At 45.4% G+C, this 61504-nt stretch overlaps 1 protein-coding gene across 1 annotated transcript; it reads right to left on the bottom strand.

The window, feature by feature from the left end:
• Nucleotides 1-3602: 3602 nt before the first annotated feature.
• Nucleotides 3603-52173, bottom strand: ERF (ETS2 repressor factor). Its single transcript, XM_066607139.1, has 4 exons — nt 52058-52173; nt 10924-11158; nt 8627-8742; nt 3603-6084 (listed from the first exon to the last, which is right to left on the bottom strand). Exons 1-4 carry the CDS (start codon nt 52080-52082, stop codon nt 4934-4936), a joined length of 1527 nt encoding a protein of 508 aa, XP_066463236.1. The 5' UTR covers nt 52083-52173; the 3' UTR covers nt 3603-4933.
• Nucleotides 52174-61504: the final 9331 nt, after the last annotated feature.

Genomic DNA, 61504 nt, shown 5'->3' with positions numbered 1-61504 from the left:
GTGGATTGGAAAGGGTTAATATAGAAGAGCTGTACAGAAGCAAATGGGGTCCACCATGACTGCACATGTCATTAGTAGTGGAGGTTCTATGAAGCTATATGTTCACACATTGCATAAACACTGCATATCTTCAGCAACTGAAGATTCGCAGGGCTTTAGGCCTCTTCCTCACATGTGCGATTGCTGCAGCCATTCCATGGACAGAAAGCCACAGTGGTCAAAAAGGCACATAAAATGGTGCAGATATGGCTGCGTTACCTTTATCAGCTGCAGGACTTAAGCCCTTGTATTGCAAAGGTTGAATTCCAGAGCATAGACAGACATATTAAGAATTTGCAGCATTTTCAAAAAAAATGCTTTGGCTCCATTGTAGAAGTTTGCCACTCCATGTGAGATCCCTTCTACGACTTGTACTATGAACGATGCGAAAAACTTGCTGCCTTTCCACTCAGTATGTAGGCAGTCTTACTAAAGCAACAATAGTGGCATTTTTTTAAAATTTCATCCAATGTTGAAAAATTCTGCATTTGTTTGTCCATCAATACTGTGAATTTTCATGCCCTCAAAATCCACTGCAAATCTGCACCAAAATATGCAGATTTTGCGCTATGGATATTCTACAACATTTGGGTTTAGCCTAATACAGAGACCTTGGGCTGCAGCCATTACAGGAGTGTGGTTGACTTCACCTGAGCCTTATTCTAGTTTGTGACAATTTTGCAACATATATGGACTACATGGCCAGCACAGAACCTGAAAACACAGCAGAGTGACTGGCGCCAAAAGATATAGTTCAAAAAACATCCAAGACTCACGTTAAATTTGAACCTTTTTTTATTGTTTTAAGATATACATTTTTAAATGTGAACAGACTTTTGCTAAATATATTTACAATCTGTGTATACAGGGGAACCTTTTGTGTTTTAATGTACATAATGAAGTCAAACCTGACAATCCTACCCATCCCAGAGCTAGACCACCCTCCCTGCCCCTGTGCTCATTCGCATTACCAATTTGGTGTGCACTGTGCTTTCCCCACTGTGCCATAGTTCACCACCATACGCCAGTCTGGCAGTAAATGAGTTACAAACCACAGATTCTCACATTGCTTACGAGGTTGATGAAAGTCCTGAGGATTAGTAGAACTGGAGTAGGAGGCTCTTGACAGGAAGAGTTACACTACGTTCACATGTACATTAAGCGTGTATGCTGGGAGAACGCCCAATGTACAAGCTAAACATGACCATAGGATCACATTAGCCTAACGCAGGCTTAATCTGTGCTTTTGGCCTCTGACTGGCTGGTATACATGTGTATACTGCAAAAATGAACTTATGGAACAGTTTACCAGATTATGCCAATTCATGTAATATCCAGTAAAAGGAAAAAAAAAATAGATAATTGGGATTTAAAAAAAAACAAAACAATAAAAATAAGTGTGACTGATGTCAATGTTGGCATCTGCTTAATACATACATTTTGGCATATACATTAAACAAAGGCCCTAAGCGTAATGTGAACATAGCTTTAAATCAATTGAGAAAAAACACTGTCCTGATGAAGTCTAGGAAGTCCTTAAAGGGGTTTTCCACTTCGGACAAATTTTATTTTTGTTACAAGGGTCCCTTGAAAGTAAGCAGATTACAAGGTGTCTTTTTGCTGGTACCACCAGTCATTAACGGTTATCTGTGGGGAAACCAGTTTCCCTGCAGTGCCACCGCAGGAGAAGTGAAGCATTACACAATGCCAGTTGAAAACAGTCTGTGAAATGCAGGACTGGTCCTCCAGAGCGAGAGACAATCTTGGTGATGACTCTTTACTCTGGCCAAGAGAATAGTATCCCGAGAAGAGTGCTTTCTCTACCAACGCAGAATATCCTAAAAACGGTATGTGAAACTGGGTTTTATAAACGACAAACGATTTAATTAAAGCCGGTGTCCCGAGTTTAAAAAAAGAATAAGTTTTGCTCTTTCAGATATTGTTCCAGACCTACCAGTTAGCTGTATCTGTATTGCAGCTTAGGCACTTGAATGGTACTGAGCCACATCAGATACAGCCAATGGGCAGGAGTGGCATGGTTTCTGGAAGAGAAGATTTTCTGATCTCAAGACAACCTCTAAACAAACCCTTAATAACTGAACAGCAAACAGTAGGGTAAGGCCACAAGGCGCAGATTAAATGCAGCAGGTTTTCTGCTTCAAAATCTGCAAGTAAGCCACTATGAAAAGTCACATAAATGGACATAATGTCTGTTTAACATCTGCACTATGGGTCAATTGATGCTGCAGATTGTGCCGCGGCGTGCAGATGAGATTTTCCAAATCTTATTCATACTACTCGTACTGTAACATGCTGCAGACAACTCCACGGCATTTACACAACATGTGATTATACACTAAAGGAGGCTCCACTTTTTTTTTTTGCAAAGCTCTGATCAACGTGACAGAGGAACATAACTCCATAATGCCAAAATTTCAGTGCCCTGGGCTCAGAAACAACGTAGCTGTAAGCTAAAAGGCATTTTTAGAAAAATCTTATCAACGCTGCACGATCAGCTGTGTTGTCAGCATAGGGAAGATCCAGCTCTGAGCAGACTGGTTACTAGACACCTGCTGCCGCCTGGAAAGCACATTTAGGCCACATGCTCACGACAGACCCGGAGCCCATGTGGAATCCGACCCTGGCAGTAGCGGCATCCACTAGTACCTGCTTTCTTGATCTTTCATCTATACTGCGGATGGTCCGCATGACTCGCCGTTGGACATAGGCAGTACAGATTTCTTAAATTCCTGCTTTTCTGTGGATTTTCTGGGCAAAGAGATAGAAAATCCACACCAAATCCGCCCAGTGAGAACTTGGCCTTAAAAAGCTGTTGCCGAGCATATCCATAGTAACTAGCCTGATTCATATCACTCAGCTTACGTTTATTCACAGGGCTGTGATTTTACGACATATGCTGTGCGTTTCATGAACAGCGCCCAATCTTTCACACTGAACGACGGTCCATGTGCGGAGTTCGCTGCAGGTCCTTAGTCTTCAGACGAGCATTGGACCTCCGATGAGCACCGCCCTATACAAGTTATGCCCAAGACTAAAGGCACAAATACCGCTGTGCGAATCCAGCCTAAAGTTGGCTTGTCCCTGTGCAGACAGCACATTTCATTCTGCAGTTTAACGCCACTTTCACACGGCAGAATTCTGGCCTTTTTTTTAACTCAACTCAATATTTTGGATGCACTTGTGGTTTTACCTTACCGGTGAAAAATACTGACCACAGTAGTGGCGTGTGAAAGCGTTTTTTTTTTTTTGAGTCAACCAAAAATTTAAGAAATAAACCCAATTTAGTTAGTCATCATTTTTGGCATGCATTTCATCTCCAACAATTCATGACATAACTGATTTTTGTGATTCAGTCATCTAAACTGAATGTATTCCCATATAGTACATTGCCTGCAAAAAAATTAATAAAATAAAAACACATTATAGATTAGGCTTTATGACTTGTTAGATGTCTGCAGACTCTTCGGCCAACATGAAAGGTCTAACACCGCCCATTTAAATTTTTTTAGAATCTTTTCTGCATCTGGCCGGGGGGGGGGGGGGGGGGGGGGGGGGAAATTGGGGCAGAAGCATATTTAAGACTATTAGTGATGCAGCCTGCAGGTCATGTCGATAAGGCACATTTGTGTAGGTCTGATTGTAAAGTCAAGGCCCGAACGCCACAGAAGCTAGGTTACCATGTTTCCAAAAACCAGCAGTCTCTATTGAGTTTGGGGACAGAAATAAAATCCTAAACAATATTTTACATTGAGGCAGAACATCACGGTTGCAGCAACATACGCCCTGCAAATTACAGAGTCAGCGGAGTTTCGATGAAGGAAGTTGAATATTTCAGGGGGGGGGGGGGGGGGGGATGTTGTTTCCAGTAAGCCACATATTTATAGTGGCTGGCATCCTACAGAGAAAACCACGGAATAGACCTGTTTATTATAAGTATACATATATTTTTCCTTTCAATGGGGCAATACATAACACACCCTTATATTAATTTTTTTTTACTATTATTTCCTTTACCTTTATTAAAAACAAAAAAAAAAAAACTGAACCAAGACCGCTCACTGGAGCTTAGATTAGCAGAAGGAAGGGTGAGGGTATAAAAGTTTATAAAAAATCTGGGAAGAAAAACAAAATTTTTTTTTTATAAAACCTGAAATTTATAAGGCAACACTAATGAAATAGAATGTCGGATTAACCGTTTCCTGGTGGGAAAGGCACTGCAATTGCAGGGCAGATCAGTTCTTTAGTGAAAGTGGTGAAAATTAAATATTCTGATGGTAAAGATGGTACTGAAAATGCTGGGGTGCATGAATGCCCGGGTGAAGTAAGGGGGTGTTGCGCCCCAAAACCTGAGAAAGTACCAGTCTTTAGCCGGCAAGGGTAGGGCCTGGGCACAATTGTGGAATACACAGTTTCCTTTGGACTTTTTTTTTTCACTTGTAAAAATATTTTGGAGAAAAAAAAAAAAAAAGCCGAGGTTGATGTCCCAGCTTTATGACATGCAGAGAGGGGAGCAATATTTACATATGCACAAAATAAAGGTTAAAATGGCCGCCCAATAATGAGATAGATCATTTAAAGCAATTTTCTTATGTTAAAAAATAAAAGCATTTTACAGCGATCCCAGTAAGTCATTCATTCTTTTTCATATTATTTTTCCTTTTTTTAAACTCCCCCACTCAAAGAAAAAAAAAAAAAAAAAAAGTAAAATATAGGATTATAAAAACAAAATGTCCTATCGATAGCCCAAGAACTTTTTTGGTGGGGGTAAGGGAGGAGTTAGGAAAATAATTTCCGCTGGAACACAATCCCACAAAGGGAATTCATCTGCATATAGGCGACTAGGCTACACTTGATGGGCCCAATGAGTCCTCTATTAGCAATCCCTGCTTTCCAGTGAAAGTTCCTCTGTGGCTCTCTGGAGATCAGTGCTCACCCTTCGGCAGGGAGTTCCACCGGGCTGTGGGGGAAGTTTTGGCTCCTCCTGATTACTTCGCACTTTTTTGTCTGACTCTTCCGCTACTCCTTCAGCCTCCAGACGTTGATCTTCACTCCAACGGCGCTTGAAGCGCAACTTAAGAGGGATGCAACGGCCACTTTCATTTCCTGCATTGACCGCTTCTTCCTCCTTTCCAGGCAGGATAGGTGGAGGGGCTTTTTGCTCTGGTGCTGTGGGTGCTTTAAACACCTCCTCATCTTCCTCCTCTTCACTGATGTCTGTTACCTCAACCATTAATTCCTCCTCATCTTCCTCAGCATCAGAGATCGGCTCCACTTTGATTTGTGGAACCCCAGATGAAGAGGAGGTAGATGAGCTAGGTTCCAAGAGTCGGTCCCGTTGCTTTTTGCCCAAAGGAGGTGGCTGGAGTTTAAATTTGAATGGAGGCTCATCAGGGGGCAAATGTAGAGGCTTCTCAGGGCGCTGTGGTTGAGGCACCACAATACTGGGGTAGTGCAGGAATGCCCGGGGGCTGAGGTGGTAATTATACACGCTCTGTGTGTGCGCCTGAAGGTAACGCTTCATGTCTTCAGGGTTGAATGAAAAATGACTGCCACCTGGGTACATGGGACTTAGAGTGGGTGATGGGGTATAGTTCATATGAGTATGAGTAGGGGTCATTGGTAAGGCAGGTGAGAGCTGTGGTGGCAATAGGCCAGTAGGAGCACCCATAGGCGACACTGGGAATGGGCTAAGAGGTTCTGGCACCCGTGGACGAGGATAGACCCTGAAAATTCCCTCATGAGAGAGTCGAGGAAGTGGCGGCCCTCTGAATGCTGGGATATCGGGCCCAGGGCCTCTTCGGTGCTGCTCTTCACTCAGGCTCTCTTCTACTTCAGAGTTAGCAGAGGTGCCGTCACTGCAGTCGCTGACTGATCCACGCGCTAGACGCCGTGCCACGGACGAGAAGAGGGTTGGTGAACGTAGTTCCTCAGAGGGAGACAAAACATCTGAAGGAGTGCAGGGTGGGAAACGAAAGTGTGTTCCTCCCGACGGTATAGGTGGGGCACTCTGAGGTACCGGCCCTCCTAATAAAAGCAAACACAAAGAAAGAACCATTAGTGACAATGCATAAGTTTTAACGGATCATAGTAAGCACATGCTTTTTAATCCTCTTAAAACGGGGCTCTGTGTATTCCAGCCACTTCCATGCAGTGCAGCCTTGCGGCTGAGATTTTTTTACTTTCAGACCTATTGCATGATGCATCAGCTGATGCCATTTCTTCCTGCTTGGAGGAGGCAAATTAATAATTACCTTTTATAATTATCTAAATAAAGTTACATACCACAAGTATACAGTCAGGAGGATGAGCTTTGATCTCCTCTATTATAACTGTGTAGCAATAGCTGTGTGATCATCATCAGTAACTGTACTAGGAGCGCCTGCATGCCCCTGCAGACAGTTTATGTGGTAGATCTATGTAACCGCATCACTCAAACTGACTAGAACGTGAACCCATAACTCCAAGTAAATCTAAGCTGGTCAGAAGTGAGATCACACGACCATCTGAGGAAGAGGCTGGGAGCTTCATATAGAAAGCAATAACTAACCAAAGTAACACTAGCTCACTTATATTATACTGGGGAGATAGCTACATAAAAGGAAAAAAAAAAAAACAAAACAGTAGCTCTTTAACCTCTTAAGGATGAAGCTGTTTTGTATCTTAAGGACCAGACACTTTAGGGATTTTACACATGTGGCAGTTTTACTGCCCTATTGTGTTCTTTAGCTACCAAAATTATTTTTACTGTTGTTTTTTTTTTTTAACATATAGGACAATTTTTTAAATATCTTTTTCACTGACTTCAGTTTTTTTTTGTTTTATTGGTGGTAAAATGCTAAAAAAAGTTGTTTTTTTAAAAAAACCTTTATAGATATTTTTATTAATTTGGTATATTTATGCTAAAATAAAGTATGGTAACGGGTTCCTCTATTTGTTTTGGATGTTTTGATATACATGTATGGCTTAGGTTCACAGGGCACATCCAGTGACTGTTTTGACCCCCAAGGCTCCCGTAGTGTAAGTTACACTGTACTTTCACTTTCTAGAACACCGTGCTCATTGAGCGCTGTGTACTCAGGGAAGAAAAAGGCAGGAAGGGTTAAATACTAGAGACGAGCGAACGTACTCGTTTTGGGCAATTTCACAATCGAGCATCGCTTTTTTCGATTAACTGACTACTCGGGCCAAAAGATTCGGGGGGCGGCATGGTGGAGCAGCGGGTAGCAGTGGGTAACAGGGTGGAGCTCCCCCCACTCCCCTCTGCAACCCCTCGCTCACCCTGGCGCCCCCAGAATCTTTTTGCCCGAGTAGGCAGGTACTCGAAAAAAGCGATGCTCAATTGCGAAATTGCCCTAAACGAGTACGTTCGCTCATCTCTATTAAATACCCCTCCTGCCTTCTACTCAGGGTTATCAGCTGTCACTAACAGCTGATAACCCATCCTGCCTCTAATTGATTGCAGAGGAAGGAGGCTTAAAGCGCTGCCGTAATTTTACTATCGGCGGTGCTTTAAGTCGAGGTGCCGTATATTTACTGCGCCTGGTCCTTAATGGGTTAAAGTTAACCAAATGAAACAAGGGTAGAAGTTAAAGTCAGGTAGACTCTGGCAAAACTGCACCCAAGATGGACTTTTCTTTTAGGGCTCTGTGGCTTTGTTCTCAACTTTGCCACTTATGCTACAATTTATAAAATGTTGACAGATTAATATAGATTGTCTCAATGACAACCCCCTTCAGTTTTCAAAGGCTCCCAGCATAACAAATGCTTTTAACCCTTTCCAATCCATCTGTCTGACATCTTAAGACATTATGATTAGAGATGAGCGAGTATACTCGCTAAGGCACATTACTCGAGCGAGTAGTGCCTTAGCCGAGTATCTCCCCGCTCGTCTCTAAAGAGTCGGGGGCCGGCGGGGGAGAGCGGTGAGGAATGGAGGGGAGATCTCTCTCTCCCTGCCCCTCTCCCCCGCAACTCACCTGTCACCCACACCGGCCCCGAATCTTTAGAGACGAGCGGGGAGATACTCGGCTAAGGCACTACTCGCTCGAGTAATGTGCCTTAGCGAGTATACTCGCTCATCTCTAATTATGATTTCAGGCTGTACAGCTCGGATGTTGGAAGACGCCCATCGGGGTTCTCTTACTGTATATTGCCAGCCTCTCTGCTGTCGGAGCCTATCATACGTTTCACCTCATGCCGTACTGGCTTTAGCCAGCAGATAGCGCCATTGTATAATGGCAGAAAAAGAGTAGGCCCCCTAGGAAAACCAGAATATAAATTGGATTGGAAAGGGTTAGTTGTAAGAAACCAGGCGTTTCCTCTGCATTCAGATGTGTTCTGCAATGCATGGAGAGCCTCAATCCACCAGAATGGCGGGTTGTTACAGAGTGGCTTTGTGTTCTGCCCATTGATGACGATCCAAGCTTCCTCTTCAGGATCTCCATAACAGGGTTTTAATATACATTTACCAAAAAAAAATTCTGTAAGTTTGGTAAAACGTTAATGGTGGGGTAATAACTAATACAATGTGTCCTGGATTCATTAAGGCTTCGTTCTTAACACTTACCTGTCATGCCCATGTCTATGAAAGGGTAATTGACCAACACCAGTTTGTTGAAGTTAAACTTGTAGGTGAAGCGTTTGCCTTTGGTTTTGTGAAGGATTCTTTTGTTGTAGTAATACCTAGAGGGAAAAAAAAAAAAATCATTTCTATGATAATCTGCAGTCACGTGGCATTGGACCACGCAAACCAAGCCCCAACTACTGCAGCGATGGGTTATCAAAAGGGACATCACCGCTGTGGCCAGTAATGGGCAAAGCATTGCCCGTATACAAGACAACTAAATAGGGGACCCCAGTTCTGAACAGTATGGGAGCTGTGCTGGATTTAAAAAAAAAACAAAAAAAAAAAAACACTAGTTGGTGAGTGATTTAAAGGTGTACATAGTTGTAAGATCTGATCATGGTGTAGCTAAGTATATCGAATGCACATCTCCAGACTTGCAGGTGCTTTTCTTGAGGAAAACACTAATAAGCCATTCCAGTTATATAAATCCTAGGGAATTACTAATTGTTTAGTTTGAAGTCCCCTAGAAAAGTCTGCTTTTCCTTACAATTGGAACCCTATTATCTTACATGGGGTATATTTTGCTGGATGTAAACCAGTAATTACCCCTTTGCTAAACACCCAGGTGTACTGGAGACACAAGGACCTTATAATCAAGCCTTAGCTCCTGCCTTCTACCGCAGGTATGGGAAGTAAATAGGTGATGGCAGAATAAAGTCATCCTGTAACCCCTTCTAAGCTGGGACAAAGATCCCTCCTATATAGGAGTGTAGTGTTACTGGAGTTCATACCCGCTGGGATGAGATGTGTATACGAGTTTAGACCATCAATGTTTGTAGTTAAAGGGCATTTACAGTATTGTAAAAGCACCAGCCCACATCTGTTTAATTAATTATTGCCAACAGCAATTACAGATATACGCCAGTAATAGTTAACATTAAGCAGCATTGCCCCTAATGTTCATTACTGGAAAGGCTCATAGTCAATAAAGAGTTTTGTAATCCCCATTGAACGACAGCTAATATCTGACGACAGTCACCAGCCTCATCCTGGCACAAAAAACGTAAAGTGTCAGAAAAAAACAACATATTACAAAGAAAGAAAAAAAAAGTACCAAAAAAAAAAAAAAAGTTAGTACTTCATAAAACTCAGTACATAGCCACCTTAAGGCTACGTTATAGTGGATTTTCAACAGCAAAATCCATGGCATTTCCATATAAAAAAAACACCAAAAACCACTCCATTGATGCAGATATGCTGTGGAGAGTTTTGGTGCAGAATTTCCACGTAGCCGATTTTGGTGCTGATCCACACCAAACCCCGCACTGAAATCCATAAAAATTGGTAGAGATCAGAATAGATTTGCAGCAGATTTCACCCTTTCAGTTGAAGGGATGCAGTCTGCTGTGGATCTGTTTCAAATCCCACATCACTTTTGATGTGGAATTCGACCCAGGTTTTGGTGTGGAAAATCCAAACCAATTCCACTACTTGGAAAGGTACTGAGGCTGCATCCACACGGGCGAGAAAATTGTGCGACGTACAAAACTCCAACCCGTTATTTGTAGTGGGTGTATTTCCATGGGCGATTTTTCGCAAGAGTCACAGCATGTTTATTTTTATGCAAGTCTTGCACGAGACTAAAAACATAGCATGTGGACGGGCTGTGTGCTGCAAGTCACACGAGAAGGCTGGGTGCAACTTGCTCAACCGTGGAAAAATACCTTTTAGGGTAAATTCAACTATCTGGAGTAGTGGTTATGACCACTGACTATCGGGGAAGAAAAAAAAACCAAACAAACACCACACAACTGGGGCAGATAAAAGCCAATCACAGCACAGCTTTCAATTCCAGAGTAGAATACAAAATGAAAGGCATGCTGTGACTGGTTGAACTTTGCTAAAAACTTTGTTGCTTATGACAAAGTTTTGTAAATCTTTCCCTAATCAGACTTTTCACATCACGTCTTTGTGATGCAGAGGGAGAAAAAAAACAAACAAGACGGAACCATATGCTTTCCTAGTAAAGAAAATAAATGTGTTTTTTTGTTTTTACAACACTGACAGGGGCAGCAGCCAGCCCCATCTACTGCAGCCTGGGGTTCTGTCCTGGTTTCCTTCACCATGCAGTTTTCTGCATGACAAAAAAAACGCAATGTGAGAAAAGCCTCAGAGCTCTCCATCTTGACATGGAGGCAAAAAAACAAATCCATTTAATATGCGGTCTCCCCTGGGGGACTAAATTAGAACAAGATGCCATTTCATTAGTTAAAACTCCGCATAAAGTGTAATCATACCTGAGTGCTCGGCTCAGTTTATCGTAGTTCATTTGAGGTTTGCACTTGCGTACGCCCCATAACCGCGCCACCTCATCTGGGTCCTTTATAACAAATTCTCCATAGTCTCCTTGCCAGGCAATGACATCATGATATTCCTCTTTTCTCAGAAGCTCTAGAATAAAGTGCCAGAGCTGGATTTGTCTGGAGCCCGGGCTGGACTCCGGCTTATAAGCCCAGTCAGGAAAGGCAAACCCTGGAAGAAAAAGAAAATAAAAAAACATTTTAATAAATCTTCAGTACAAAAAAACTGAACACAAAATAGTCGAAAAATACTAAAATGGACATGAAACTGCCCATAATGGGAAAAACGCTGTTACCTCTTGGCTAGTGTAAGCAGCATAACCGTAAAAGGTAGTCTGCCACCATTACATTGGGATATACCGAAAACCTCTAGTGACACGATTGGGTAGACATTTGTAGTGGATCATATTAAGACAGGAATAGAGGCGATACCAGCATTAGTATGGGAAGCAATATATAGGACAACATGGCCAACACCTCCCTCCGACTCATCCCATCTACACAAACATATATGGCTTCGATACTCCGCTACCCGAATGCAGTGCCATTTGGGTACAAGGCTGTGGGTGCCAGACAAAGCAGCACCAACAAAGCCCCCAAAAGTAGTAAAGGGGTTGAGAGCAGTCCCAGCTCTCGGACCCATCTTTACTCAGCAGGCGCAGTACTTGCCGACAGCCTGCAGTATACTATAAAGTGCTGACTGGGTGGCAGGAAGAATAAACCACGACAAGACTTCCCATGTGGGATAGGTCCTTGCCTGCCTCGCATCACGTGAACTTGCTGTAAACATGTGAGGCTGTGGTGAGTGGCGCAGCCTCCCAGCTCCCTCCATCCTCAGCACACACCAAATAGCTCCCAACTGAGGTCACATCATCCCACACAAAGGGCCTTTTCTTATAAGGGCAGAGAGATCGGCCATCTCCTGCACATTCCTTCCAGGAGCACAGAAGTAAGAGGGGGGTGTGGGCGCTGGTGTGAAGGGGAACCGTCTCATCACCACCTCCTTCGGCATAGCATCCATTTACTCATGTCTGTCGCCGGGACCAAGTGCTACAAGGATACTGAAGAGGAGAAAGGTGATGCAAAGCAGCAAAAAAAGGATACAGGATGGGCCACGGAAAAGTATCCCAGCACCGCACTCTTATGAAAGCTGTGTGGAAGAAAATCTGTTTGTTGCCCATATCATCCAATCAAAGCACAGCTTTCATTTCTTATACTGCCGAGGTAAAAAGGTGCTGCAATTGGTTGCTATGGGCATCAGACTTTTTTTTTCCCACACAGCTTTCATAAGAGTGTGGTGCCGGACTAATTTTCCATGGCCCTTTGTACAAATAGATTAGTGGTTTGCAACCAGTTGTGAGGTCTTACTAGGAGTTGTAGTACAATAGGCTGGCCATAGATAGTGGTCAGCCCCTAAACACACACAGGGTGGCCATATGTTCGGAATGTAGAGGGGGGGGGGGGGGGGGGGGGGGGCTGGCAGAAAGTCATCTCCCCAAGAAGAAAGGTTAGGCAGTTCAGATCCTCATGTCCCTGACACCTGCAAATTCAGCGGGCTTCTGTTGGTTTCTGGCATCTGTGCCGGACAGAGAAACATCATAGACTACAATACGCCATTTGGTGCAAATGCTGAAAACAAATGGAAAAACGCCCAAACGAAGACCTTATTGGTCTCCACTTGAGTAATGGAAACCCATGGTTCCGCCTAGGTCTCCTATCTGGGTACCATTTTCAGCAGGGACTGAGGCCATAACATTACATAATCTCAGCTTACAGCCACTGGTTGAAAACCCAAACTTTCTCATAGTTACAAGTTCACTACAGTTAAATCAAGAAATTAGGGCTTGTTCATAATATCCCCATTGTCATTTGTATTCCATCTGGGAGGTTTCATTTTTCTGCTCCAAAAATGGAATTCAAAAAAGTAGATTGGCAAACAGTTGTGGATAAGCCCCACTTCACTAAAAAGACAGTCTACATTGTAGCAAACTCAGGACAGAGGATTTGCACTGCCCTACCAACTCATGGTCTATTCAGTGCGTCGGAAGCACATGAGGATTTCCCCGACCCATACCACTAAAGTACGTCAACTGTACAGCCATACAGCAGCATGATGCCCATACTTTCCGCTCAGCCATCTAGCTTTCCTCTCAATTTAAATTGCCACTTGGCCTAAAGTTGATATAAGTGGCGTGATTGATGGTAATTGTAGCCGCATTAGTGCACTTGTATCAAGGAATGAAGGCCGTATTTGATACTTCATTTGTAATGACAATACAATTTCATGGGGAAAAAAACGTCATCAGGTCAAAGGATGAATCAGAACTGCCATTATCAGATGGAGAGCGAGCGTCTCTGGAAAGCTTCCCTCTGAACACAACTATCTGGAAGTTCTCAGATATGCAAGAATCACAGGCACAGATCTTACGGTACTGTCAGGTTCTCCTCAACCACAAACAACTCATCATGCACCGAATTCACATGTGCAGCATACAAATCCATGATGGACCATAAGGAGGAGGTCACAGCAGGTCCATAAGGGTTCTCCTACTCCTAACCCAAGCAGACACCGATCTGGAGGGCTCGGTGCAACCAACTCATGGCAACAGGACATTCCTGTCAAAGAGAACCTGTCCACCAATTTATATTGCCCTCTAAGGGCAGCTGATGGTACTACCCAGCACGCCAGTTTCAGCCATGTGTTAGTTGGTTATATCCAACTGGTACAGTTTTTCCTGAAGCTTCTAGTTTTAGTTGCAGCACAAATTGAGAGCAGAGACCTAGAATTCCAGGTAATCCATGGACTGCAGGCACTGGCTCACCCACCCACTGCTGATTGACAGCTTTCTCCCCATTACTGCGTGTGTAGGGAGTAAGCAATCAACAAGCAATGGGTGGGCAGGCGTTGCTTGCTAACTCCTATCGTTCAGCCCACCATGCATTTTTAGGTTTCAGATGCCACTTCGTAACATCCGTTAAAGGTGTACGCCCGATGTTTTCATGAGAAACCCTTCCGATGAAAACTTTCACACTGTCTGCATCCAAAGTGGTTTTCTCCCCATTAATATGATTTTTGTATTTCCTCCTGACCGCATTATACGCCACAGCCTTCACCACAAAGCTCTACGTATGCAGTCTTAAAGCCATCTACACATGTGCCAAAAATCGCTGTACACATTTCGCAATGGAATACAAGCAGCAAATCCATTGAAAATCGGCAGGGGCCAAATCCGCACCTAAATGACGCGGATTTGTCCGTATTTTAAATTGCCGATTAGCAGCTGGATTTAACTCTCATATTGCAAGGATTGAACACTGCACCACAAATCTACAGCAGAGGCATGCTGCGGATTTGATGCGGATAATTTCGGCTCCGTTTTCTAGAATCCCCTCCACATGGCTTGTATTGTCAATGCTGCAGAATTTCCGCTGCACGTGAAGGCGGCTTAAGGGATATCCTCGTTATCTAACGCAACAACCTGGGTAGGGTCAAATAGTGCCGAAACGTCCTTGACAACACTGTGGAATTCCCAATTATTTACTTAAACATATCTTCGCAAATGTGTTTGTGCCAAAGTGTGTAAATAAACTTCACAACAGCAACTAATCTTTGGAGAGTCGTAATTCCTTCCACAGATGCTTTATAAAACGGCAAACAAATGCCTGTTTATATGAGCGGATGTACTGCCAACAAACGAAGATGCGATCAATGACAAATGAGCAAATTATCGCTTGACATTCAATTGCCACATATTTACAGTGGCAAATTAATGCAAAGAAATTATCGTTCCACGTGAGACACTCATGTAAAATTGCCCCATTACATTCATTCCCCTAAAGCAGGCGTCTTTGTAATTTTTGACACTATTTACTGGAAAGCCAGTTTGGAGATCCCTCCTCACCACCATGCTAGATAGGCTTAGGAACAGACCCTCCCATACCTGATTAGGCATCAAGTCTGAAACCTGGCACTTATCACTATGGGGACAAATTCCTGTAACAAGGATGAGCCAAGATTGAATGAGTAAGTCATTAAAATTCCTAATCAGAACACGGACTAGGACTTCTATTTTGAAGCTTGGCATTGGGAAAGCAGCAGGGAACCTACCTGGTTCATGCACACCTTAAATATCTTCTTAAAGGGCCCGTTAACATGTGGCAGATTTGGACGCAAATATGACGCAGAATTCACCCTTTCAATTAAATGGGTGAAGCTAGATGCGAACGTTGATGCAGATTTTCCACAGCAGAAGATATGCGATGTGAACGCACCCTAAAGGTTTTGTCCACGACTGGAATACGAGGTTTGCCCCCGTTACAGCTTCCACGCCATCTTTTTTTGGGAAGGAAACTGTTGTGCATAAAATACGCCTTTGAACCTTTAGCTATAGTAAAAATTTGGTAAGATTCCTTTAAGCAAAAGCTGGGTGACCACCAAAATGGCGATCAGCTGCTACAAGGTTTGCCACACAACCTTGAAGTTCCTGGGAAGTATCACTAAATTACTCAGACTCAAGAGCCTAAAAAGTCGTGTAGCCTAAAAAGTCGTGTAACAAAAAGGAGTCAATTTGAAGACCATGTTGGCCACAAGCCATCTTTTCTTGAAAGCATTTGTGGGATAAAGGTCCGATGATAAAGGTCCGATGTCGTTTGTATAAAACGTGTTCTATATGATCCTTTAAAAGAAGCTCTTTGTAGGGGATGGGGGGGAAAAAAAATAGAGAACTTCTAGCAAACAATGTCATGCTCTGGAAATAAAGTGATAAGCACATGAGGCAATCAGGTCTGATAACTGTGCCAACTGTTTCTAATACAAATGCAATATAATTTGGTATTTACTTAGATTATTTAGATATGAGTTATGTAGCTTTAATGGCCTTCCCTCAAGAATAATTGATAACTAACCATTCGGTTCCATTATTCTTAATATAATGGAAATACTAGGGCTGTGTAGATTTGATAGATCGATAATTTGTGCCCATCTCTATAGATAGATATCAATACATATATTTAGAGAGAAGGGAGGTGGATAAAAAGACTAGCACAAGTGTACGCTATGGCTTGAAGGATAATGAAGTTCCTCAGATGGCAGCAGACTCTGCTCCCTCATCCTTCCTGTTTTGTACTTTACTGGGCGAGATCTATTGACCTGCAGGAAGACGGCAAAGAATAAAAAATAAAAAAAAAACACCAACAAAAAACCGCCATCGTCCACCACTTCGCATTTCTGTTTCTCAGAGGAAAACAAAATCCTTCCTGACTCCAGTAAATATCCTTGCCCTTCCAGATCAATAGATGAGCATAAGTAACTTCATCTACATTAAAAAGCCACGGACCTGCAGCTCGAGAAAAGTCACAAGTGCTCTACAAGATAACATTACAACCTAGGGTTTGGGCGGGGGAACCTTGTTAATTAAGGCAAGAATTCATCAAGCTGTACAAGAGAAGATTTCCACTCGAATGCAAGACACTGCAAAAGTCAGTTGGCATGATACAGTGACAACCGTATGACGATCCGCGGTGTTGAATTCTTTTCCTTTTTACGGTCGTAGTCTAGGACAGTTATTGCCATACTCGTAAAGCTGCTCACGACAAGTAGCAGATGTGCCCCATGGAGCACACTCAAAGCCGCTTCACCATGACTTTACAAATGGAAGCTCAGGTCACAGATCGATCTGCCAATTGTCCCAAGTTCATTGCTTTAACATTATGACATTGTTCAAAACAGAACCACCCCCCCCATACCCTATTGCGGCCAACCAACCATTCAGCATATCTTTTGGGTGTTGACAAAGCAAGCAGTAGTTTTCACAATACTTCCACCCAAAGACTAGCTAACCATGTCAAGATTGTCCATTTTGACCAATTTTCTATCTAAACCGCTATGGTCAGCTGAAAGGGGTTGTACAGAAGGTCACAAAAAGGATGGCCATCCATGCACTCTGTAGAAACCCATCCTAAGAGAAGAGTATGTATCTGTAGACCGGAGAGAGAAGGGGACTTAGCCAAGGAAGAGACCTACACCCACCACTGTTTAGAACAGTGCAGCATTAAAGGGGTTGTCCCGTGAAAGCAAGTGGGTCTATACACTTCTGTATGGACATATTAATGCACTTTGTAATGTACATTGTGCATTAATTATGAGCCATACAGAAGTTATCAGAAGTTTTTCACTTACCTGTTCCGTTGCTAGCGTCCTCGTCTCCATGGTGCCGTCTAATTTTCAGCGTCTAATCGCCAGATTAGACGCGCTTGCGCAGTCCGGTCTTCTTTTCTGAATGGGGTCGCTCGTGCCAGAGAGCGGCTCCTTGTCAGGAGGCTGGAATCGGCAATGGACCGCACAGAAGACCTGCGGTCCACCGAGGGAGAAGATCCCGGCGGCCATCTTCACCAGGTAAGTATGAAGTCGCCGGAGTGCGGGGATTCAGGTAAGCACTGTGCGGTTTTCTTGTTTAACCCCTGCATCGGGTTTGTCTCGCGCCGAACGGGGGGGGGGCTATTGGAAAAAAAAAACAAAAAAAAACCCGTTTCGGCGCGGGGCAACCCCTTTAAGCTTAGTCCCAGTCCCCTTCCATTCGTCTACTCATGCTTTCTCCTGTCCCACGATGGGGTTCAATAGATAGATTGCAGAGATGGCAGCTATTTTGTTGCATCCCTCATTACAAGAATGTCAAGTTGATAAGTCCTTCACAGGGTGATAGTCAAGCAGTGGGTCATGGCAAAATGGGAGTGATCTTTTCAATGTGTGTGGCCTACATTAAGAGGACATGACTAAATATACTCCCCCCCCCCCCCCCCCCCCCTTAGTAATTTTAAACCCCAGAACAGACCTCTTAAATATATTAGGACCACAGCCATTTAACTTACTTTAGGCCTCGGATCCAATATATGTAAGGGGTCTGATCAAAGTCCCCCCACATTATTTTCAAACCCCAGATCATAAAATCATATTCAGTCCCCAGACCAGACTATGTATTTACTCTCCTCACTCCTGGCTCTTGCGTAGCTCTGGGCACCGCCGCACTGTGTCTTGATGTTGCCCATTATCAGGATTTTGTGTGCACCTCCAACTAGGTGGGGTGAAGACCCAATGCAGCAATGTTCTCAGCTGAGCACAAGGCAGAAAAGAGGAGGGTGTATGTATAAGACAGCATTTAGTGTAGTAATCCAATACAAGTTAATGGCCGATTTAGTTTTTTTGGATATGTGTCACAAGGAGACTGGGTGAGGGAGGCTAAAAACATGGTGACTCTGTAAAACTGGGCTAGTCAACATGTCTGCCCATTAAAGGGAACCTGTCACGTCCCCCAGAGCACCATAAACTAGGTTTATGCTTACACACTGCTGCCCTCCGAAGAACGAGTAGCGCTGGAAAGTCACTCTTTTTAAGAGTCCCACGCACGCAGTCTCCAATACAAGTCTATGGGGGAAGCACGCACTAACTCGGATCAGAGTCAGATCTTCCAGCGCAGTGTGATCTTTAGAGGGCGACAAAGCTGGATGGCATGAGCGGGTTAAGGACTCACACATGGAATATTAGACTATACAACTGGGAGGTTGCCATAACTAGAGCACCCACAGCAGTCCACTGGCCCATACTGTTCCTCTGTAAGCCTCCAATTTCAAACAGCATGCTTGAGTGCCGTATTACATCCAGTGAAGCATCTTTTCTGGTGGAGAACATCTCTACAAGACAAAAAGTTTATGATAGCACACTGCGGAACCAAGAGACTGTGGGCTCACATGAGCGATTTTTCACATGGACTGGTGGTCCAAGTTTGAAAACCTGCTACAGTTCCTACTAGTGAGAGTTTTGCACAAGACTAGCACATGTAATGTATGGTGTCCCGCACTGCACAAAGAGGGAGCGTCCGATGTGCTGTGCAATGTAAGTTGCGCCCAAGAATCTCGGAAGCAACTTGCTCTTGGCTGTGTACATGTGGACTAAGGCAGAGTCACATCTGGAGAGGCTCTGAGCACCATCCATGGCAGATGTACATTGGGCTCAATGCACTGGCTTACAGAAGAGACTAGGCGTGATGAAGGTTGACCAAGTCAACCAACTTATCAAGAGAGCAAGTAAAACTGGTTTCTAATAGTCAGAAAACAACATACCATCTTCTAATAGAACTGCCTACAGATCGGAGTTCCACTAGACAGAAATGGTTAGTCTCACATTTCCTAACACAGCAACTTGGATCATCGGGTGACTAGCAAAACAAGGTGACAGGGTCAACCCGAGCTTTATGAAAAAGAACGAGGAAGTAAAACTTATAACAAAGCACCTACAAGATTAGAAAGTCAAGTGTCCAGGCAAGAAAGACAAATGTAGCACAAAAACACATCCAAAGAACAAGCATCTTATGACCCAACACTAGAACCCTGAATGCCAAGCAACCAAGACCATCCCAAAAACCTTCACCCTGCATTCTAGAACGGACAGCAATGAAGAGGCCAAGACCTTTTAAACACCATTTACGGTTCCCGTCTGCAAGTATTCTCCTACTGAACTTCCTGCAGCAAATCTGAAGAACACAAACTCGGGAAATTTGTTCCAAGCCGAAGAACTGAGCAATTGTCCATCATAATTAAGGATTAAGATCCTCCAGACAATGACCATCTATAAATATTTATCTAAGGCCTTGAATGTATAGCTCATGATAGCACAAGCAGTCTTTATGAGGCTGGATCACGTGCCTGCAGTCACACAACATGGCACGAGGTGTGCGTCGACATACAACACACAAAGGAGTCTATTCTTCTACGTGCTCACTGGACGTCGGTCTGCTGGAAGTGGAAGGGGAGGCTCTCTGTTAAAAGTTAACACTTTGTAACAGCAGATGTATAATAAAAAGGCTTACAGATGTGGCATAGTCAACAGCTGAGGGAAACGGACTGGAAAATTACATCCGTGACTGTGAATCCAAAAGTCCACTTGGCCAAATAGACAAGAGGAACCACGCTCCATCACCACATGGATTAAACATCAACTGGACCCCTCAATGCCCTTTTTTACAAGTCAACAGGAAGTGGCCAAATGCAATGTCAGCTGTACACCCTTCATCAGCTCATAAACCTTAGGAGACATCAAACCCATCAAGACAACGTACAGACGTTTCTTCATTGGGGCTCATGCCCACAAACGTATTGGGGTTTCACCAATGCTTGTCAACACTGGCTCTGCCAGCAGAGACCACTTATGGTTGCGAGTGCACTGTGCATGTCCGCGTATCACACGCATATGGATATGTGCAGTGTGGCTTTTATCTGTTAATTTACTGCTTTGTTTCAATGTTTCATATGCTTCCTATACCAATGTATAGGGCTCCGCTGCATGGTACGCAGAGAAATAGAGCATGTTGCGATCCATTTCTGGTGTGTATCTATACGCAGTGTCTATATGCACATGTATGAATGAAAGTTGATAGACTTTCATTGACTTCATTCACTGCATATCACATGGCTGTACTATACCGTGAAAACAGTTGTGGACATGAGCCCTTTAACAGGATGGCGATGGCTGTCATGTAAAGGAAATCTGTCAGCTCAAATATGCTGTCCAAACTGCAGGCATCACGTTAGAAGCCGGAGGAGCTGAGCGGACTGTTGTATAGTTTTATGGGGGGAAAAAATTCAGTAGAACGTGTATTTTATTCATTTATATCTCTGCACATTCTGAGCTGAACAGTCCAATGGGCGGAGCCATCAGTGTATGACAGTACAGAGAGGTGTAGCAGCCAATCACTGATGGCTCCACCCATTGGACTGTTCAGCTCAGAATGTGCAGAGGTTTACGTGAATAAATACAAGTTATACTGAATATTTCCCAATAAAACTAAAGCAAACAGGTTCCCTGTAAACTGGTCAAACAGATGAAGGTTTTTCTTCAAACAAGTTACCTTATTAAGTAGCATGTTAAAAGCTTGCAATTGTTTAACACTTACCAAAGGTTGGGTACTGGATGACATTTTCTCCTAGAAGCCCCCAAGAATTGGTAAGCATTAGTCTTTCTGTAGTCCCTTTAATCACCAACTTGGGTCCCGCTTTTGGCCATTTAAAATGACCAACACAATCTTCACACTATTTATTTCCTCACAGTGCACTGGTAGGGTTAGCCGATCAATGAACTATACCGGGGAAGTATCACTAAATTACACAAAGTAAAGAGCCCGAAAAAGAAGGAAGGGCAGCTTCACGAGTGTAAGCGCAATTGTGCATTCCTCAGCACGATTTATGCGCTATGAATGTGGTTTTTTGTGCACACAACAGCACTTTTTCTGCCCACAGCGCATGTTCATTGGCACGCGGCAAACTAATCCACTGATTGAAATGGTTAATTAGTTCCAGATAGGTTCTTTTCCCTTCCCATCGGAATTCCGCAGCGTTTCATGCATCTCCTTGCGTATTTCACATTTGTGCATCCCCCTATTGACTTATTTGGGGACCTTTGGTGCACAAATGCGTAAAAAAATGCATATGCAAAATACATGCATGTGAACAAACCCATTAAAATCAGTGTAAAAATCCGGCCTAACGGTCAGTGTTGGGGGCCATTATGAAGACCATGTTAGCCATGACCCACCTTTCCCTGAAAGGATTTGTGGGGTAAACGTTCTGACGATGTTGTCTGCATGTTACATTTCTCTCCGCGATCTTTTAAGTGAAGCTTTTTGTAGGGGGAAACAGAAATGAGAGAACTTCTAGCAAACAATGACACATGCTCATCCATACAGATCTGGAAATAGAGAGATAAGCACATGAGTCAATCGCTGCACACGGAGACAGTGTGGAAGTGACTAATCCACTAAATACAAGCTCGCATTTATTTATTAAGGTGGGATAATATCTAGAGATACATGATGCGTCACAACAACTCCTGACATAACAGGCTCCAACTAGGCAGCAATATACCGACCCTGGAACGCCAATCAAGAACTTTACCAAAGAATAGGTCCAACAAGCTGGTGTCCACTACAAGGCTACATCAACGGAAGCGAGGTGCTGGGCGGTAGAATAGGCTGGTGGCACAAGGACAGGTCGAATTCCGCACGTTGGAGCCTGCAGTGGAATTGGCACTGTGCCCAGCCAGCGTCCATGCGTACCTGTTGAAATCTGTATTGCGAATGGATGCAGTGGCTCGTTCATGCATAGTACAACAGTCGCTAAAAGAGGCCACAGAAATGACATTGCGGACATGCCACGGATTCCGTGGGAAAAGCAGGAGATTTGAGGAAAAAAAAATCTGTACTGCACATGTCCTACAGCAACCCATGTAGACCATCCACAGTAGAGAAAGTGTGAGGAACGCTGCTGAGGGCTGCCGCATGCGATCTCTGATCCACCCATGGTCTCTGATGTGTTTTTTGGCCAACCATGGTCCCACTCAATGAACTACAGCAAGGTCTGTCACTGGCACCAGTGAATGGCTCGTCCGTACAGAGTCCCATCGTCGTGGCAGAATCAGTCGTGGTCAGGATACGCGCGTGGTTTCACCCTTCCTACTATGGAGCAGGGAAGCTATTACACGTGAACCCCCACCGAGAAGCCGCATCCTTTGTAGATACTTTAAATGCACTTCAATTAAGGCTACTTGATGCCCACAAGTCATACCTCATGCCAAAAAGGTCACTGGTATATTTATGACCTGGTATCACCAAGACACATTCCATTGGGTACAACAAAAGTTGCTTTACTTAGATGGACTCAACCCGTAACTGAAGCCACACAATTGTCAATTCCCCCCCCCCCCCCCCATGTTTCAACAAACAGTATAAAACACAACACCTTGGTGACCCCTTGCACCTTCCAACCTCATCACAAGCCCCAACAGAGACACCGATTAGTCCCAACATGTCTGGACAGGACAAGCTATTGTTACCCATGTGTAGGCGTCTTCTGAAAATAAAGCCAACGTGCCCGTAAGCGAAAGGCGAGAAGACACTCGTACAGCGCGCTGACCTCTAATATGTCCTGTTTATGTCTGCGGTCAGTATAAAAATTAATTTGTCCGCAGGATACGCTTCAAGCGCATAACCCCCCACCCATCCCAAATCTATAACTTCCAGCATCTCCCGCTGTTTCCCGAGAAGCTTCCTATCTGTAAACATTATGGAGGGGGAGGAGAGGGAGGAGGAGCGGTTCTGTGGTTCTGCCATTTCCCCAAACCCCAAACAAATCAGGAGGCATCAATAATTTAACGTCCCTGTAATGGACGCCAGGGAGCAAGACAGGAGAGAAGCCAAGGACGCAGGGAAAGGCATTAAGAGGGTGAGGTCATTCGCTGGAGAGGGGGAGCCGAGGCAGCTACCTTAAATTATGAAGCTCAAAGCCCACCGCAGGACAATAAAAGGACACAGATTGGAACATGAGCGCCAGAATATAAAAGTACAATACATACAAGTCTGCGCTCATCAAGGGGGTCAATGCATCTATACTTTACTTACATACTATCCACTAACACACAAACTTCTATATACCACACGTATGTCATAAAACTGTATATATGGCTGATCAGTCATAAGACTCGAACCTGGTGAAAGTGAACAAAATGGATTATCTTGTGATACCGGCACCTGTTAAGGGGTGGGATATATTATGCAGCAAGAGACCAGTCAATTCTTCAAAACAAAGCGGCCCTCTGGTTTTGGCCAAAATACTGACCTGTACTGGAGGGTGGAGGAAGAGGGTCTTCCTGTTCTACTGGTCCCGGTTCAGATTACCCCTGCCCCCCCCCCAAACAAAATAGCCACCACCATCTGGTTATACTACCAGATCATCCATAGCACATTGGTAGTCCTAATACTACCAACTAACTGTAGCTGCTCAGCGACTGCCTCATATGATCAGCACTGACCAATCACGGATCAGAAAACTACAGTGGCCATCATGGGCGCCCAAAACCGAAACTTTGAACCAGTGTAATGCAGGGATTGGGAAGGGAAAATAAGAGTACAGGTAAGATAGCCCTTCATCTTGGATCCTGGTATTCATGTGCACTGTTACTTTAATAGTGTTTTGGTAGGTGATCCACGTCAAAGACCAAATACTTCCATGGGGGTGAACTCAACAAGATAATGCCACACTGCAGAAATTGTCCAGGAACCATCAGCAGAACATAACAAAAGTTCAAGGTGTTGACTCGGCATTTAAATAGCAATCCGATTTAGCATGGGGAGGATAGGGAACGTGCTGGAACTGCCAATCAATCCATGAAGGCCTCATCTCACGAATTACAAGACTGCTGGTAATGTCTTTGTACCATAAGCTAGAGGACAACTTCAAAAGTCTTGCCGGGTCCATGTCTCCAAGAATCAGTCGTTTTGGAAGCGCCAAGGGGGACCTACACCATTTTAAACAGTTGATTGTAATGGTTGATCAATACATACAGCCACTTCATATGTTTGTAATGATCACCGACAACTTCTGCTAGCTTATGGCTTCTCTGGAAAAATGTGTGCATTTTAATAGCCATGAACCATTCACAGTGGAGATTGAATACACTGAAGTGGTTGTCCAGTTGTAAACTATTGAAAAGGCCATTAGAAGTAATTGGAGGGGGGTCCAAAACCAGGTATCAGCCGTTTGCTGAGCCAGTGTTTGCCTCCTGTGCATAAACTTCTCCATTATCACTGCAGTGGCAAATCTTGGTATTACAGGCAGAGTCTCCACTGAAGTAAATGGGAACTTGGCCTGCAATACCAACCCTAACCACTGAAATGGGAACAGAGCTGTCTGCTTCCAGCAGAAATGAGCTCTGTGCACAAGTGCAACAGCCCAGTAAACATCAGGGTTCCCAGGTGGCAGACCCCTATCAATCTACTATCGATGGCTTATTTTCAGTAAAGGCCACTGACAGTTTACAATTAGACAACCCCTTTAAAGGGCATTTCACACTGTCCAGTTATTGTTAGAAATCAGCAAAATAAAAGTTCCTGTGTTTATGGGGAAAAAAGAAAAAGGAAAAAAAAGTCTGGGGAAGACGATGGCAAAGCACCCAGCAAGAAAAAAGTCTGACGAGAAAACGCCACTTTGTCATGTCACCCAAGGAAAATCATGACTGTGCACCAGGGGACTTTACCTTTTCCTTATGAAAAACAATTATTAAGCTACCATAGGAATGTACTGTCGTAAAAATGATTACTTTTGCTTGAATATACAAAATCTCGACAGTAAAAACGAAAAAAAAAAAATAATTTTCCATCAGATTTCACTTGTGGCAATAAAAAAAAAAATCAAAACAAAAACAAATAAAAATGTGAATTACAACCCCCCCCCCCTTCCTCCTTTTAATTTAGAGGGTCCGAACATTCTACCTAAGGGGTAACTATCAGGGCCAAAGCCTTTTAGACATACCAACTGAAAACCCTTCCAATGAGGCAAATGTTTATATATAATAAAAAAAAAAAAAAAAAAAAAAAAGAAAGGAGGAAAAGAAAACAGCTCAACCTGCACTATGGGTACTAGAGTTAAGGCCCCAGTGACACTTACTAGCCAACCATCATCTAGGTGCCATCACCAGCAACGAAAGGGTGCAAAGTGAATGTAAATGGGAGGCGGCAGCCGTCAGAACGGGGAGGAAAGAAGAAAAAAAAAACGAAACGAGTGCCGGTCTCCAAGCAACGAGAAATACAGAGAAAGAGAGTGAAAGCCAAGCTAAAAATAAACTACTTCAAGAATAAGAAGCAGCAAAATACACCCAGATCTATAACTGCACCAAATATACAGCACAGACCCACACATTAACCCTCCAGCACCCAGCAGCAGCTGACGACTCTCTTCCCATCACTCTGCGCCTGTGGGTTTATTAAGGTCGATAGAAGAGGAAAAAGTTTAACATTGAACCCACCCTAAGTTTAAGAAGACCCCAAGCTCTTGTGTTCCATTTCACTATGCTATAATTTATACACAGGGGGGGGGGGGGTGCAATAACTTTTACACTGGCCCTCAACTAGGCAAAAGTTACTGCAACACATCTGTGCGCTATGACCTGTGACATTTTTGCTGTACAATGGGCCGCTGCACACAATGCCGCTTCTCATAGGCATGCCTGGAGCTGCACAATGCGTGCCTATCCCAGCAGCCGGGCAGTTGCACCCCATAGCAAACAGCCATTAGTATTAGTGGGAGTGATATATACATGATGTCTTAAGACCTTCCAGGTGTCTCACAATGCTGCACACCTTGGCCACGTTTTATCAGGTCTACCATTGTGACTTATCTCCCTTGTTGTTGAGCCTACCTGTTGCAGCACAACCCCGGACGTATAGGCAGACTGTTACCGCACATCATAGCTGGAGGTTTCATTCTGAAAATGGTGTGCATGGCAACAGGACCAAAGCTAGAAAAGGGAAAGATTTAGCTTTTGCAACTTCAATGGGTCTCCTGTTGCTGTAACGTACCGTATATTCTAAGTGGAGATCTACAATTCAGAGTCGGTCGGGGAAAAAAGACCTAAGTATTATTAAAACTGCCTCAGGATCCAGAGATTGTGTCTAATAAACGCCCTGTAGACGGATTTATTGTGCCAGAGACATTCAGCTTTTAATACCAGCGCTCCGATCGGGTCCAACGTAAAGATTTATAGATGTCATGAAATACAAGAATTATCCGAACGGGAAAGCAAAAAAGTTAGAATTCTTTATTTTTTATTTTTCAAAAACACAAACGTAAAGACAGATTCGATAACAGAACCCGTTCCCTTTCCTCCTCCTATTGCAGGACATTCGAGACATTTGGTTCTGCCGTCGCTTGCTGGTGTCTCAACATCCAGAAGGGTTAAGCCGTCGGCCGCCCTCTCGCTTGTTTGGCTCAGTGCCCAGGTGAAAACTCTTAGTGTCTGACCTTTTCATCTCTTTCCTCTTTAGGTTTCCTGTACGCACTGGGCCGGACAGGTGCCAAGACTCCATCACACCCCTTCTACTGTAGGACTTTATCCCCGACTGCCCTGCGGGCCAAAGTTTTGTTCCAGGCCCCGCCTTCTGCGCCACCATCTTTCTCACAATAGCAAAATAAATAAGACTGCAGGGAATTTCCTCTGGGGTTAACACTTCAATTACCACTCAGGGCTCAAGTGAACATTGAAGACCACTGCCATCATCGCATAACATCTTTACATTGCATGGGATAGAGGTCTGCTGTTCTCTTCTGCACTTCTCACACCAAGATATAGAACAATGATTAAAAGCCATCATCTGTTTAATAAACAGCGCCCCTTTAACCCATAGGACAAGTCTGGTATTACAGCACAGCCCCGTTCACTTCAATAGGCATCAGCTGCAATACTAGACAAGGCACATGGCCAAGGGTAGCAGAGACCCTTTTAAAGTCCCAGAGAACCACTTTAACACAACTTGACTCCACACTTTTGTTACTTGTAGTACAACTAAGAGCCCTCTGATATAGAAGGATTGTCGTTCAAGTAGTCGAACTGTGCAAAAACACAAACGATTGTCCAATGGGGGCACGGACAGCGATTGAAGATTGTTCGCTTGTCCATTTTACGCAGGCATAAAAATTAATGTAATTTGACAATAGTGGTGTAAAGGGCGATAGTTCAGTCATTCGCAGGCCACGCCGAGACCCCCGACTGACAAACGATGTACTAAATGAGCTAGGACGAAAAACAATTTATGGATTATCTGCATGTGTTAACAGATGTCTTTTGAATGCATACTCCTCGAGAGAGTAGATTGCTAGCTATGGGCAGGACCAGGAAATGCAAAGCCACGCAAAAGGGAACCCCAACATTCGTCCCCAAGCCTGACAAAGAGCTACACAAAAGGTCGAAACGCCACATTCATCTGCTATGGAGGAAAAGACTGCATCTCTATATGCTGCCACACGTCTTGATTTGCTGCTTGAACGCATACATCGTCATCATTTGCTCATTCTAAACAATCTCTGTAAAAAGGACCCCAAGGCTGGTTTCACATTTGCCTTGGAGATGTCGCTTCCCTGCTCCGTTCAGGAAGCAGGAAAGGGGAAGCTCCACTGCCGAATGGTTCCATCTCTGGACAAAGCTGAACATCGCCAGACGGACCCCACTGACAATAATGGGGTCTGCCCAGCTTTTGAACAGAAGAAAAAAAGTCGCTGCATGCAGCGCTTTTTCATCCGGTATTTTGAGCTGATCTGTGACAACCTCCAGTCGAAGACTCCAACGCAGACCTGAAACCGGCCTAAGTAACAACTTTTGCCAAGAACTAGTACGCATATCTTGTGTTGTATATAGTGACACATTGGACTGAGATCTCAATACCAAACAATTGCTAGGATATCTGCAGCACCATAAATCACACTCACAAGAAGTCGCAGTACTGCGAAATTTCCATTGGAGTCTACCAACCATACACCTTGAGCCGCATGGAACAAGCAACCATTTTAGACCAAAAAGATGGCAAAATTGTATATGAACAGTCAGAAACTGACACTTAACCCCTTTAGTGGCACGCCCAGAAAATCTCCTGAAAAATCAGTGTTGATATGTACTGAAAACTAACTAAACCTGACACTGAAGGGGTTAAACCTCATGTCCACGGGCGGATCGGATTGCGCATGCAGATTTTCGAATCGCGGATGTAATGGTTTTTTCCTCGCGGATGTACTACAGATCATCCACACGGATGATCTGTAGTGCAACTGTATTTGCAGATGCACTGCGGATCGCCCGCACCCATCGGCTTCTACTGAGCCCGTCCGCACGGAAATGGAGCATGCTGCGATTTGTTTTGTCTTTTAGGAACAAAATAGCTAGAAAGCCAAGGACATTCGTCGCCAATACAATAGTGAGGTTTTGCTACCCCTTTGTGTGCAGAAAGCTGAGAAAATGCTGGCTGTTGTAGTCCCACAAATCCGTACAAGCAGTCATGCAGCTGCTTTTTCTATATGGTCCAGGTAGCGATAACTTTAATCTGCACTTAAACTTGGCTACGTTGAGCACACAAGTCCAGCTGGAGAACGCACAGCTCACGGGGGAATGAGGAGGTGGATGGTGGGGGTGACTGCATACAATGGAGCCATTGATAGGAGAACTGGCTTGGACCACTCTACTGGGGCACTTAACCCCTGGACACCAGTCACGCCATCGCAGTAACCTTTAACTCCCGGTGTTTACGTGGACACTAAACGTCGCCAGATCAGGGAGACAAGTAGTAAAGCTAGACTGATGTGAACCACATGCAAGTTGCTACTTTGCCCCAAGGATAATTAGGAGCTAAAATTGTAGGGGGGTGGGGGGGGATGCACCCCACCTGGTATAGACTGGGTTAAGTGCACGGGTGGGCCACGTGTTTCATATCTGCCATGCCTGTGCGTGGCAGGAGTCCAGAAATGAGCCCCCACATCTCCTGGTGAATCACTGCGCTCCTCAGCTCATGCTCCCCCCTCCTTACCATCCCAAACAAGCCGCCCTCCCCCTTAGTCTGACTCAGGCACACAGTCCGGCCTGTTCTCCCTAATTAAAGGGAAAAGTTACCAGCCTCTGACATCACAGTCTGAATGTATCCTAAGAGCCGACTTCAATGGGGCTCTGTGTGCATGACGGCGCTGCGGCACGGCACCCACGAGCGAGGGGTGGGCATAGAGCTACACAATGAACTAATTACTAACTTTGCAGAAATGGAAAGAGGGGGAGGGCAGGCTGGGGGCAAGCCCTATAATGACCACACCTTACACCCTTGCTGCTCCCAGGGGCACAGCACATCAAACAGAACAACAAGTAATTGTAAGGATGCTAGCCGTGCCAGGATGCCCATGGGGGATGCACATTACACTCAACTGCTGGCAGTCACTGCCAAGCATCACATGAGGCCTGACAAATGCTAGACAAAAGGTCCAGACACTGAACTGGAAAATAAAAAGGCCCAACTTGCAGCCGAGCCGATCTTGGACAGTGCCCATCTGTCGGGCACAATTTGAACGCCTGCAGTACTTTGACAAACTCTTTATTAAAGAGGACTCACAAGAGTTCTGCCTGGGCTTGTAGATTATAAAATGCGGGCACTGACAAGACAACGGGGTAGGCAACAGGGCTGAACGCAGGTACTAAAACAACGAAGGACTATAAAAGGGTACCGTGACATGGAGCGACTATACTTCACATAGCTGCTCAAAGTGGCTTAAGCGTGCCAATCACAGCCGTTCGTTTGCTTCTACAGAGCAGAGCCGTGTGTGTTAGTGCGCCGAGATAGCGTTCATAGAGGGGATCTACACGCAAATTACTTTGCAAGTCGTTGAAATCCGAATGCCCTTGACTTTACATCAGACAACGTTCGATAAACCAGCGACTATTTTTTGGCAAGCTAAAAACCAAACAACCAGCGACTCATCCAGTCGGCGACCAGGCTTACACTGAACAACCACCGCATCAATTCGCTCTTTGGAGCAATTTAGCCGATAGCCTTTTGTAAAAAGTATCTGTTCCTGAAGGGGTTAGTCGGAATGATTAATAAATGGTCTCTGGTATTACAACTCAGCACCATGCGGTTAAGCCGCTCTCACACATGAACATGATTTAAAGCGCATCGCTTTGTCGCAATTTTACTTCGCTTTCGGATGCAGCTCTCTGCAGCCAACTGTGTATTTTAGCGCACCCCATGATTGTAATGGGTGATGGTGTGCTACACGGGCAAAGAAACTCCTCTCTAACATGGCGGTGCTGGAAAGCACCGCGATCGGGCACATATCTACGAGGCCCCATCGATGTCAATACTCCGATTACGTGGCGTTCAAAATGCTGTGTTAACGGTAGTAAAAAGTGCCTGTGTGAGGCCTTAGATTCACGGTCAGATATATGCATCCATAATACAGACTGGTGTCTTGACTGCGGGGCTTCTCATCAAACTCCGTATCGTTGGGAATCTGTGAGGCTCTGAATTTGGGTCAAAAGAACTGCGGTCAGGCTGCGACACTCGTCCATATTACAGACACAAAGGCCATCATGATGTTTGTGTGATACTGGACTCAAAGTGAATGCAACTAGGCTGTAATACTGTGCACAGCCTTTATACCGCAGTGGCGCCATTTCTGTAAGTAAAAAATTTCTTGACAAACAACCAGGAGATGGCACTGGCAGTAATCGGGCAACGAGACCGCCACAGTTACAATGCCTCGGCCTCAATCAGAAGAGACCTGTTTGGGCCATTGTAGTCCATTAGCGGACATGGTTTATAATCAGCACTAGTCTAAAGGCTTATTAACGCCTCAGTATTTTTCATCAGTATTTTGGTAAGTTAAAACCAGAAGTTGACCATACAGAAGAAATGCAGATCTTTCCTTTATACTTCGTCTATATTTTAGTCCGACTCCTAGTTTGGGCTTACAAACCACTGATGAAAAATACCAACATGTGAATAAGCCCTAAAGGTGCGTTTACATGGAACAATCATTCAGTGTAAATGCATGCACCGACTGAAGGACTAATGAGAAGCTGTTCGGTTCTCGTTCACTGTTCAGTTTCTCCATACAGAACGTATTGTTCCGTGTAAACAGGCAGTCGTTCACTTACTAATGACTGCCTGGTTACTGTGAATGAAGGCCGTACAGAACGATCCCCGGCCACTTCGCCTCCATTCACTAGTGATGCTTGCCCCTGTGTTAAAAGCACAGGAATGATCGCTGGGACGACCCATCAGACATCTGTTGCTCGGAAGATCTTACCATGTAAAAGCACCACAAGGATACCGTTAGACGGGACGATTGTCGGGCGCCTCCACGTGTGAACTTTCCCTACATGTTATAGGCCATTACATGAGCGCTGTTTTTCACCTTTCCACATAAGCTGCTTAACAATAGGGATGGAGCCAGACGTGTCAAATTCTTATTCTTTTGGCCATTGGTTGGAGATTGTCCTTTCGCAAAGGAGCAATAATCAGAACGGAGGTAGAGATGGGCAGTGACCAGCCGCCCACCTCCATTCACAGTAAACAGGCAATTGTTCGCAGATGGACTGCCTGTTTACACAGGCCAATCACCATTTGATTTTTATTGACGAACGATAAATTATCTGCTTATATTTCATCTTTCAGTATAAGCAGTCGTTGGCAAAGAGTTTACACTGAGCGATCATTCAGTTTTGTACGATCCAGCAACTGGAACTGAACGATAAAGGGTCCTTTTGTTTGATTGTTGGGTGACCATGTAGATAATGACCACTGACGTTCGTCAGTCATATGTAGGAATACGGTGGTCTGCAATGCTTTTTTTGTTGCCCCTCTACCCATCGAAAACTTTCCCCCAGGTCTGAATAACATTAAAGAGCTGGAAATGATTTGAGATCACACTGCCTCGATGCATAACAGCACAGACGGATGTTGAGGAGATATTGGTTTTCCGCACATCAAGGTCAAAGCAAAGACCCAAAACTAGTACACAGCCCCCGGAGAAGAACTGCAGACACAAACTAACCACACTGCGCCACTTGGCACTGCCCTGTAATCACCCACCACAAGGGCAGGGGGATAGAGTTACTGATCAATACGCAATGTCTTTCCGAAAATGCTAAGCCAAAATGTGTAAGCGCTATGACCTCACCACTATCCCCATCAAGGTCGAGGAAAGGAAAGGGGTGGGAGGAGTGTGAAGGCAGACAAAAGAAGCAAGGGAAGACGAGGCATAGGACAAGAACCTGCATTTCCAAGGTCTCAGATTTTGCTGTAATTTGGAGCTGGCATTGAGTATTACTGGAGGGACATGATAAACCAGAATATTGTACTTTGCCAAGTTTGTGGTAGGCATAGAACTTGTCTGCTGGGCAGGAGTGGGACCACATTGGAGTAGGGCTTTTTTTTGTAAAAAGATCAGAAAAGTTGCATGCCACAGGCAAATGTCTGTAACGTCTTGTGATTCATATGCTGCGTATCTTCTAAAATACACATCAAACAAAGCCCGCAGGCCGAATCCAGCCCACCGCCTCGTGTTATGTGGCTCACCAGCCATACAGCAAACAGCCATTACACTCACGCAGCCCACGGCTTGGCAACAGCTTGCTAGTGTGTGACCACTGACCTCTCCCACCCCCGTGTCTGCGTACAATGTCCTGTACGCAATGCAGGCGCCAAGGGGAGAGGCTAGCCATCACAAACTCGGAAGCGGCTGCCGCAGCCGGTCCGTTGCTGCAAGCCGGGTAACTGGAATGCCTGTAGGGATGTTGGCCAGCCAGAAGCCAATAGGGGGACAGAGGTAACCATCACTACCAGGGCCCATACAGAGGGGTGGAAACCCCATCACTACTGCTACAACTATGGGGAACCCCATCACTACTGCTACAACTATGGGGAACCCCATCACTACTGCTACAACTATGGGGAACCCCATCACTACTGCTACAACTATGGGGAACCCCATCACTACTGGGGTCATTATTATTGCCAGCACTATGGGGGGGGTGGGTCACTGTTACTATACAGTCTTACAATTGTCCCTTTGAAGGCAGCCATAAGGCTGATGCGGCCCACGGTGAAAATAAATTGACGCTCCTGCTCTAGAACATTCTCATGATGGATTCTAATCCATTAATGGATCCATATTTCTTCTTGGAAACATTTTTTAAAAATGGGTGTCCAACTGCATCATTTACATCCATTATGATCAGTTTAACAAATCCATCTTTCGTTTGTATGATATGTAACTTTATTTCACAACTGTTCAAGTGCAGTTGTATTAAACTAAATACAGACAAAAAAGCACCAAGACAATAACTGTTTTTTGTTTGTTTTTTTAAATAAAGACAATTCTGCAATTTCTTTTTCTGGCCAAAATAAAGGGTCCTGCAGGTCAGTCCATTCAGTGAGCGATCACCCCAGCAATCCGTGGGTCGACTGTGGGACACTTAACAGGAATGCTAAAAATAAGGGCCTTTTTACAGAACGACTCAAGACTTTAGGTCATGAGTCCAACCACAAGATGATGTCCATAGGGAGTCAGACAATTTCCAACCAATGGCCAAAACAATGGGAATTTCACATTTTCCGGCTGCATCCCTAGTGATAAGCAGCTTACATCCGCATTGTGGAAAGAGTGAGGAAAAACAGAGCTTGGGTAATCGCCTATAACATGTGTAGGGGAAGTTCACACGTGAAAGGATCAGAAGTAATGGAGTCTCCTAGACACGGTCCAATATCTATATGCTCTTTGTAGAAGCACTTGCATAACGGAACTTAGTACAAAGAACCCCACACAGCAAAGCAAGCTACAGACTTATTCACAAACGCATTTGCGCTATTACGCGTGCCCAATACGCAATGAAGAGAACCCACTGATTTCAATGGGTTCGGTCACATGTGTTTTGAGCACGCACCTCATTAAAATCTATTTGAGCAAATCTTAATATTTTATAAATTGTTAAATACCCGCCAAACTCCATTTGTTGATCACTCTTATTTTTCCCTGATCAGTTCCAAAACACACCTGAAGACTGTTGGATTACGAAGCAGAAAAAAAAAATCCAGATAAGAAAACAAATGTCAAGCCAGGCGAAGTAGGGTGTGTTTTGGCACAGCTGCTTTTGAGAAGGTACGGGTCATCCTCGCCACCACCTACCTCCCTGAAAGGCTACACGTCGTTTCGTAAGCAACAGCGTCAACAAGAACAGATCTTAGCCCAGCTGCAACCTTAAACTTTTTTTTTTCAGTCTGTAACAAGTCCAAACAGGTGGAAGCTAGTGGTAGGTAAGGTGATGGTTCTTCAGCTGTTGTGCAAACTACAACTCCCAGCAGGCCGGGAACTGTAGACTGACAACAGCTGGAAAGCTAGGGGTTGCCCATCAGTCTTCAGCATCCAGACTGGCAGTTTTACAGCTGCATTCCATAAAGATACAAAACAGGTGAAGGAGAAGAATGTGTTCGGCTGCCATCGAACAAGTGCCAGCGGCAGCCACTAGCGCTTGCGTTTTCCCGACAACTGTCGGGCTGAACCAGGGAGTGCAGGTGCAGCCCAGCAATTAGCACTGGGACATGAACGCTAAAGGGATTTTCCATGTAATACTGTCAATGATCTATCCTCAGGGTAGGTCATCAATAGTTAATTAGCTGTGATATGCCACTCAGGACCCAGGCCCATCAGCTGATCGTGCACCCGCTGCCAACATCGCCACACACGGGTGTAGAGCAGAAGCTGCTGCTCCGTACCCCTGTGTGATGCAATGATGTCCAATTTTGGTGCATGAAAAATGGGTTAAATTTTGCAATGCATTTTCATTTTCCAAGCCCATGGGGTTTTTTTTACCCCATTTAAAAAAAAAAGTTATTGAAAAACAGAAGGTGGACTTATTGTTTCTTCTTGAATTGCTGTATAACCCAATGACTAGATTGTGTCTGTCCGTGTGCAGTCAGTTGCAAATAACAGAACACGGACGTGAAAAGTCACCTGTGTGAAAAAGCCCTTAAGACACGATTTTGTGCAATGCGAGTAAAACAGCAGAATTTTGAAACCTGTGATTTTCAATGGTTTCCTTCACATGTGCGATGTTATCACTCATGCGATGTTCCAAGCAAGGGGGGGGAAGGGGGGGGGGGGACACGGTATCTTTCACGTTTCCCTATGGAGCCTCCTATTTATTGCACCACAAAGCACAAACTAACATTTTGTGTGCGATGCGTTAATAAAAAGTCCTACTGACTTTTGCATTTTGAAAAAAAAAGAATCGCGGCCAAGTCACATGAAAAAAAAACGTGCGCGAAAATCTTAAGTAGCAGCTATGTTTTTTTTGCAAGAAAAAGAATCGCTGATGCATCTCAAACAAAATTGCGATTTTGCCACGATTTTCTGGCGGCGATATCACAATAGTCAGTGTGAAGGAGCCCTTAGGCTGCTACTACACAAGTGTTAGTCCATGCGATGTCACTTCTAAGTGCAGGTGCAACCCAGCAATTATCTGGAAAACGTGCGTACTAGTGGCGGCCGCTAGCAGTCCTGTAATGTCTCCGTTGCTTTTATATGTGCCGTCTGAAGCCAACACTAGGAGTAAATTCACACAAAGAAGTTGAATCTTTCCTATATATTTCCCATCTCTGTACGATTCACTCCCGACAAAGGCTTCAAAAAAAATTGCAGCAAAAGCACGCACACGTGAAAGCACTCTAGACTGCGATTCCTCGAAGATCAGTAACAATCACCGGCTGCAGCTTTGTATGCAGGTAGTTCTTACAAAAAAAAAATAAAAAGATATACCTATCCAGCTAGCTTTCAGTAAATCCCAATAAGTGAAGAACACTAGAGAACTTCAACAGAACTACTAGGAATAACACTAAACTCCAAGGCAACGTAAAGCACAGCATCATAATGCAACGCTACCGTACGCCCCCCTCCCTTGTTCTGGACCCCAAACAAATATTGCTTTGTTAAGGACCACGTCACCTTAAAGCCACTCACCAACCCCCTTTCCTGGCTGAATTCCCCAAAACCCACCCTAGGGTGTGACAATCCTTAAACAAAGCTGGGCTTGTCATCCCTGGTTAACTTCTAGAAGGCAGGACCTGGCTGCCGGAGACTTGTGTGGGTGGAATACCTGCACCGGGTCGTTAACTCTTCCTCTGCCACACAGGTACAGCCCAGCAGCACACAGGTTAAAGTCTAGGATGATGTACTTTTAGATGTCAACAGCCAGAAATCTCAACAGTACATCTATTTCGGTCATGGATCCCCAGTAGGTTGCCCTTGTACTCCAGGGGGAACAACCCAAAGCAAGTGTGTACACGACTAGTCACCGAGTCACGCTGGCACCGACCGCGTTAAACACAGAATGCAAACCAGATCAAGAAGCATGTAAACATAGCAAACAAATGTAAATGGGTAGAGATATGAGATAATTAGGGAGCAGCATGGCATGTGCAGGCAGGCAGGGCACAAGTGCGGAGGAGGGATGCGGGCCGGGTGTCTGCACAACAGACAGCAGAGGGCTCAGCAATGCAAACACATCAATGCAAACTGCACAAAAAAGTCTGTGGACAAATAAAACAGACTGAGGAGCCCTCTATCCAGACACCAAAACTAAGGTCAATGTTCCAAAAGTACCCACATACCGGGGAAAAAGGAAACCCCTATGTACTGGCATCCCTTAAAGTCCCAGCGATTCTGCCATGTGATGCCACCCATTTGTTTCCCGCTGGGAGGGCGTCAGAAGAAAGGTTGTGAACAGCATGCAAGAATGTAAACAAGTAAACAACGTGTCAATGTAATTATCCTCCCAGGCAAGGGTCATGGAGAGCCTTACTCATTAGGACTATTATGCCAGTGTCTGGGATGTAGATTAAGGGGGCAGTCTACCTACAGAGCTGAGGAGTTAGCTAGTTCCAACAACTTCCAGAATGCTAAGACATTCCACTCCAGCACCAAGCCCTTATTACGCAGGCTTTCAGGTTTGGAAAGACCGCAACAATTTTATAGGCAATGGTTTCCAAATTTCACGCCAAGTGTTCCTGACTTTACCCTAGTGCAATTTTTCCTACGCTTGCAGAAACCGCAATTTGTTTCCGCAAATGTGCAGGAAGAATAGATTTCCCATAGCATGCTATGGGCGCCATTTACCTCAGAGCGGACGCCTGCCATGGATTCAGCAGCAAATATCCATCCGTAGGCAGGGGCCCTAACTAGATATGGCATTTTCAGCAGTTCATGCAGATGTGAATGCCCAAGAAGCGCTGGCACCAACGCTGCCCTTAGGGCTGACACACAAGCGTATGGTCATAGGCGGCCATGTTGCCGCTCACACGAATTGTTAAGTTACATCCACGAGAATAATTGCAGCATGTTCTATCTTAGCACGTATTACGTGTGCATACACACCAAGAAGGTACATGGCGATGGGCGACACGCAAGGTCATTACGTACCGGCAGTGTGCTCACCACAGAGCACTGACAGCCGCCCCACATGTTCCCCGCAGCGGCCGTGGACAGGGGCCCTTAGTGTACAGCCTGATCTTTACAGCAAAAAGCAAACTTACATACAGTAGGGTTACATATTCTGCAGGCGTATGCTGCATACCAGATTTAACAGGACTCCAACTTAAAAACCACCATATCCACCCCTCCCCCCGCACGTATTTGACCCAGGGTTCTGGACAGCCAAATAGTTCCAACTTGCTGCACATGTGCAATACTTAAAGAACGGGAATCTTACTTGTCCTTCCTGTGACCAGAGCAAAACCAGGTGCATTGTCCAGAACAGAGCGAAATACCTGAGATTCCAAAAATGCAATTCACTGTGTATATGGAAGAAGCTATGAGTGCAAACCACTCCAATTATAGTTAATAAGAGGCTAAACAGTTTACATGTAGAGGACTAATCAGGAAGTTACCAGATGCCAACAGGAGCAGAACAGGCAGCGCCAATCGCTTGAATAAGTATGGGGGGAAATAGGGGGGAAAAAAAAAATACTACCCAACTGGAAAAAGGCGGCTTTGTATGTTAATATACCGCAAGTTTTAATGTATGGCACGTGTAACTTGAAGCTCTGGGGAAACAATCCAGATGTGTAACAGGGCCCCATGCATCATTTATAGCACTGGTCTACATAAGGCCGAGAGTTGCTTTCGGGCCCCTCAGACTCAGGGGCCTAGGTATGACTGTATCCATGGCACTCTGTATAGTGATCTCTGGTTCATTCGTAAGCCACTTTAAAATTAAAAAACAAAACAAAAAAAAAAGTACCCTTAAAATGAGTTAAGCCCTCAAAAGTAAAGTCATTGGCACTAGCAGTTACTCCATGACACAAGTCTGCACGTTCATACATCAGCATATATACAGCTGTATACCACACAAGTGCACTGACCTATATACGTAGGAACTACAATACTTGGGTGCAAATTCCATTATCTCCATTTCCTCATATTCCAATATGTTTAAAGGGACAGAACACATGGGAGATATATAGCAATTTAAAAAAAAAAAAAAATTACTTAAGACTTGAATTTCCTAATAAATAAAAAAGGGTGTATAGTGAATGGTACGTGCAAAATAAATCGTTCAAAAGATTGAGCGATTGTTTTGCAGAAAGTGCTAATGGACACTAATGTTTATTAGCAGCTTATCACCTTCAGTTGAATGTAAATGAGCCACCTGGTGGTCAGTTCTCTGCATACAGCTCCTTTGTTCTGCTGAGGGGCTGCAAGCTGAACACAATGTAATCAGCGCTCCCATGGAGAATACAGCACCATGGACAGCAAGCAGTCTGTTATCTTCTAAATATGGATTTTATGCTCACCTAAAAATCATCTTTCAGCTGAAGAGTGAAAGATGGGAGCATTTGCACAGAACAATTATCGCTCAAACGATGGCTTTTGAGCGATAATGTGATACATTACTCAAAAGGCCCTTTTACATAGCTCGATTGTGCAAATAATTGTAAAAAGTGGTTTACACAATGATTTTTAGGTGTAAGCACATGCAACAAACTAATAAGCAATACATTGTCACATCACCAACTGGATCTTTCATGCAGACCTAAAACTCATGGCTTGCTGCAAATTCTTTGTTATGAGGGGTTACAATGATTTGCTGAACAGTAAGAAGTGTAGACTAGAGGAGTTTTGATCCAATGAATTGTTCAGTGTAAATGCATGCCAAGCGTACGATGCATAATCGCTACTTCACTGTTTATCGCATGCTAGTTCCAATTTATCTGGCAGTGCAATGAAACATAACAGAAATAACAGAAATAAATGGAAAAGTTTCAGTTTAATAAAAACCCAATGAAATCAACTATTTGTTCCATTTGAGTATAAAATAAAAAAAAAAAAAAAAAAAGGGAAAAGGAAATGCATCAAGGAGGCTACAGCCAGCGTGGATGAGCCCCATGTATCCTTATGCTGCTTCTTCAAGGCTTTACATTGAGATGACTGTGTGCTGCACTATCTGCACATGCTCAGTAGTCTCCTCTACAGACCAGAGCACTGCACATGCCTGCACTAATCTCAGACATGCCAGAGAACAGGAAGGCAGTAGCTAAAAGTAGGCCTAAACTTTCAATAAACTTTGCACAAATCAGTATGTCCCCCCTGTATTCTTTATGTTTAGCTTGCTTTTCTCTCTGAGCTCATGATTGGAGATGCTCTGATGGCTCCTACACACTGTACGCAGAATATAAGCTTCCCAACCTCTCAAATACAGGAAAATAGCACCAGAATCGCGGAAGGCGTATACAGGTGAAAAGTACTAGAGGTATGGATAAACCTTCATATGTTCCAGCACAAAACACTTTAAAATGATGAGTTATGCATAAAGGCGTCCGAGTATATTAAGGAGTCAGAGATTTGTCTTACCATTCGACAGTCCTGGTTGCATCACTGTCTGCTACAAGGTTTCTTATTACAGGTGCAGCCCCTGACGCAAGCTTGGATCACCGTAGAACTACTAGGATTCAATGGCGCAGCAAGACATGCAATGTTAGGCAAGCTTTGCGTTACATCCGCAAAAATAAAATAAAAATTGGCTTTCCGCGTGTGACAATTTTTTACGTCACTGTGCTATTCATTTTTTAACTTCTGCCAAAAAAAAAAAAAAAACCTTAAAAAGGCGTTTCATTCTTTTTGTCTGCATCTCAAGAAAAACAGACAGCACATGGATGGAATCTGAGTGCTGTCCTTTTTTTTCCCCTATCCACATTGACTTTATTGGGCATGTCTCATACATAAACCGGATCAGAATAGTGCATGCAATGACTTTCTGCAGTCCGTGGCTGCAAGGGGGGAGGAAAAAAACCCCAAAAAACTAATGTGCAGCAACATAGAATGATATGGGTTCAGATGCTATGTGGAGTCCGCATTTTAATTGGACACAGGTGGAGAGAAAAAAAAACAAAAATCACTAGTGTGCTGCGGGCCTTTAGGCCATAATACAATGCTTAACTGTGTGCGGCGCAACATTCTCTCTTGTACCTTATTAGTGGACTTTAAGGCTGGTTCACGCGGGACGCAAATGCCATGGAATTTCTGCAAGCATTTTTAAAACAAAGACTAAGCAGCAAAACGGACAAGATTTGCAAAAATCTCGGTCACGCACTGCCGACGGTCTGCTGCAGACAAGTGGCGTGGAATTCAAATCTGCGACATGTCAATTTTGCCGCTGTTTCCACTGTGGACTCTTCTGTGGGGAGAGATTTCTGCAGCAGAATAAAGGCAGCTTAGCGCAGGTTTTGAAGCCGCCTTTCCGCTGCTGGAATCTTGTGCAATTTCCGTGTGGACATTCCGCGAGATAGCCGCCCTGTGCGAATCCAGCCTTAGGGCGCTTTTACACTGCAAGATAAATTGGAATGAGCATACAACCAACGGTGAAGTAATATTTACTTCGAACGATTGGCCAGTTCGATCACATCTCTGGTCAGCCCTTCTGCCACGGCTTTCTAGTCAGAAAATTGTTACGCTTTATAACAAAGGAGTTGTAGCAGCCGAACAATGATTTTTAGGTCTTCATAAATGGAACAGCTCTAAAAAGCAAAAAATATTTGTTTTTTATACCAACCAATTGAAGTCAATGGAGGTAAAAAAAAAAAAACACTCAATAGTTTAATTTTCTTTTTATTACTCGTTTTTCTGCTTCTCAAAACGGAACAGAAATTAGCTGAGGCTAAAGCCAATGTGGATGCACCAATGGGGAGGAAAGGCAAAGACTGATTTTCTATTGCTGTTTCCACATCTTAGTTATCAATGTTTTGGATAACCAGTGGCATAAATGAAGAGAATATATATTTATAGGACATTTCCAAAAACTTTCCTAACTTCCTAAGAAAGGAAATCTGAAACAAATTCTGCATTGAATTCTAAGTTGTTTTTTTTTTAAGCGGGAGTCAGTACATTTCTGCCTCCACCGAAAATGGGACTGTGACTCCGCAGCTCTGGATGCAAATATCACCCAGCAAACCCACTTGCAGCACTTTGATTCATTTTGCTTAATGCCTACCCCATTGGGTGAAGGGCACCCGATACTAATACTATGGCACCACAACTGTGGGGAGTTAACGTCTGACTTATAAATGGCAGCTACGGAGATAGACAGGCCTGTTGTAGTCCATGTAGGGGTAGAACATTTCAGGCTTGCTGTCAGAATTTGATTTAATTACCATTGTATAAATAGGATTTCAGTGACTGTAATTAGCCGCATGTTCGGAGAGGCAAAATGAGAATTCAAACTCTGAACACAAATAGCCAAGGCAGAGGGGGCAGCGCACCATGGGCAGTCACAACTTGCACTAGAGTCCCCTCCGAATGCCATCTTATGTCCAACAGAATCCTTAAAGAACTTGTCCATGGTTAGAAAAACATGGCTGCTTTTTTTCCCAAACTGTGCCACCATTGTCCATGGGATTGTGTGTGGTAGTGCAGGTCAGCTACATTAAAGTGAATGGGAGCTGAGCTGCAATATCAGACAATCCATGGACAAGGGTGGCACTGGGTTTCAAATTAAAAAAAAAGGTAGCCATGTTTTTCTAACCCTGGACAGCCCCTTTAACACTGACTAAATAGTAATTAGTTGCTCATGTCCACTGCAGAAAGTCACTGGTAAAAAGCTCAGACTCAAGTGCCGAAAAGATGTACATCATTCCTGCAGCGTTCCAGCTTCTCTGGCTGGACAGACACTAAAATAATTAGGAAATTACTCTCCTGACTCCCTTATTAACCCCATTGACAGAGCATGGCTTGTAGCAGTGCAGAGGAGATGGGAGGCTCAGTAACTTGTAGTGCTGCTCATACCTGGAGATGTACCATATGAATACGTCTAGGAATCTAGAATTTCCCTCCGTAAGAAAGGTCACTCAAATGCTGGCCATACCCATTCTCCATGTACCCCATTTGGGAATATTCACGGCAGAACCCCTGCTGAGGAGTAAAAGTGGAGCACCATGTAATAGTACATTTTCACACAGAGAAGGAATTTTCCAGCCCCTTAAGAGGATTCTGTCCAAACCAAGGGCAGCATGAACAGGGCAGGGATGCCTGATGCACCTGGGAGTCTTTATTCTGAAACGCAGTATTTCAGAATACATACATGTTTAATCAGAACCAGGAGCTGAGCTCAGCGTCACAGAGGTGGGTCGAATTGGCATCTACCTGCCTACTGCATCAAGACTGACAACCCTCTCCCTTTGGCACATAGAGATGTCACTCCGCATGCAGCAGGTGGGGAGAGGCCAGTGTGACCCTCCTCCGTGACTCGGAGCTCAGCTCCAAGTCCTGCTTCAACAAGCATTTATTAAGAAATTTCGGCGTTTCAGAATTTAAAAACTAACAAAAAAAAATAAAAAATTTCTACCACCACTACACAATATGCCCATTAAAGGTTATAGGTGTCTAAAATACGCATGTTACACGCATATATGATGTGTACCGTGTAGAAAAATACAGCAAACATACACCCATGTGAGCGAGTTCTTGGTAAAAACACATGTGAGGCTTCCTTCACACGGCTGTGGGGTCTTCTAGCTTAGAGCACTGCCACAAACTCGGGCTGCACTTTCTATACATCAGATAGACCATTTTATGGCATTTTGTCAGACATTTTCTTTCTTCTTCAATAGAAAAAAGTCTACAAGAAAATGCTTGGAGACAGAACCTTCGGGCGCTCACTCAAGCGGTTTTTTCCTACTGCGTATTACACGAACAAGTTTTGAGTGCGTAGCAAACTACGTTTCTTTCAACAGTGCCTCGCACAGCAAACAAGACGCATACGCTAAAAAAATGCAAGAAATTGGCACATACAGACCAAGATAGTGTATGGGGGACTTGCTGCCATAGCAGTATGCAACGCCCATGTAAAATCCCTTACTACCGCCATAAGGAGGAGCTTCTACTTTCACGGTCACCCTTTTCCTTGGATGTATGTCATATCCTCACCAGCTCTCCCAACCCTGTAGGGTCCTTCACTGAAGTCCATGTGCGGCAGAAAGCTTCAGATTGCTGTGTCTGCGCTCTCCCATAGACTTGTATTGCACAGCACGCGTATGGCAATCTGAAAAGTGTTACGTTGTCATGCGGCGTAGACTTCAGTGGTAACAGCACGTGAGCGAGTGTAAATACAAAAGTGACTCCATCACCTCCGCCAACAGCATCATAACTTAGTTTCTGGTTCTGTAGGGAGGTGACAGATGCCCTTTAAATGGTCACTGTAACAAGTTTAGGTTTGTGGATAAGTAGGAAAATTGCAATTCACTTTATTTACTGAAGATTTTCTGCAAAAAAAAAAAAAATAAACGCTCTAAAGTGCTGCCACTAGGGGTCTCCCTTCCAATATGCTGTTGACTGACGTGAAATGATTATTAAATTACAAGTGAGAGGCGGGGTTTAGGTAGCAGCGGGAGCTCAGTGTAAAGCCGTATTGATACGGGTAAGTGCGATATCAGTCCGAGAAACTCAAACCTGCAATTGTTTCACAATGTGCTTTGGGAGAAAAAAAAAAAAATTGTGCACATGCAATTTTCATACGCATAAAAAAAAAAATTAAAATTAAGCATGTTTCAATAATGTAGAAAAATCACATTACCATTAAACGAAAAAAAAAGGGCACTTACATGTGAGAGGAGATTTTTTTCCCCCTGCCTAACAGGAAATAATGGGCAATTCCTGAACAGAACCGCCCAATAATAGGACATGCTGCATTTTTCTATTGTGTTATGGAGAGAAACAAAAATTGCCCATGTAAATACACCCATTTAATATAATGGGTTCTTTCCAAGTGCAATTTCTGTACATCTCGTAAAACACAGAAATCATGCATGAAAATTGCCCATTTAAATGCACCCTAATATATACCGCCTGTTCATCCTGCCTTCTGCAGCTGTGCCTAGTGAGCCACTTCTCCCTTCTGTATCAGCTCTGCACTGTAAGTAGCCATCAGTCCTGATATAGTCCTGTCCTACAAGCCCGCTATGCTATATCTGCCATGCTTGTGCATATACAGCAGCTCACAAGATCTTCCTGGGATTCCTGCCGACCTCATGCATCTAGTAACAGACATTGTGCTCTTGCGGGTAACAGAGCTCTACAGGACACGGGTCGATTGGTAAAAGTTGCCGACAGTCACTAACAAGTATTATAACTTTACTGTGCAGGTTTGTCTGCCTGTTCTCTCCAGTGAGGCGGGGTCTCAGATCAGTAGAGCACTCCCATTGGTCAAACGCAAGAGCCAACCAAGTGGCAGCGAGTGTAGTACCTGTCAGCCAGAGTTACCACCCACTGATAGTGGATCATAGCGGCTCTGGGGAACTTTTCAGAAGAACGGTAAAAAGCTGTGTGCCCCTAATCACATTACTACACAGCAGCACACAGAACTACAAGCCCATGTATTTCGGTATTTGATATAATGACATGTGCGCTTTAAACTTCTGCCTTTATACCTATAGTACCCTGGAATTAATGCTGCTTTAAAAAGGGAATAATCTAAGAACACATAAAAGATGTGGAACAAGACAAACAATGTTAGGTTCCATCCTCATCAGTGGCATAAATCTGCTTTCATTTTATAATGGATCTGTTAAATACTAAGGGATGAGAAATAGATGCATATTCGAAAAGCTAAAGAGGGCCAAATAACAGAAAAGTTTGACGGATCCGTCAGAAAAAAAAAGTTGCCGTTTCTCATCATCTGACTGATCGGTCAATTATACTCGGTATGCACAGTTGAGAAAAACAGATCGGTTAAAAAGGAATACCGGATAGAAAAAAAACCAAAACATTATTTCTGTTTGCACTCATTTCCCATCCTAGCTCCATTATTTAGAGTGGAACAAGCGGAGGACTACTGTTGCGATTTTGTGCAGGCTACACACGGCAGGCTTCCATTGAAATCAATGGAAGCCATCTGTCCCGTGGCCACAGGAGCCGCGTCACTGCCATAGCCGTGTCACGGCATCCTCTCAACTGCACATGTGCCGGACGGCACATACGCAGCAGATGAGAAGACGCCGGACAGGTAAGCTGGGGTCACCGGGTCAAACTCCACTGCAGGAATCCCGCCTTTGAGGGTCCGACCCGCCCGTGTGCAGGCGGCCTTAGTTCATTTTCAGTCTTTTTCCACATCTGTCTTTTATGTGTTTTGGAATACGCACTGTGTCAGATTTTCAGTAACAAGTCTCCAGACTTTCACATCTGCATCGGGAGTTCCGGTTTCCTGCTCGGTTTGGGGAGCAGTAGAGGGGAATCCCCTAGCCGAACAGCTCTGTCTTATGACGAAACCAAATAGCGCCGAATGGACCTTATTGACTATAACGGAGTCCATTTAGTTTCCGCTCAGCATTTTGCATACATCGCCATTTCTTCTGGTAACTTGTCCCGGATCAGCAACAGAACCTCGGAAGTCAGACATCCAGTGCAGATGTGAACCCAGTAAGCAGTGCTAGAAGGGTCTTCGACTTGTATTAAGCCCTCCTAGTACTATAAATCAGTGGTGGTCTGAGATCATAGACCTCACTAGTGTGATCATACATTCATTACTCACTTCGATATGTTCTACCTGGATTTCCCCTTTAAGAAACATCCATAGAAACAGCTAAATAAATTTGTTAAGGCAACAAAAACCTTCCCGTGTGACAAGCCAGCAAATGAATACCCCATCCTTCTTCACTAGACCTGTTCCAAGACTTCTCTCTCCCACATACGATCACCCCCTCCACATCACAGCCTGAGCTGTGGGGGCACACAACATGGATCCCACGCGGCTCTCCTCCACACAGAGCGTGACTGCTCAAGAGGCACAATCCTACAACTGTCACCTGGGCAAACTTAACCCATCAGCGAAGCATACTTCAGCCACAGATCATACAGACTGTGCCAGGCTAACTTCAAAAGGGACATAGTGACAAGTCTGCCGGGAAAGTGCTTCCCTCTGACTGTCAAACACCCCAGGCACGGGTCCAGTACGAGCTCCTGTGGCACTTGTCAAGTACACCAAGACTTAGCCCAAGCTTTGGATTACACTATATACACTTACAGTATAGGGCATTGGGTGAATGGTTACATTATACCTTCAAATGATTTGCAAGAACTCAGATTGACTCTGATCAGCTGTTTTGGTCCAATCCGATTCTGCATAAGCAAAATAAGCCCCTATTATAACTTACACAGGGGTTATCTCCTAACTTTCCTAGGGCTTGAATGTCAAGTTGTCCTAGTTACTTTGTCTTAGCACACAGTATCTGTAATTCTGTGTTACAGAATCAGTCACCATGTACCGCCATATAGTGCCCCATGCAAGCAAGGATTCTAGAGGAGTACTTCCATAATCTGGCATGCAATGGAATAGCACTGGTTTATTTTTTTTCACACCGAGTCATAAGAGACATGAAAGCCAGTTACAAGTCAGAACATTTGAGGCACAGGGGTACAGAAAGGGTCCATAGCTGTAATATCTATATAATACCGCAGTGTACATGAGCTCTACTCCCTGTATATGAGTGGATTATAAAGCCTATTGGCTTTTCAGGAAAGCTGGGTAATAACCTTGGGGACTTACGATGGCGAAATGTTTCACCCAGCCTTTCCACAAATAGATGTAAACTACCTAAGGCGGAAAAACCCCATACAGATGCAAGTAAGGCTATTTTCACACGGATGTCTTAAAAGTTGTGCCAGAGATTCTCAGGCACAACTGTGCTGCCCAGTATGCGGGACTCCACACATTTAGATGCGCTATTCTTGTCCGAAGATCAGACAACGACAACGCAGGATGCGGATTTTCTCTCCATTTGTTAAAGTAAAAAAAAAAATCCCACGTGCGTACCGCCATCTGAAAATCAGGCGTAAACATCATCCATGTGAATGTATCCTAAGAATTTACATGGCAAGTAAAGAGACTTGGACTGATCTAGAGTTTGTAAACACGTGAGGTTAAAACAATTGCAATGAATTTGAGAGAAAACCCATAGCCTTCTGTGCCGCATAGGAAATAATGGGCAATTCTAGAACAGAAATCCCCCAAAAACGGGACATTCTGCAATTTTTCTACCACTGCTGCGAGAGATTTCGCAAATGTAAATAGACCCCTTTAAAATAATGAATTCTATTTTGCGGGAGTGTCGTGTACCTCGCAAAGCGCAAAAGTCCTGCGATAAAATAGCCAGTGTAAATATACCCTCATGGCATTACCTAAAAGGGTTTTGGGGAGCAACGTAATAGAAACTCCCATGCAATATGGACATCAACTGTGTGAACGTGTGTAAGAAAGTTTTGTTCAGCGCAATACATTTCAGGGGTCACGCTAATACAAAAACTGCATGTATAGGTCCAGTCCCAGATAGCCTTTTTTTTTTTACTTTTTTTTTTTTTCCATATTATGCATATGAAACATGTTTCTCTCACAGGGCCACAAGAAGCTTGATAAAGACCCGAGCACAGGGTCGATACGTGGCTGCTTAATTCCGCCTACAATCTCAAGCCAGAGACTAAGCAGCGAAACGGATGGGATTTGCAAGAATCTTGTCCACACGTTGCGGCCAAGCCACGCAGAATTCAAATCTGCGGCAAGTCAATTGAATCGCCGTTTCCGCTGCGGGCTCTCTTCGGGGAGGGTTTCCTGCAACGAAATGACAAGCCGCTTCAAATACGCAGGTTTTGAATCTGCCTCTTTTCTGCGGAAGTCACACGGAATTTCCTTGCGGTCCCGCTGCGGACATTCCGCAAGATTTCCGCCCCATGTGAACCCAGCCTGAGGCTTCCACCTGCAGTCATAAACTTTCACTTTGTAACTTGAGGGATTTATTTCAAAAAAGTTATTTAAAGAGCCCTCCCTGCAGAACTGTGACTGCTATGTATTCTACACAATCACTCCCCTTACCCTGCACAAGCGGACCTCCCTACAAACAGGGCGGATGATCTGCTGTACATCACACTGCATACCCTTGGGTTCTCTGCGCACGCTTATAGCGTGATAGCTTGTATGCATACTATTGTTGGTTGGACCTTCTAGTAATAGCAGCGTTATCACAAGCACACCTTTTTTGTGTTTATAAAAGGGGTGGAGGGGAGATGATGATGCTAATAAGAAAAGGACCATAAAAAAGGGAGAATTTACAATTGTGAAGCCCTCTTCACCTTCAATACAATCTGCATATCTAAAGCACACAAACAGGCCCTCACTCTATACTGCCTTTTGTCTCATGCAGTCTGACAGGCACCACTACCCCCCCCCCCCCCCCCCTCCCATCTCCTTCTACATTGTGTCCCACAATAACACAAGACAACTCTTTAACCAACGTTGGTCCTTGTGACTTTCCAGACAAGGAAGGAAAGCGCTGGAGAGAAAAATAATAATTAAGCATAACTCCAAAGCACAAGTTCTAGCCCAGTGTTCCTGGAAGCAGCTCTGGTGATGCTATCTCTTTAAATGCACCAACCCCCCCCTTCCCCTCCCTCCCTCTTCCCCATCCCAAACCACACCACCCTCTCTCTAATCCCTTGAGCCAAAAGCTAAAAGGCTGGAATTCAATCTCTGTTTCAAAAAACCAACATTACATCACTCCGATTCCAGGACAGCTTTAAAGACACAGACTGCAGGAACAGCACACACACACTCACATTTATACATTTACACAGTGGAAAGTTTACAAGGAATTTCCATCTGTCTGGGCCTGCAAGTTAACGCAAGGTCTTAACTCTTTCAGCACTGGCCAAGGAGATCAGGCAGCTTGCAGGGCAACAGACGGATTGGATGGTATTCGTTTATTGCTAAATTTTAAAAAGTTTATACTATTCATTGGCCAATCAGATGAATAAATCAGACACGTAATTAATAATCTGCAACGAATGGGCTGAATATTAGCGATTGTAGCATTTTTATGGATGCAGCTGGAATAGTAACTGCATTCTAGTTCCTTGTTCTGATATTTTAGACACTTTGCATAAGATTAAATCTCCATCATTGATGCAAAACAAGATTTTAAAGAGTCTCTCTTAAAAGTCTAGGACCCCCGCATACATAGATGTATTAGTAATAAGGACTTGGCGCAGGTTTAAACAAACCAAAAAGAGATGCAAACTGTTTGGGAGCCTCAATTAGTGACAAGTCTTAACAGAAGCAGAATAGAGTTTAGGAAGAGAAGAGAGGAGGGTGAAGAAGAGGAGGGGGAAGGCTTCAAATTCCAAAAGACAGACAATCAGGCTACCCATGGAGGGGGGTGGGTTTAAGGTGGCGCCAAATAAAGAGGAAAGGGGATACTAAACAATATTACAAAAGAAAAAGGAGGGAGATTAGACACCAGAAATGACAGCTTGGGTCCCAAGGAGAGACACACCTGGAAATAGTCTTGCTGGGGTCCAAACTGAATGGTATTCATAAAAAAGTGCAGAAAAGGTTAGATGAGGCCAAATAATGGGCCAATGAGTGATTCAAGTGCATATATGAGTTACAGAATTTAGTGTAATCACACATACATTATTTAGATGAAAGGGTCTGTTCACACTGGCACTTCACGAACGCGAGAAACGCACATTTAAAAAAAAGCTATAAGATACACTCACTTTAGAATGTTTACACTTGGTACATCGTATGCGGTATACGTTTTGATCACTTTTTTATATGAAATATTACACTTTTTCACTGCCAACTTTTCCTTACTAAAGTTTTAAAGTACAAAACTTCCTTTTGGGCATTTGATCACAAAAATGTATATGTTAATTGTATGGAGGAATACAGCCACACGTTCTCCATTGCCTGCAAAATGAAAAAAAAAAAAAGAAAAAAAAAAAAAAAGGACCCATAATTTTTTTTTGTGTGGGACAGAAAAGTAGAATATTACTTTGAACTGAAAAGTGTAACAACGTACAGAAACATATGCCAAACTAAACGTATGCAAAGTGTGTCTATGCAGCCTATGGATCCATGAAATGTTATGTTTTTGTCCAAAAACGGATGAAAACCTAACGTTTCACGTATGGCCATATGAGTGTGAACAGGCCCTTATTGGAATAGGTTAAAAGTTGTTTTGGTTTTTAAGTCCCCTTGCTCTTCAATGGCCGTTTTCTAAGACAAAAACAATCTATACTACAGCAAGAAGTTCTCTACACGTTTCGCCAGAAGAATTTACAGTATCGTCTCTTTATCAATGCGCCATTTTCAAAGCAGTCAGTAATATATCTGGCATGATTAAAAAAAAACAAAAAAAAAAAACAACTAATTGCCATCGGGGCCAAGTAAGGTGACAAGTAGCTATCCCAACAGAAGCACTCCATGGAGACTACCCATGGGCCGCCTTGATCAGCCATCACAGAGACGAGGAAGTAATGTGCAAGGATCAAAGCAGTAAGAAATAAGCCCAGATACTGGCAAAAAGTGAGAATATCCAGTAATTCCAGTCTAGAATGATGCTGGAACAGACCGCCCAGAACAGGCCACTCAGGGGTTAATCCATGGAGCAGGCTTAGCTCATGGAAAGTAAATTGCCATTAGCAGCTTCTGGACAAAGTTTAGCGCAGTTGCACATTTAACCCCTGCACTGCCGCTGCTCAGGCCACCTTAACAGCACGTTGTTGGTAGGAAACAAAAAAAGTTCCATTTGGAATGTTGAGCTCGGATACAATGTATCCGCCTGGGGAAGGGAGGCTAGAAACAGATCACACCCGTAAGGGGATCCTTGACAATACCTCTGGTTAAACGAGAAGAAAAAAAAAAAATGTGCGCGGAACCACAATTGGAAACCGCGACAAAAAAATGCCACGTGTGAATGCAAACTAACATTGCAAAATCGTAGCTGGTTGGAGCTGCAGTACTAGACGGGCAACTTATCCCCCTAAGGGGAGCTACACGATATACAAGCCAGTGTCGGGGAACTACGGAGTGCTGACCCCCTATACAAAGTATCACTAGAGTGCAGCAGTACTGACAACACCGCCGCAGGACACCAGTCACACTACATCACAGTAACCGCAGCCGCACGGACACACGGCATGACCGGCACTACACACCGGGGTCTGCGCCGCCGCCACAACACAAGTGCACGAAGTCTGACCCGCTGCACCAGGAGCGCACAATCACAGTCAGCACGCTGTCAGCCACACATCACTGCGGGACAAAGTTGTGCAGCAACAAGTGCGGTGAGGGCGCCATGTGGCCGGCTCTCACACTTGCCGGAGTTGTACGACTTGTTGTTGCGGTTACCTGGCTCGGCGGCCGGGGTCTTCATGGCTGTGTCCCACTGACTGCTGCTGCTCTCCGCTCGGTGCCTGGCTCCGGTGTGAGTCGTCGTCTCCTCCTCCCGCTCGGGCCCCGGGCTCTCCTCCTCCTCCTCCCCCCCGCTCACATTACACCCGCGGGACGCCCACGCCGTGGGGAGCCGCCCCCTCATGACGTCAGCCAGCACTCAGTGTCGCCATGGAGACATTCCCCCTCCTCACCGACGCGCCGTACACGTCCTGTGACGGAGAACTGGGGGAGTATGTGTAGTGCCGGCTGGTGTGAGGGGGACATGTTACATGTGTAGTGCCGGCTGGTGTGAGGGGGACATGTTACATGTGTAGTGCCGGCTGGTGTGAGGGGGGACATGTTACATGTGTAGTGCCGGCTGGTGTGAGGGGGACATGTTACATGTGTAGTGCCGGCTGGTGTGAGGGGGACATGTTACATGTGTAGTGCCGGCTGGTGTGAGGGGGACATGTTACATGTGTAGTGCCGGCTGGTGTGAGGGGGGACATGTTACATGTGTAGTGCCGGCTGGTGTGAGGGGGACATGTTACATGTGTAGTGCCGGCTGGTGTGAGGGGGACATGTTACATGTGTAGTGCCGGCTGGTGTGAGGGGGACATGTTACATGTGTAGTGCCGGCTGGTGTGAGGGGGACATGTTACATGTGTAGTGCCGGCTGGTGTGAGGGGTACATGTTACATGTGTAGTGCCGGCTGGTGTGAGGGAGACATGTTACATGTGCAGTGCCAGCTGGTGGGAGGGGGTCACATGTTACATGTGTAGTATCGGCTGGTGTGAGGGGGACATGTTACATGTGTAGTGCCGGCTGCTGCTGGCGTGAGGGGTGACATGTTACATGTGTAGTGCCGGCTAGTGTGAGGGGGACATGTTACATGTGTAGTGCTGGCTGGTGTGAGGGGTGACATGTTACATGTGTAGTGCCGGCTAGTGTGAGGGGGACATGTTACATGTGTAGTGCTGGCTGGTGTGAGGGGTGACATGTTACATGTGTAGTGCCGGCTGATGTGAGGGGTGACATGTTACATGTGTAGTGCCGGCTGGTGTGAGGGGTGACATGTTACATGCGTAGTGCCGGCTGGTGTGAGGGGGACATGTTACATGTGTAGTATCGGCTGGTGTGAGGGGGACATGTTACATGTGTAGTGCCGGCTGCTGCTGGCGTGAGGGGTGACATGTTACATGTGTAGTGCCGGCTAGTGTGAGGGGGACATGTTACATGTGTAGTGCTGGCTGGTGTGAGGGGTGACATGTTACATGTGTAGTGCCGGCTGATGTGAGGGGTGACATGTTACATGTGTAGTGCCGGCTGGTGTGAGGGGTGACATGTTACATGTGTAGTGCCGGCTGGTGTGAGGGGGACATGTTACATGTGTAGTGCCGGCTGGTGTGAGGGGGGACATGTTACATGTGTAGTGCCGGCTGGTGTGAGGGGGACATGTTACATGTGTAGTGCCGGCTGGTGTGAGGGGTACATGTTACATGTGTAGTGCCGGCTGGTGTGAGGGGTACATGTTACATGTGTAGTGCCGGCTGGTGTGAGGGGGACATGTTACATGTGTAGTGCCGGCTGGTGTGAGGGGGATATGTTACATGTGTAGTGCCGGCTGGTGTGAGGGGGACATGTTACATGTGTAGTATCGGCTGGTGTGAGGGGGACATGTTACATGTGTAGTATCGGCTGGTGTGAGGGGGACATGTTACATGTGTAGTGCTGGCTGGTGTGAGGGGTGACATGTTACATGTGTAGTGCTGGCTGATGTGAGGGGTGACATGTTACATGTGTAGTGCTGGCTGATGTGAGGGGTGACATGTTACATGTGTAGTGCCGGCTGGTGTGAGGGGGGACGTGTTACATGTGTAGTGCCGGCTGGTGTGAGGGGGGACGTGTTACATGTGTAGTGCCGGCTGGTGTGAGGGGGGACGTGTTACATGTGTAGTGCCGGCTGGTGTGAGGGGGGACGTGTTACATGTGTAGTGCCGGCTGGTGTGAGGGGGGAAGTGTTACATGTGTAGTGCCGGCTGGTGTGAGGGGGGACGTGTTACATGTGTAGTGCCGGCTGGTGTGAGGGGGACGTGTTACATGTGTAGTGCCGGCTGGTGTGAGGGGGGACGTGTTACATGTGTAGTGCCGGCTGGTGTGAGGGGGGACGTGTTACATGTGTAGTGCCGGCTGGTGTGAGGGGGGACGTGTTACATGTGTAGTGCCGGCTGGTGTGAGGGGGGACGTGTTACATGTGTAGTGCCGGCTGGTGTGAGGGGGGACGTGTTACATGTGTAGTGCCGGCTGGTGTGAGGTGGTCACATGTTACATGTGTAGTTCCGGCTGGTGTGAGGGGGACGTGTTACATGTGTAGTGCCGGCTGGTGTGAGGGGGGACATGTTACATGTGTAGTGCCGGCTGGTGTGAGGGGGGACATGTTACATGTGTAGTGCCGGCTGGTGTGAGGGGGGACATGTTACATCTGTAGTGCCGGCTGGTGTGAGGAGGGACATGTTACATGTGTAGTGCCGGCTGGTGTGAGGAGGGACATGTTACATGTGTAGTACCGGCTGGTGTGAGGGGGGACATGTTACATGTGTAGTGCCGGCTGGTGTGAGGGGGGACATGTTACATGTGTAGTGCCGGCTGGTGTGAGGGGGGACATGTTACATGTGTAGTGCCGGCTGGTGTGAGGGGGACATGTTACATGTGTAGTGCCGGCTGGTGTGAGGGGTGACATGTTACATGTGTAGTGCCGGCTGGTGTGAGGGGGACATGTTACATGTGTAGTGCCGGCTGGTGTGAGGGGGACATGTTACATGTGTAGTGCCGGCTGGTGTGAGGGGTACATGTTACATGTGTAGTGCCGGCTGGTGTGAGGGGGACATGTTACATGTGTAGTGCCGTCTGGTGTGAGGGGGACATGTTACATGTGTAGTGCCGGCTGGTGTGAGGGGGACATGTTACATGTGTAGTGCCGGCTGGTGTGAGGGGGACATGTTACATGTGTAGTGCCGGCTGGTGTGAGGGGTGACATGTTACATGTGTCGTGTCGGCTGTTGCTGGCGTGAGCGGTGACATGTTACATGTGTAATGCCAGGTGGTGTGAGGGGGACATGTTACATGTGTAGTGCCGGCTGGTGTGAGGGGGACATGTTACATGTGTAGTGCCGGCTGCTGCTGGCGTGAGGGGTGACATGTTACATGTGTAGTGCCAGGTGGTGTCAGGGGGACATGTTACATGTGTTGTGCCGGTTGGTGTGAGGGGTGATATGTTACATGTGTAGTGCCGGCTGGTGTGAGCGGTGACATGTTACATGTGTAGTGCAGGCTGGTGTGAGGGGTGACATGTTACATGGGTAGTATCGGCTGGTGTGACGGGGACATGTTACATGTGCAGTGCCAGCTGGTGTGAGGGGGGTCACATGTTACATGTGTAGTATCGGCTGGTGTGAGGGGGACATGTTACATGTGTAGTGCCGGCTGCTGCTGGCGTGAGGGGTGACATGTTGCATGTGTAGTACTGGCTGGTGTGAGGGGGGGCATGTTACATGTGTAGTATCAGCTGGTGTGAGGGTGACATGTTATATGTGTAGTGCCGACTGGTGTCAGGGGTGACATGTTACTTGTGTAGTGCCGGTTGGTGTGGGGGTGACATGCTACATGTGTAGTGCCGACTGCTGTGGGGGTGACATGTTACATGTGTAGTGCCTGCTGGTGTGAGGGGTGACATGTTACATGCGTAGTGCCGGCTGGTGTGACGGGTGACATGTTACATGCGTAGTGCCGGCTGGTGTGAGGGGTGACATGTTACATGTCTAGTGTCGGCTGCTGCTGGTGTGAGGGGGGACATGTTACATGTGTAGTACTGGCTGCTGTTGGTGTGAGGGGGGACATGTTACATGTGTAGTATCGGCTGGTGTGGGGGTGACATGTTACATGTGTAGTGCCGACTGGTGTGAGGGGGACATGTTACATGTGTAGTGCTGGCTGGTGTGAGGAGGGACATGTTACATGTGTAGTGCCTGCTGGAGTGAGGGGTGACATTAACATGTGTAGTGCCTGCTGGAGTGAGGGGTGACATGTTACATGTGTAGTGCCTGCTGGTTTGAGGGGTGACATGTTACATGTGTAGTGCTGGCTGGTGTGAGGGGTGACATGTTACATGTGTAGTGCTGGCTGGTGTGAGGGGTAACATGTTACATGCGTAGTGCTGGCTGATGTGAGGGGTGACATGTCACATGCGTAGTGCTGGCTGGTGTGAGGGGTGACATGTTACATGCGTAGTGCTGGCTGATGTGAGGGGTGACATGTTACATGCGTAGTGCTGGCTGGTGTGAGGGGTGACATGTTACATGCGTACTGCCGGCTGGTGTGAGGGGTGACATGTTACATGCGTACTGCCGGCTGGTGTGAGGGGTGACATGTTACATGCGTACTGCCGGCTGGTGTGAGGGGTGACATGTTACATGCGTACTGCTGGCTGGTGTGAGGGGTGACATGTGACATGCGTACTGCCGGCTGGTGTGAGGGCTGACATGTTACATGTGTAGTGTCGGCTGCTGCTGGTGTGAGGGGTGACATGTTACATGTGTAGTGCCGGCTGCTGCCCGTGTGAAGGGTTACATGTAGTACAGGTTGCTAACATATTATATGGTTCCTAGTACTAGTGGTTAAGGTATTATGTGTGTAGTACCGTCTGTTGGTATGAGCAGTGGCATGTTATATATGTGTAGTAGAGGCTGCTGAGTTATGTGTTTGTAGTAATGGCTGCTGGTGTGAGGGGTGACATATGTGTAGTGCAGACAGCTAACACATTATACATGTATAGTACTGGCTGCTTACATATATGTGGGTAATGCTGGCATGAGGGTTGGCATGTTATAATGTGTGTAGTACATGCAGCTAACATAGTATATGTATGTAGTATCTGCTGGTGTGAGAGGTGAAATAGTATATGTGTAGTTCCAGCTGCTGGCGTGTTATGTGTGTGTAGAAATAACATGTTATACACTGAATGGCCGCTTTATTAGAGCCCCCCAACTAGAAACATGTTGGACCTCCTTTGGCCAATTCTTTACACTAGATGGTTGTCCTCAATCGCACCATGGTAACACGAGCGCCATGCGTACCAACCATACCTCTTACCCCTAAAATAAAGGACGCTGACACGGTTCACGTGGAAGATAAAGGCTGTGGATTTTATTAAGCGGTTACTTACATGAAGTGGGAGGTGAAGGGGATGAAAAAGCCCACCAAACTGCTTCAGTGACTAGACCCCACTAATTACATACTACAACAAGGGGGGAAGCGCTCATGTCTATTGCACACACGGATTCCACTGCTGAGTCCCGCAGACATAGAGAGAAAAAGACGTTTCCTTACCTGTCCTGATCTAGCACAGGTCTCCTCTGTGCCGGCCGGTTCTTCTTTCCTCAGCATGGCAGATGCGTCTGGCCAACGTGCCGGGGATGCGCAGTGCATTAAAAAAAAAATCTCCTGCTTACCCACGAATTCGCGGCAAGTCTACAGTGACAGCCATGGCTGTGCCGCGGATCAGACGGCTTCCATTGACTTCAGTGGAAGCCGCCCCTGCAGGATCCGCAGAAAAATGGTGCATGCTGCGATTTCTTCCTGTGTGTGTGGTCCACGTGCCGGGGAAAAATTACATCCGCATGCTTTTAACTGTTTTGCGGATGCTAAATTCATCCCTATGGGCGGCTTGATTCGCGGATCTCCCGCGCCGGCACCACAAATCAAATCCGCCTGTGGACATTGGGCCTAAGTGAAGGGCGCTGCTGCTCTGAGGTCAGGTGACTAGACTGACTCCACCAGCTTTTTAAGGCCGCACAATCCCACTGCCTTAGCCTCCAACCAATCTGCACTGATGCACAAAACAGCGCGTTTGCTACACCGGCCCACCCAAAGCTCAAACCAGCTCCCCGGCCACCAATTTTGACTTGCCCATGAACCTTAACCCATTGTCCACCAAACCCAACCAACACTAGCTACAACACCCGGGCCCTGTGTTACCATTGGGGGCCCCACATTATACACACTTTGGCCCCTCGTCATTCTTGGTATACTCTTGACACTGTGGCCTCGGCTAGTCTAGCACCAATCACCATGCTTTGTTTGAAGTTGCTCAGATCACTCATTTTTCCCATTCTAGTACACCTTCACACTGAAGTTGCTCCACGTAAACACAGCTGATGTTATGCTTCAGTCCGGGGTCACGGATCTCATTTTCATAGAGGGAAGCTCCAACTATGAAAGGGACTGAAACTATGTGTATCTAGTACAGTCTGCCAATGTGAGGGGTGACAATCCCGTGTGTCTGTTATACATGGTGCCGGTATAAGGGGTGACATCCCGTGTGTAGCCCATGCTGCTGGTGTGAGGGGTGACATTACATATGTGTGTAGTACAGGCTGCTGGTGTGAGGGGTGACATCCCGTGTGTAGCCTATGCTGCTGGTGTGAGGGGTGACATTACATATGTGTGTAGTACAGGCTGCTGGTGTGAGGGGTGACATCCCGTGTGTAGCCTAGGCTGCTGGTGTGAGGGGTGACATTACATATGTGTGTAGTACAGGCTGCTGGTGTGAGAGGTGACATCCCGTGTGTAGCCTAGGCTGCCGTTGTGAGGGGTGACATTACATATGTGTGTAGTACAGGCTGCTGGTGTGAGGGGTGACATTACATATGTGTGTAGTACAGGCTGCTGGTGTGAGGGGTGACATCCCGTGTGTAGCCTAGGCTGCTGGTGTGAGGGGTGACATTACATATGTGTGTAGTACAGGCTGCTGGTGTGAGAGGTGACATCCCGTGTGTAGCCTAGGCTGCTGGTGTGAGGGGTGACATTACATATGTGTGTAGTACAGGCTGCTGGTGTGAGAGGTGACATCCCGTGTGTAGCCTAGGCTGCCGTTGTGAGGGGTGACATTACATATGTGTGTAGTACAGGCTGCTGGTGTGAGGGGTGACATTACATATGTGTGTAGTACAGGCTGCTGGTGTGAGGGGTGACATCTTGTGTGTAGCCTAGGCTGCCGTTGTGAGGGGTGACATTACATATGTGTGTAGTACAGGCTGCTGGTGTGAGGGGTGACATTACATATGTGTGTAGTACAGGCTGCTGGTGTGAGGGGTGACATCCTGTGTGTATGGTTCACCAATATTTAGGGCTTCAGACCTAATATTCACCTTTGGAAGCTAATAAGAGGGGCGTCATGCTGTGCCAGCAGTATAGTGCCTTCTATATGAGGAGATGGGTAATGTGAAGCTTGTATTGGGCAGCTGCCAGGAGGGCGGATGACAGAAAAATCACATTATAGACATACTCTAGTAAGTCAAGGCTTTTTGGCACAAGATGGAAGACAAGTTCTGATTTGCCATACATATAATTGGTATTGATGCCAACAATCCAACCATTTGCCTCTTGGGTCAAGTGATGAAATTTCTTAACAAGTTGTGCCAAATGCACTTACTTCTTAGCTATGGCGCCATTCCTGACCCACCAGCCACTGGGTTTTCCCCACCACTTCATGTTGTAATTCCAATGACACATCGTACCCGCAGCAGCGGCAGGACTCAGTGCTTGTATTTCAAGGGTTGTATTCTGCAGCATAAACAGATATGCTGTAGATTTAGAATCCACAGCATTTTTTAAAAACGCTGCGGCTTCATTGCAGAAAGCTCCAGCACCATGTGAAGAAACTTTCTGCAATCTCCACATAACTTGTACTGTAAGCGCTGCGGAATTTTAACAGCAGAAAACCTGCAGCGCTTACTGCCTGTGTTATACTGCCTAATAGTGCGCCATGCAACTGTTTCTACATAGCAGTCATTCTAAGGCCCAATGTCAACGGGCAGATCTGATTTGCGGAATCCGCACAGAAGAGCCACAGATCAAGCACCCATAGGGACACATGGGCGTCCGTAAGTGAAATAAAACATGCAGATTTGATTTGCAAACCTTTTGGTCTGGAAAGAAAATCGCAGCATGCTCCATTTCACTGCGGATCCCGCACGGACGGCTTCCATTGCAGTGAATGGAAGCTGTCCGATCCGCGGCCCATCCACAATCTAACTCCAGTGTGCATGCGCGGCGGCGTGCCAGCCGGTGCTTCCGCACACATCCACAGAAAAGAGAAGACCCGGATGGGTAAGTAGAAGTCCCGCAGTGTCCTTGGCCACGGGCAGGTTCGGATTCCACTGCGGGCTCATGCATGCAGAGTCTGATTGGCCCGTGGATATGAGGCCTAAAACACACCAGGCATGATGCCATACTACTGAACAAAAATAGAGATGACTTAAAGGGGTATTCCTTGCACAAAATGGAAATTCTGAAAATGCTGAACTCTAGGAGGTACAGCTAAGTAACTGCAACCTGTGCCTTTGGTTTGCCTCTTTAAACCTTTTTCTTCATCTTGCGCTGCCTCCCATATGCTTCTGTGTTTACACGCATTCCTCTCCCCATAAACACAGCAGCAGACTGTTACCTGCAACTTCCAGCATTCGAAGGACGAAGGGTCACATGACAGAAAATAAAGTAGTTGACCAGGTGCAGTGAACCTACTACAAAATGACTTCTTGTGATGATGTACATTAGATTTTATAATGTTAATCTGTGCTCGGAATACCCCTTTAAGAACTACGTGTGCTGGGGACAAGGGATGGACAGAAATCTGGGCGGCTGTGAAATAATGGTCCTCGGCCCCACTAACTATGCAGCTATGATACACCTGACTTGGATTCATAAAATGCATTTAAGGAGCAGCACTGATCACTTATATTGCATTGAGTGCTCACAATAGCCAGATGCTGTGGGCACTAAAGGCCCATTTAGACACAACGATTATCGCTCAAAATTTGCTAAAAAGCCATCTTTGTGCGATAATTGCTGCGTGTAAATGTGCCCATCTTTCAGTTTTTTGCTGATCAATGGATTTCAGTGTGGTCTGACATCCATCGTTCAGCAGAACAGCTGATAAGATGGACCGCATGCTGTGTTCTGCCTGGGAACTGCTGATAATAGCTGATTGCATTGTCTCAGCTGTAATCAGCATGACAGAACAAGGAGAACAGCGGGTGGCTCACACACTACTAATTGGTACTAATAGGCATTAGTACCAATTAGTAGATTATGCAAAATGATCGCTCAAAAGCCACCTTTTGAGCGATCATCTTTGGTCTAAATGCACCTAGGGCTTATTTACACGAGCGTATATTGGCCGGCCGATATACGCTTCCATCTTAGCAGTCCCCCCTTCACTCCCACTTACCGTCCCTCGGCCTCTCTCCTCCCCTCCGAGCAGTTTCCAATGAGAGTGGGTGGGGCTAAGCTCCCTTTCCACCCCTTGTCCGTAGCCAGCAATGGGAGTGGGCGGGACAAAGTGGAGATTAGCCCCGCCCCTGTCT

This window comes from Eleutherodactylus coqui, chromosome 6, assembly GCF_035609145.1.
Source record: "Eleutherodactylus coqui strain aEleCoq1 chromosome 6, aEleCoq1.hap1, whole genome shotgun sequence".
Taxonomy (NCBI): Eukaryota; Metazoa; Chordata; class Amphibia; order Anura; family Eleutherodactylidae; genus Eleutherodactylus; species Eleutherodactylus coqui.
This window is presented reverse-complemented; position numbering and strand designations above follow the sequence as displayed.

Excerpts from the sequence above, each read along its gene's own strand:
- ERF (XM_066607139.1), bottom strand. The coding sequence starts at position 52,082 with ATGAAGACCCCGGCCGCCGAGCCAG. Across the intron at positions 11,159-52,057 it reads GACCCCGGCCGCCGAGCCAG|GGTTTGCCTTTCCTGACTGG; the intron begins GTAACCGCAACA and ends TTTTTCTTCCAG. Across the intron at positions 6,085-8,626 it reads CATAGACATGGGCATGACAG|GAGGGCCGGTACCTCAGAGT; the intron begins GTAAGTGTTAAG and ends TGCTTTTATTAG.